The sequence below is a fragment of the Euprymna scolopes genome, chromosome 6 (genome assembly GCF_053919585.1).
Source record: "Euprymna scolopes isolate OS-2025 chromosome 6, ASM5391958v1, whole genome shotgun sequence".
NCBI lineage: Eukaryota > Metazoa > Mollusca > Cephalopoda > Sepiida > Sepiolidae > Euprymna > Euprymna scolopes.
Window position 1 is genome coordinate 118,857,974 of NC_136487.1, and position 72,089 is coordinate 118,930,062.

Here is a 72,089-nt window from a genome sequence, read left to right on the forward strand (position 1 = left end):
TAACCATCTATCTTGAAGCGAGGATGGTAATTAGGCAATGAAGGGACAAAGTCCTCATGCTGTGTCCAGAGAAGCGAGTCCAGGAAGGTCTCCATCTTCCTTAGCCGACAGGAGTTCAGTAGCTAGATCGCCAAATTCTCTTAGTCTCACAAAATCAGTTAGACAGCCCTGAAAAATTGTCCACTCGTTTAAAGAGCGCATCCTCTATCATCTCGGGGGCACCATAGCATTCTTCGAGTCGGTCCCATATTCTCCTAAGTCCCTTCTCTGGATGATTCGAGTGGGCTGACCTTGATCTCTTTGTGTGTTCTCCTGACTCTTTACCGAGCCACTTTACGAGGAGGTCTATTTCCTCACTACATGTGAGACTGAGGTGTTTCACGGCACTTTGGAAAGACTGTTTTCAAGTTCGGTAGTCCTGAAGTCTGTCATTGAAGAGCAGCAGTCCAATAGTAATCAATTCACGCCGGATAAGGTACTTCACAAGGTCTGACATATATTGAGACTGATAAGCATCCCTGTTATCAGTGAAGTTCTAGCTGTCGAATGGTTTGGTGCCTTCCACATGTGAGGTGGGTGGGTGAAGGCTGATAACAGGGGGAATCGCATGGGTCCCTCTGAGCTCCTCAGTCTGAAGGGAGGTGATTGGTCGCCAGGTTTATACTGGTCATATTTGTATTCTTGAAGTGGTTAATCTTCTCTTTAGGCTGCTTTTCCTGGTCGGCTAGCTACTCCTTGACTCTTGTGTTAGGGTCAGCAGGTGTATGGTCAAGGTTCAAATGGTGGCAGCTAGATCGCTTGTTTAACTCGCCAGCAGCTTCCCTGAGAACCTCCGCCTCGGCCATGGCAGCAGCTATTTCCTTTTCAAGCTGCACCTTTTCCAGCTCCATCCTTATTTTGATTTCTTTGTCAATGAAGGCTAAATATGCTTTGGCTGCCTCAGCCTTTGCTTGAGCGATAGCAGCGGCGGCAGCTACTGATGATCTGCTGGAGGATCATGAGGAGCGAGAAACATGAGACCTTGTGTGATTCGACATGTTGTCTGATATCGTTGAAGGGGGAAGGGAAAGGTAGTCCGTAATAAGGCAAAGTCTAAAGGAAAACTGAAAGAATAAAACGAACGGTGTGGGCACCGCTATTGTTGGAGTGGTGTCCAATTACAAGATGGATAGGAGAACTGTAATCCACTAAGAACTGTGTAAACACGGCCCCGGTTGGTAGGGTTTGTAGTTTTGACGGTTGAAGTGCACTCCATGTGTTATTCGTCCGTCTGGGAAGCCTCTGTTTTTACTATACTGTTCCCAGGATGCGTTTGTTTAGAAACATACGATCCTTGAACAGTTAGCATTAAACGCCTACTAGCAATCAAAACTCTGAAGACAGGAAATCCTATAAACAGGTTTATTGAAGGTAGATACGGTAAAAAAATGAAAGAAACAAACAAAAAAAAAAACATTGTTCAGAATATAAAGAGAAAAAGTCCAGGAACGAAAAGTTATAAAAGGGCTGAATGGGAAGTCGTATGCGTAAGGAAATGAACAACACTGTTAGGAATAAGTAGGCCGAACACATTGATAAAGAAAATAAACAAAGTTCGTAGTTGAAATGAAATAATATAAAAAATAACACTAAGGTATTAAAAAGTGTCTTTAAGAAGGGGATAATACAATGTTTTTTGTTTTTTTTTTTACCGGAGATGGCTTAAAACGGCGAAGGATAATGGGAGATAAAAAAAAAAAAAAAAAACGAGCCATGCGGCTAGAAAGGCAGCTAGAAGTAGAACACAAAAACACCGGTCAACCTGCCGATGTCGAGTCAGGGGAAACTCTATAAGGAAAAATTTCCGGCTAAGGGAGATAACTGTTTCAGGGACAAAACTGAGAGACATAATATCAATGTTATTGATCCACTGCTTTCCTTTTGAGAAAAATCACTCTTTCAGTGCATAATAAAATCATAAGCAAGACACTAATAAATTAATTGTGTATGGAAAATCAATTTCGTTGGTACGTAGGTAGAGTATCCAGTTTGATTATATTTACAAGTAATTAGCAAACATGTACGGACCTGTAAAAGTATTTGATGATTGTATGAAAGCAAATGAAAACAATGAAAGTATTAGTTAACTCCCCTGGCAATCAATACAACTTAATGTAAACCATGACTTTTTTCCCCCCCGAACAATCACAGTAACATAAAACATAAATTCTTTCCTCTGCAATAATCATTAATTCAAATAATGTAAAACATGGATTATCTCGCTTTGATAAACTATTGCTTACATGATGTAAAGCATGCATTATCTCCCCCTGCTATCTCTACTGTGTAATAAAGCAAACATGTACGAACCTGGAAAATATACTGTCCCCAGGATGTGTTTGTTTAGAAACATACGATCCTTGAACACTTACCATTAAACGCATACTAGCAATCAAAACTCTGAAGACAGGAAATCCTATAAACAGGTTTATTGAAGGTAAGCATGTATTATCTCCCCCTGCGATCTCTACTGTGTAATAAAGCAAACATTGTCTACTCAATAATTTGCACACTGTTACATAAATAATTTAAAAGCTGAGTAATATTGGATGTTGAATCAAACTAAGACGATCCGTAATAGATGGAAGCTTCTAGAAGATAAGTTGTTTAATTGCGATATTTATTTTCTTTTTTTTTATTAGGTGCTCATGTTAATAATAATTATATTTATTTCACTTTTTAATTTGTAGTTTTTATTTGATTGTGTTTTAGTTTATGTATGATAGGAATGCACTTACTTTGTCTCGCATGCTGATTTAAAATATAGCATGAATAAAATATCAGACAATTCTATTTCAATTTCAATTTCGTTTCAGAAAAAGGATAAAGATAAAAAGAAAAAGTCCAGTCCTGCTATTTATGGAATGGTGGCCACGTGAGGTAGCGAGAGTTGGGAGAAATATGTAAATGAGATGCAGTCGGTTTTTCAAATAAAAAGCCTGTATGTCAGAGAGAGGGGGGGAGTGTCTCTTTGGCAGAAGTAAGTTCTGACAGATGTGCACTGGGGTTTGATAGCGAGAGTTGTGAGAAGGAGAGCATACCGGTTGTGAATTCTTTATTTGGACTTTACTTTCTAATATTACCAACATATTGCAGCTAAGACAATCTATAATAGTCATTAGGTGGAGAAAAAAGTTATTGCGGAATTTTTAATTTTGATATCAAATGATGTATTTTCAAATAAGTTTCCGTCATTTTATATATCATTTAAAAGAGCGTTTTTCGCTTTATCTAATCGTTTAAATTACAATCGTTTGAAAACAATTATGTCCGCTTTTCAGAACGTTGAATAGAAGATGGAAAAAAAAAAGCAAATTTGCACAATTTTCTTATTTCAATTCAAGCTAGGCAGAAAAGCTGCTGAAACAGCTCACAATATCAACATAGTGCTTGACTCAGAAACCATTACTGAGCACACAGGTAGTGGTTTAAGAAATTTTGTGACGGCAACGAGTCATGAAGATGATTAGTATCGTGGTAGGCCATCAGATGTTGACAATGATCAATTAAGAGTCTTAGTCGAAGCCAATCTATGCAGAACTGTGCAAGAATTTGCTTCTGTAGTTAGATGTAATGTATAGAATGATTTCCAACTGCTTGAGAGAGATTAAAAAGACAAAAACTTGATAAATGAGTGCCTCAAGAATTGAACCGCCATTATGAAGTGTCATCTTCCCTTCTTTTACGCAGCAAAAACGACTTGTTTCTGAACTGGATTGTGACTTGCAATGAAAAGTAGGTTCTTTACGACAACCGACGATGCTCAGCTCAGTGGTTAGACGCCAACGAAGTTCCATGACACTTCCCAAAGCAAAAGTTGCACCAAAAGAAGATCATGCTGACTCTTTTGTAGTCTGGGACTGGTCTCATCCATTACAGTTTTTGGAATACAGATGAAACCATTATGACGAAAAAAGTATTGTCAACAAATGGATGAAATGCATCAGTAACTTCGAATACAACACCTAACATTAGTCAATAGAAAAGACCCAACTCCCTTCCACAATAATACCCGACTACACGTTACTAAACTGACATTGCAAAAGTTGAACGAATTTGGCTAAAAAATTCTGCCTCATCCAGTATTTTCTCCAGACCTCTCACCTATAGACTACCACTTTTTCAAGGATCTCAACAACTTTCTGCATTATAAATGCTTCAAAAACTTAAATGATATCAAAAACGCGTTCAGGTACTTTATAATCCTATATGTCCTCCGGGTCGCATCGATCAGATCCTGGTTCACGGGACCATATTTAGGATATATCCCTGGCTGTGTTCGTCGATCCCAGCTCACAGGATCATAGATGCAACCCAGTAGGCTACATTCTTAGCTGTCTAGTGGTGGAACCCTCAGGGGTAACCAGACTCCCACTGGTCACCGAAATATACCACTCTGCTGCTCAGGGCACGCGAAACGTGCATGACCCTAAGTTCATGTGGCAACACTTATCTTCGGCCGTTCATTGTCAAATGCTGGGGTTGGGTTCATCCTTCGTAGGTGCTCAGATGAATGGCTTGTATGCTGCCCTTCTCAGCTGCAATTTGGCATCGGTGTTTCAATTCAACAGTTTAAAAAATAACTCAGAACATCTCTTGAATGAAAATAATATTAAAAAAAAAATCTTCGTTGTAAACTTTTTACATGGAGAGCTAAGTTCTTCGAGTTCTCAATGACTTTCTAATGCAGGTTGTGCAACTTAAGTTCGTTTAAACAATTTCCCAGCTGGAAACAAGAGACTTTCAACCTAGCTTTTCTGGGGGCTTGGCCTCTGCCCCACTGGACGGGAGGCCAAGGCGATGTGCCCTGCTCAATGCAAACCAGCAAAAGACTCTTATTTCTCTAAACACAATGGTTTTTATTAAATTGGCTTCTTCCCCCTCTGTCATTTGAAGATTATTTTTCCTCTAAATTTCTTCTTTCTCTATTCCATTAGTTTATATTCTTTTCTTGTGAATTTCTTCTTTCTCTTTCATAACCATATCTCTCTCTAATTCTCCTTTTCCCCTTTTTCTTTCTTTCTCTTCAACTCAAATTACTTTTCTCTCAAAGAAACTGTATTATCTTCCAAGGTTCAATTCCCCTCACTTACTTGGTGGTCTAGTACTTAAATGAAACAGGTGGACCAAATGACAACATTTCCCAGATACAAAAGCAGACATTTTGAATCTAAGTTATTGTATCTGTCTCCCTGAATTAGTTATTTAAAATCCATCTTTACTAAACCAACTAGAAAAACAATCTCTCTCCCCAGCTCCCTTACCCCAAGGATATCCCATTATCAGATTTATATTTTCCTTTAATAGATATTATTTCTCTGGTGGACAGAACCTCATCGACATCTCTCTTTCCTTGACCAAGTGTCAGTATAACCCCCCTAACCATACCTCATCCTCCTGTATTGGAACAGAGTCTCTGGCGTCGCTCGGGATCCCTTTACAACTTCATCTCGACCAAAACGCAAGACTTTTACGTTACTCGCATAAATGCACTTGTTTTGCGTTGGCAAAAGTGTGTTGATTCTGATGGTGCGTATTTTGATCAATAAATTTTGTTTGAGCTGAGATATGTTCATCTAAATTTAAAAGTGAAAAACCACAAGAACTTTCTTATCAACGTGATATGTATTGAAAATGGAAGCGTCTAGAAGGTAAGTTGTTTAAATGCAATGTTTATATCCTCGTTTATAAAATAATCATGTTAATATTAATTATATTGATTTCATTTTTTAATTTGTATTTTTATTTGAATGTGTTTTAATTAATGTATGATAGTTTCTGGCCGAAGAATGCACTTATTTTGTCTCGCATGCTGATTTAAAATATAGAATGAATAAACGATCCTACAATTCTATTCTCCGCTCCCATCCAAGAGTTCATAGCAGGGTTCAAATAATGGCAGGTTACGACCATTTTTTTTATTCAGTTTTTAATTTGTATTTTTTATTTGAATGTGTTTTATTTCATGTATGATAGCTTCTGGTCCAAAAATGCACTCCTTACAATAAGCTGTATATATATATATTATCCATTTCCTTAACCCTATATATGTCAACCCTCTCTCAAATCGCCCTAAAGCTATCATTAAACATATCCCCAGATTCATTAGCAGAAGAATCCAACTGCTCATCAAAAGAAATATTTGATAAACATACAAGTTTTTACAAATATTTGATAAACATACAAGTTTTTACAAATATTTGATAAACATACAAGTTTTGGATACAAAAAAAAAAATTAGAGTATACAAAAAAAAATTAGAGTACACAAAAAAAAATTAGAGTATACAAAAAAATTAGAGTATACAAAAAAAATTAGAATATACAAAGCAAAAAATTAGAGTATACAAAACAAAAATTAGAGTATAGAAAACAAATTAGAGTAAACAAAAATATTAGAGTATACAACAAAAAATTAGAGTATAAAAAAAATTTTGAGTATACAAAAAAAAATTAGAGTATACAAAAAAATTAGAGTATACAAAAGAAATTAGAGTATGCAAAAATAAATTAGAGTATACAAAAAAATTAGAGTATACAAAAAAAATTAGAGTATACAAAAAAAAATAAGTGTATACAAAAAAATTAGAGTATACAAAAAAATTAGAGTATACAAAACAATAAGAGTATATAAAAAAAATTAGTGTATACAAAAAAAATTAGTGTATACAAAAAAAATTAGTGTATACAAAAAAAATTAGTGTATACAAAAAAAATTAGTGTATACAAAAAAAATTAGAGTATACAAAAAAAATTAGAGTATACAAAAAATATTAGAGTATACAACAAAAAATTAAAGTATGCAAGAAAATTAGAGTATACAAAAAAATAAGAGTATATAAACAAAAATTGGTGCATACAAATAAAATAAGTGTATACAAAAAAAATTAGAGTATACAAAAAATTAGAGTATACAAAAAAAATTAGAGCATACAAAAAAATAAGTGTATACAAAAAATTAGAGCATACAAAAAACATTAGTGTATACAAAAAACAATTAGTGTATACAAAAAATTAGAGTATGCAAAAAAATTAGAGTATACAAAAAAATTAGTGTATACAAAACATTAGAGTATACAAAAAAATTAGAGTATGCAAAAAAAAATAGAGTATTAAAAAAAAAGAATATACAACAAAAAATTAGAGTATACAAAAAATTAGAGTATACAAAAAAATTAGAGTATGCAAAAAAATTAGAGTATGCAAAAAAAAATAGAGTATTAAAAAAAAAGAATATACAACAAAAAATTAGAATATACAAAAAAATTAGAGCATACAAAAAAATTAGAGTATGCAAAAAAAAATAGAGTATTAAAAAAAAAGAATATACAACAAAAAATTAGAATATACAAAAAAATTAGAGCATACAAAAAAATTAGAGTATGCAAAAAAAATAGAGTATTAAAAAAAAAGAATATACAACAAAAAATTAGAATATACAAAAAAATTAGAGTATACAAAAAATTAGAGTATGCAAAAAAAAATAGAGTATTAAAAAAAAAGAATATACAACAAAAAATTAGAATATACAAAAAAATTAGAGCATACAAAAAAAATTTGTGTATACAAAAAATTAAAGTATACAAAAAAATTAGAGTATACAAAAAAATTAGAGTATACAAAAAATTAGAGTATAAAAAAGAAATTAGTGTATACGAAAAAAATTAGAGTATAAAAAAAATTAGACCATACAAAAAGAATTAGCGTATACAAAAAAAATTAGAGTATACAAAAAGATTAGAGTATTCAAAAAAAACAAAGAAATTAGATTATACCAAAAAAATTAGAGTATTCAAAAAAAATTTGAGTATACAAAAAAAAAAAATTAGAGTATAAAAAAAAGAAATTAAAGTATACAAAAAAAATTAGAGTATACAAAAAAAAGTAGAGTATACAAAAAAAATTAGTGTATACAAAAAATTAGAGTATAAAAAATTAGAGCATACAAAAAATTAGAGTATTCAAAAAAAATTAGAGTATACAAAAATGAATTAGAGTATACAAAAATGAATTAGAGTATACAAAAAAATTTGAGCATTCAAAAAAAAATTAGAGTATACAAACAAAAAATTAGTGTATACAAAAAAAATTAGAGTATAAAAAAAATTAGTGTATACAAAAAAATTAGAGTATGCAAAAAAAATTAGAGTATACAAAAAAATAAGAGTATGCAAAAAAAATTAGAGTATACAAAAGAATTAGAGTATACAAAAAAAATTAGAGTATACAAAAAAAAGAAATTAGTACATACAAAAAAGATTTGTGTATACAAAAACATTAGAGTATAAAAAATTAGAGTATACGAAAAAAATTAGAGTATTCAAAAAAAAAAAAAATTAGAGTATACAAAAAAGAATTAGAGTATAAAAAAAAATGTGAGTATACAAAAAAAATTAGAGTATACAAACAAAAAATTAGTGTATACAAAAAAAAATTAGAGTATACAAAAAATATTAGTGTATACAAAAAAAAAATTAGAGTATACAAAAAAATTAGAGAATATTAAAAAAAATTAGAGTATACAAAAAAAAGAAATTATGGTATACAAAAAAATTAGAGTATACAAAAAATATTAGAGTATACAAAAAAGAAATTAGAGTATACAAAAAAATAAGAGTATACAAACAAAAAATTAGTGTATACAAAAAATAAGAGTATAAAAAAAAATTAGTGTATACAAAAAAAAATTAGAGTATACAAAAAAAATGTAGAGTATACAAAAAAATTAGAGTATGCAAAAAAAAATTAGAGAATACAAAAAAATTGAGTATGCAAAAAAAATTAGAGTATACAAAAAATTAGAGATTATAAAAAAAAATTAGAGTATACAAAAGAAAGAAATTAGAGTATACGAAAAAAAATTAGAGTATACAAAAAAATGAGAGTGTACAAAAAACAATTAGAGTATACAAAAAACAATTAGAGTATAAAAAAAAATTAGAGTATACAGAAAAAATTAGAGTATACAAAAAAATTAGAGTATACAAAAAAAAATTAGAGTATACAAAAAAAATTAGAGTATACAAAAAATTAGAATATACAAAAAAATTAGAGTATACAAAAAAATTAGAGTATACAAAAAAATTAGAGTATACAAAAAAAAATTAGAGTATACAAAAAAAATTAGAGTGTACAAAAAACAATTAGAGTATACAAAAAAAAAAAATAAAACATATCCCCAAATCCATTAGCAGGAGAATCCAACTGCTCATCCAAAGAAATATTTTATAAACATACAAGTTTTTACAAATATTTGATAAACATACAAGTTTTTACAAATATTTGATAAATATACAAGTTTTGGATACAAAAAAAATTAGAGTATAAAAAACAGAATTAGAGCATACAAAAAAACATTTGAATATACAAAAAAAAATTAGAGTATACAAAAAAAATTTGAGTATACAAAAAAAATTAGAGTATGCAAAAAAAATTAGAGTATACAAAAAAAAATTAGAGTATGCAAAAAAAAAATTAGAGTATGCAAAAAAAATTTAGAGTATACAAAACCAATTAGAGCATACAAAAAAATTAGTGTATACAAAAAATTAGAGTATACAAAAAAATTAGAGTATACAAAAAAATTAGAGTATACAAAAAAAATTAGAGTATACAAAAAAATTAGAGTATACAAAAAATTAGAGTATACAAAAAAAATTAGAGTATACAAAAAAATTAGAGCATACAAAAAATTAGAATATACAAAAAAATTAGAATATACAAAAAAATTAGAGTATACAAAAAAATTAGAGTATACAAAAAAAATTAGTGTATACAAAAAATTAGAGTATACAAAAAAATTAGAGTATACAAAAAAATTAGATTATACAAAAAAAATTAGAGTACAAAAAAAATTAGAGTATACAAAAAAATTAGAGTATACAAAAAAATTAGAGTATACAAAAAAAATTAGAGTATACAAAAAAAATTAGAGTATACAAAAAATTAGAGTATACAAAAAAAATTAGAGTATACAAAAAATTAGAATATACAAAAAAATTAGAGTATACAAAAAAATTAGAGTATACAAAAAAATTAGTGTATACAAAAAAAAATTAGAGTATACAAAAAAATTAGAGTATACAAAAAATTAGAGTATACAAAAAAATTAGAGTATACAAAAAAAATTAGAGTATACAAAAAAAATTAGAGTATACAAAAAAAATTAGAGTATACAAAAAAAATTAGAGCATACAAAAAAATTAGAGTATACAAAAAAAATTAGTGCATACAAAAAAAATTAGAGTATTAAAAAAAATAAATTAGAGTATACAATAAAAAATTAGAGTATACAAAAAAAATTCAATTAAAGTATACAAAACAAATTAGAGTATTCAAAAAAAAAAAATTGGGGTATACAAAAGAAAAAAATTGGGGTATACAAAACAAAAAAATTAGAGTATACAAAAAAAAAAGAAAAAAATTAGAGTATGCAAAGCCTGCAACGAAAACGCATCTAGAAAAATCCATAAAAGAAAAATCATTTGTTTTACACTTCCCCTTCAATCAACCTAGGAAAAAAAATTCTTAAATCTCATTAAGCTACTTTTCCCCTCTCTATCTGTGCCTAAATCTAAATGCAAATTCCATGAACAAAGCTTCTTTCCAGAACTGCCCATCCGTGGAAAACTATTCTGCTGGCCTGCTTCCCGGTCGAATACAGCATAGTAGCCTTCAAATCCAATGTAAACAAGTTCTTGTTAATCCGCCTCCATAAATAATCAAATTCTACCCAATTTACAGTGTTAACGATTATTAAACTACTACCTTACATTCATTAACCTTTATCCTCGAGTGGTTATTGCGTCTTGATAAGTGGTAACTTCCAAGTAAAAAAAAAAAATAAGTTGTCTTCCTCTTTAATCACAGTTACTTGAATAATGTAAAGCATGAGTGGTCTCCCCTGATTGTAAATAATTAATTACTTTTATTGAGTTTGTTTTCAAATGTGATTATTCGCAGTACGAGTTATTTCCCGGAGACTTTCATTTGTCTCTGTTTACAGTTGTCAGTGGTTAGAGAGAGAGAGAGAGAGAGAGAGAGAGAGAGAGAGAGAGAGAGAGAGAGCAGCTTATTTTAAATATTTCATAGCACAATTTATAAAGCTATTTTAAACATTACATCTGAATCTTTGATGTAATGATTTGACGGAATTGGGACCGCAAATAGTAGATCCTTACAGCCAAATGGCAATTTGGCTTGTTTGGAGTGAAAAAACACCATCCCCGAGTGCCTTGAGTCTCTACAAAACATACTTAATAGCATTAAATATATTTCGTCAGTGGGACAGGGGCTGAAGTTTAGATGACGATTCAGGACCTATTAGGTTGGCGACTCTTTTTGGATCCTGTCTAGGAGTGAGAGACTAGTAGCAGATGCACCAGCCCAAATGTGGTACTCCATACATGGGCGAATGGTGGCTTTGTAGAGGTACAGGATACTTTCAGGTGTAAATAACTTTCTAGCACGATAGAGAGAGCCCATCTTCTTTGCAGCAGCTTTAGCAATGATCTCAATGTATCTATTCCAACTCACGTTTCCTATGAACGTTAAGCCAAGGAGTTGAACGAAGTGCTTTCAGGTAAAATATCTCTAGCCATAGCTATTGGTGGTTGGTAAGGTTTCATGTAATTATTAAAGGAAACTAGCTTTGTCTTGGTAGCGTTGAACGTTACCATCCATTTATAACCCCATCCCACTACAGACTGAAGATCTTTCTCTAGGGTTTCGGCCATTACTTTAGATATGCGCTCATTAGTTTTCCTCACATGCCTGCAATAGAGCATGGTGTCATCGGTAAATATACCCATCTCAGAGACAATTTTATCAGGTAAGTCATTTATTAATATCAGAAATAATAAAGGTCCAAGGATCGATCCCTGAAGTACACCCGCATTTATATAAAATTTTTTGGACATACACTCATCGAGGACAACCTGGGTTCTTCTCTCATTTAAGAAGGATCTAATTATGCTAAGCATTCGTCCAGTAATACCATAGGATTTTATTTTCATGAGAAGACCATCATGCCATACCCTGTCAAAAGCCTTAGATGTATCTAGAGCTACTGCCCTCTCCTGCCTTATCCAGTGCTTGGCATAAACGTTTAGAGATTACAGTTAGAATATCTGCAGTAGAACGAGCTTGCCTAAATCCATATTGGTGGTCTGACAGAAGTTTAGCAGGTGGTGGACTACAGCTTGATTAATTAAGGACTCCAATATTTTGGCGAAAATAGGGAGGAGGCTAATTGGGCGATAGTTTAATGGGTCAGTTCATTTGCCAGAGATTTTGTAAACTGGTACCACAGAAACAGTTTTCCAGCAGCCAGGAAAGCAAGATTCGTTAAGGCATTTGTTAAAGAGTTTAGAGAGAACAGGAGCGACCTCAGCGGAGCATTTTTTTAATAGCACAGCTGGGATGATGTCAGGTCCACATGCTTTTAAGGTGTCTAGGTTTTTTATAATATCATGTACTTCGGGGGGGGGGGGGCGTGATCTTTAGATCATCTAGTGTGGTTTCTGTCCGCAGAGGAAAATAAGGGAGAGAATGGCTTACTGGGTCTAAGGTAGAGTTTGAGGTAAACTTACAGGCAAGCATCTAAATTAATTGGATTGCTCTGAAGAGATGCTTAAAAAGGGTGCGATGAAAAATAAATCATCAAACCATTATAGCATTTTTAATAACAAAATAAAAGTCTTTAAACAGAATGTTTATATGTGATCTCTTTTATGTTTGTCTCTATAGAAATTATCTACTTTTCATGAAGAAAGAGGACACACGGAGACGTTCGCTGAGAGTCTTTTTTTAAGATTTTATTTGAAGAGAATTGACTCAGAAGAGAAGGAAAAATGTTATTTTAACTAAGTATTTACTTCTTAAATTAACTCCCTAACTTAATCGAAATGAATGAGGCACACGGATACAGCTTACATTTTGCTTAGATTATCAACGTTTCTTCATTATTGCCCAATTACCTTGTGCAACCCACGTCAAGCTCCTATTATTTCAATTTCATATGCGTTGAGCATTCTTTTCCAAAGCACACTATCCCTCACAGTTCCAACACACACACACACACACACACACACACACACACACACACACACACACACACACACACACACACACACACACACACACACACACACACACACACAGCTGACTATAACATAGTCATCTTCAAATCTACCGTGAATAAATTCCTATTGAATCATCCTCTTAGATAACCAAGCCCTACCCTACTTCCACCATGACTGATCATATTGTCATACCATCTAACTAACACTTAACACTTATATTAGAGTGGCCTCGGTGATTTGATAAGTAGTAATCTCCTATGTGAAATAATAATAATAATACCTCAGGAGAACAAGAAAACTCCTGGAAAGTAAATTATATAGCAGAAACCTAATAAAAGGTATAAATACATGGGCAGTGTCACTAGTGAGGTACTCTAGACCGTTTATAGGATGGACAAAAGAAGAACTGAGACAGCTCGACCAGAAAACCAGGAAACTCATGACCATGCATAATGCACTACACCCAAAGGATGATATTGACAGACTCTACGTGAAAAGGAAAGACGACGGGAGAGGACTGATCTCTATAGAAAACTGTGTGAAGGACACAAAAAAAGAACTAGAAAAATACATAATGCAAAACACTGAAAGGATAATTATGGCAGCGAGAGACACCGAGAAAACCAACAAAACAGAAAACAGAGAGACAAATCACAAAACGAGAAAAGAGAAATGGGAAGAGAAACAACTCCCCGGAAGATTTATAAGAATGACAAAAGATGAGAGTAACGAAAACACCTGGACATGGATGCGAAAAGGACATATAAACCGAGAAACTGAATCCCTAATAACAGCAGCACAAGATAACTCGATAAGAACCAACCATATCAAAGCAAGGATCGATAAAACACAAGAAAACAGCAAATGCAGACTCTGTGGACAAAGAGACGAAACGATAAACCATATAGTAAGTGAATGCAGCAAACTGGCCTAAAAGGAATACAAAAACAGGCATGACCAAGTGGAGAGGGCAGTGCACTGGGAATTGTGCAAACGGCTGCATTTTGAGCATACAGATAAATGGTACAAGCATAAACTTGCAACAGCACTCGAAAACGAGAACCACAAAATCCTATGGGACATGGACATACAGACGGACAAACCCATCCAAGCAAGAAAACCAGATGTTGTAATAATTAACAAGAAAGAGAAATCCTGTCAAATCGTAAACTTTGCTGTCCCAGCTGACCACAGGGTGAGTATGAAAGAAAAAGAGAAACGAAGCAAATACACAGAACTAGCCAGAGAGTTAAAAGGGATTTGGATGATGAAGAAAATCAAAATAGTACCGATAATAGTAGGAGCACTAGGAACAATCCCAAAAAACCTGGAAAAAAGAATGGCAGAAATTGGAATCAGAGGAATAGCTGCAAAAATACAACACCCAACGATAATGAAAACGACTGAAATATTAAGGAAAACCCTTGAATGCAGAGAATAATACAAGAAGACAATATAACAAATAAGCGTTACAGGAAATGCAGATCTACATGTTCTACACCCCCCATCATGCATCTCTCCATTGTTTCACCACCGCCCCCCCCAAAAAAAAAGTGATAACAAAGAGCCGAGAAGGGTGAAGAAGGATGGAAAGACCGAGGAGGGAGCACTGGCCAGACCTCTGTTGGACAAGTGTGAAGAGAACTGGGATCTTGGGGAGGCTTAATGCCACTCAAATTCCAGTATAAACCAATGGGCACTGCCAGTGAGAAATCAATGGTAAGAGGCTGTTGCGATGATACAAATTTATTTACAAATGCTATCGAAGGAGGAGGAGGAGGAGGAGGAGGAGGAGGAGAGAGCCGGACGTCTGGGGAGACTTGTTGTCACTCAGCTTCCAGAGAACACCACAGGTCTCCAATCAGATCGTTTGCTGACTTGTGTGAAAGCACCAGGAGAGCCGCTAATAATAATAATAATAATAATAATAATAATAATAATGATAATAATGATGATGATGATGATGACGACGACGACGACGACGACGACGACGACGACGACGACGACCGTACTTCGCTTTCTGATTCTATTTTCTTGCATGTATTTTATTTATTTATTTGAAATTTCGGGGCTCCAGGTTTCTAGATTAACTCATCCTTGGGCTTTTTATACCTGCCACCAATCACAATCAAGGATTAGTCCCACGTGACTTAAATTAACCAATCTATAGCAAACATTTAAAATTAAACAAAAATCGTTTGAATAGTTTGATTATTAATACCAGTGTTTTTTTTTTTCGTCTACAATGAATTGTCGTCAATTTTTCAATATTTTTCTTTTCACTTTATTTTTAAATTATTTTTTTTATTTTTCGAAATAAAATTAACGTTTAAGTGTAGAATCTGTTCTGATACTATACTTAATCCTTTTTGTTCTATTCTCTCCCTCTCTCTCAATTTCTGTCTCTCTCTCCCGCTGTCTTTAGAAGACTATCGTTAAAATATCCTTCCTTCACTCACCTACACTAATAGACACTATTTCATTGCTAGAAGTTTTTGTGTAGCTCGCTTGCCATAAGTATATTTATTTTACTACTAACTTCTACTCATATATTGAACACTTTACAAACACTAAAAGTAATATGTAATATTTATCATCTATATAATAAAAATGAAGTTATTATATGTGTCCGGTTCGTTTCAACAATTACTGGTGCTACCAGATTAGGCTGTCTGAAGATATTGGCTTCCTGTGACGAAATGCACCTAACATTGATGGTTTTTGTTTTCTACTTTATTTTGCAAAACTTAATTATGAAACCAAAACCAAAAACAACAACCCACCTGCCCCCCCTTTCCTTCTTCCCATTTCCCCTTTCTCTTTCTATCTCCTCCACTTCCTGACTGGTTTTCTTACTTAAAATGTACCAAACATTAATACTCTCTCATTGCAAAACTCATTCATGTTTTGCAGGGAAGGGAACAAAAACGATAAAATCCACTATAAAACAACCAAACCAAACCAAACGCTACAAACTAGCGATTGAAGATACAAAGAGCTTGAAGAATAAAAACCTTGTACAAAATTACTGGATGCAACATCAATACTATATCCAAAATAACTTTTTTAAATTACCCGAAAAGGGTTGATATGCCGTAACCGTCCCCAACCCCCAAAACAACCAAAACAACCAATTTCAACAATTACATATATAAATTTAATTTGCATGATCAGAGGTAAAGAGGCCGAATCTTAGTAATAACTGATAATAATAAAAAAAAAATAAAAAAAATAATCATGCATGAAAATTTAAATTCATGAGCAAGCTAGGACTGGCTTAATCTTAATAATTAATAATAATACAAATGAAAGGAAAGGGCAGTCCTATATAAAAATTTAAGTTTATGAGCAAAAAGTGAGAGGCTTAATCTCAATAATATCTGATGATAATAAAAACGAAAGTAAAGATTACTTTCATTTTTAATGTAGACATAAAAATAATCCTCTATTCTTCTTATTAAAACAGAACGAAGAAAGAAAAAGAAAGTGAGAGTTTGGTCCTCTTTTCCTCATCTATTAATATTGTTTTCTTTTTCTTGATTTGCTGTCTTATCAATTAGTTTTGTCTTTTTTCTTTGTTAGAAAGAGAAATATGCAGATAACAATCTCGGAAGGGTTTACACAATGTTCATTATTAGATGATAAACACATTACCTTTCGTTCGTGACGAAGGATGATACAAGACAACAGTTACAACATAATGATGACTTCTTTATCCATCTGATAGACCGGTCGATTGACGCCAGGAATTCGAATTTGGATCTACATAGTCTAAATGTTCTCCCTTTGCTTTCGAGGGACTAACTGACTAACTTTCTGGCTCTCTTGCTGACTGATTTTCTCTCTTTCTCACTGACTTAAATCCGAACCCATAATATGGAGAAATGTCCTTTGTCTATGACGTCAGAAGTATGGTTTTCAAACGTGACCAATTTCACGTGGCTTTACATATGTTTGTCCAACACACTTTTGACAACAAAAGAATCCTCAATTCTATCTAAACTATTTTAAACAATATAATTTAATTCGCATTGTTCATTCTTTTAGTTGACATTTTTAATATTCAGATTTCTAAAAAAATTAACAATAGACTTAATTTCTAACATTCCATTTCTTAACTTTGCCTTCAGGGTTCGATTCTAGGCTTATCCTAATCTCATTTTCACTTATCGAATATTCTTCTTATTTACATGGGAAGGGACAGCCTTTCCCTGTAACACGGGGTGTAAGGATGCTCTGAGCACGGCCGTAATTAACCTAGTTGTCATATAAAAATATTGTTAGTTGGTTACGATGTGCTTTTAATTTTTTCAGCAAAAATACAATCAAATGCTGAAATCATGAATTTAAGGATCAAAAAAACAATAATTAAAAACAGACCATTTCAAAACACGTAATCAATAATTAAAAAAAAAAATGAAAACAAGTGATGAGTTAATTTTCAAGTTTTAATTGAAGTGATGAGCTCCCAAAATGTCCGTCAAATTGTATCGAGTAGTTTTGTCTTTTTTCTTTGTTAGAGAGAGAAATATATAGATAACAAAAGAGACAAAGAGAGGGGGCGTTTTGTCTTCTTTTTTATCTATAAAGAGAGAGAGAGAGAGAGAGTGAGAGAGAGAGAGAAACGAAAGAAAGTGGGTGTTTTGGTCTTCCAAGCGGTGACAAGGTAATTTAATCCACTGTATTAATTTGCTCTCTGATATTTGCGGATTTCCTTTTTTTTTTTGATAATATTAATTTCTTTTCTTTTTTTTCAGATTAAAATGTATTTTTAAAGACAATTTATTCGGCAACATTAGATACATCAATATTTAATTTGAAATATATTTCAGTTTCAATGAATTATTATTATTTATTAAATTATTTGTTTCTTACAAGAAAACGTATAGTCCCTCAACCCTTTCAAGAACCCCAAGTCAGATTGGCAAAATTTGTAATAAGATGTTTGATTTTATTTTTGTTAATTAATAATTGCCGAATGAAAATCAAAGAAAAAAAAGGAATTGACAAAATAAAACACATTAAAACGATGGATTAATTTTCATCGAATGAGTATTTTTTTTTGAATTAAAAGAAACACGCTCAAATTATGCTCAAATTACACTCCACAATCACTAAAGAAAGATAAATATTAAAGTAATAACACGGAAATTAATACATAATAAAAAAAATGTTAATAAAAGCAATAAAAAAAAATAGTTGTACTTACCGCCTAGGTGAGTGCTAGCGTAAGGGATGCATGCAAGGAGAAGGGAGGGAGATATGCAAGGCTACTACGCACACATATACGATATGGGAATTAAAAAGAGGCAAGATTAAACAATTAAAAACTTTGAATGACTTACTAAATGCTTAATATTTAAGTCTTAATGTAACAGAAAGTCTGAATAGAAAAATAAAGAATAAAATTGTAACCAACTTACCATGGAGACAGGGATGGGCGGATAATGAAAGGAGGAAAAGGAGATAGGAAGAGACAGTTGAGAAAGCATAGCCTAATCAACGCGCGCGCGTACACACACACACACACACACTCATTTCTTGCTTTTCCTTTTGCATTTTTTGGCTTTTCGTTTTGTAATGTTTTTTCTTTTTCTTTTTTTTTTACATAGGCTAATCACTTCCACAATCACTTTTGCCCGTTTTGGCCTCCTCACCTTCAACACTTGAACTACATGATCATTTTATAATAAAGCCATCTTTTTTAAGATGTGTCTGAAATGTTTTAGGCATGCATCATTATAGTTTAAGAAATGGTCAAGAAATGTTTGCCATAATGAGTTGTAGCCATACCTATCCGACACCAGTTTTCCTCCACCTCAAGCTTCCCTTTTTGCCATCGAGATGGTGCTGGATCAATTCACTGACACTCTTCGCATGAGTATATTGCTGCCTCGATCGATGCCTTCATAGTTGCAGGAAACACTCTTTGGACAAAATATGTGGTTCAACGAATTTCAGGATGTCCACGCTTCTGATGTATTTCATGGATCTGATCCGGTGTTAATTGATCTATTAAGCCTGCACATGTCAGTTGCAGAGGATTAGATCCCTACCTCATCATATCAATCCATCTCTTTGGCACTTGAGTCAGCTTATGAGCCAAATTCTGCTCTACTGAAACTAAGGTAATGTCAATCTGCATACTGTATTTGTCAACTAGACACTTTATTATCACTAGTCTCCTTCGTATCAACACTTCTACTTGTAGCTTTAGTTCTAACTCGTGCCTTTCCAGTTAAGGTGTCAGCGAACCAGTGGTAAACACACAATGAGTCAGTATGGAGGTGTACAACCTGGGCCTGCTACTGCAATGCAAGATTAAGGCCTTTTGGCATGGCATCAAGTTTCGCCAAACTGATATACTGGGCGTCATATTTTGGACAAAGCCTCTTCTATGACAATCGTTCCACACTACACCGAAAGCCAAAGAACTCATGTCCGGATGCATGCCACTCTCCCCAGCAGGGTCGTTTCTACATACTTTAGTCAACATTTCCACCATTATTTGCTGGAGAGAATCGTCATCGACTATGTCGTCCCATCCTTTTGTAACCACAGTTGCTAGTCTTTTTAGTTTCCTGTTGCCACTCAGAGCCATCCACAGATGGGTAAATGTCCTACTAATTTGCCGCTAATAGAAAACATGATGTGCTGCATTAACACACTAGGTAACTCCGGAATTGGGCTCCCTCGCTTCCAATATAAAGTATTACATGCCTCTCAGACCTCAAGGCCCAATACGAGCACCCCATCCTTTAAGCACTTAGAGTCCTTGCTTATTTAACTGAAAGGTTCCAGTTTCGTTTGAACCGCATCTGCAGACATTATGTCTTCATTAACATAGATGTCATCAATGTAAGCTGAAGTAGCTTTCACTGTGGTCTCATCTCGCATCAAAACAGTTTTAATGATATTAATGTCATGAATAAGGGTGCTACGTTTAGGCCAAAACCTAAGCATGTCAGACAATATCGTTTTCCCTTGATTATCACTGTCTGAAATGGCCACAGTGATTCAAGGACCCGTATCTGTAGGTAGGCTCTCTTCAAATCCAGCAGTGCTACATTACTCCTTTCTGACACCACCCTCGTAGTTTAGCAGCGCACACATTAGCATTCCCAGTAAAGGCATCAACATGCTGATTCAATTTTTGACAATCGATCACAGGTCGAATTGTGTGTTTAGTTGGTTGCTCAATAGCGATGAGCAAAATTAATCCTTTGGGTGATCCTAAACGTTCTTGTGGATATGGCATAAACCAACCGTTATCAATTCACATCTGAAATAGAAATATCTGCACAAATTTCATTCCCTCTACCAAGCATTATACCTCCGGCTGTTGTAATTATGACGCCTTCTAGAGCTCCTATTGCATCAATTCCAAGTAATAAATCGTATCCAAGGGACTTTCCCTGCATCACCAGGATGTCAACTTAAGCAATGTCACCTTTCTTAGTGCAGATTGTGACAGTCCCTATACCACAACATGCTTGGGATAAGCCATTAACGGTCATGACTTCCACTTGTTGCTTCCTCCATGTATGACAGCGATTTGCGCTGACTATAGACTTGGAACATCCCATGTCTGCAAGTGCTGAACATTGCACATAATTAATTTTGACGCTGACATCAGGCTACGTTCATTGTTTGGTTTAAACTAAATGCTGCATGACTAGTGCCGGCTGCTGCTATAATTGGTTCTGGTTCCTTAAGGATGGTGCGCATTCGCGCTAATAACTCGTCCGTTTTTAATCTGTCAATATGTGATAATGCTCGCAAAAGTCTTCTGATATCCTCAGATAAGCCCACCGAAAAGGCACAGTTTAACATTTTGTTGTTGACATCACCAAACGGTGTTGATAATTTCGGTAAATCAGCTAAGTAAACGTCCACTGTTTCATTAGGATGTAGTTGGCGAGTAGTGAACTGTTGCCATGTAACAAAAAGATCTATACCAAATGCTTTATATAAACTCTGCTTAATTTCTTCCCAGTCAGGTTCATCCCCGAGTTGCTGGTACACTGCATAGGCCCCTCTGGTTAACCTCAATGGAATGAGTGTTGTTGGCTCCTTTATTTTGCACAATTTGCAAATACACTCAGCTTTCTCCATCCGTTCAACAATAGATGGCCCAGCAGTAGATCTATCAAATTCCGGTATTAAACGAATGCCGAATTTGTCCATTTTTTTTTTTAAAGTCACTGCTTATCAAAGTCACTTGAAAATAAAATAAAATAAAATAAAAACGCCGAAATAGCTTATAAAATAAAAAGAGGAGGAGGTACGTGACAGTGTTAAAACATCCTCTTGTCGATACAATGCATGAAAGTCCTCTTTTCATTCTTTCCTCAAGTTGCAAAAACTCGTGTATTCAATATTATCTTCCACCGTTCGTTCTCAGTTTAGACTGTTGCTGTCCAACAAAAAAAAACAAAAAAACTCAACCCCCATACTTTAGAATTGTGTACATATGCAAATTAATGGCATACGTTCACCAATGACCGACCGGCAAAATTATGCATGTCTTTTCTTCGTTTCTACCTTATAGGCTAAGCAAACACAAGATGATTTATATTAAACTTTTTAAATTAAGTTACTGTTGAGTACACTATTTTATTTGTTACAAAACTCGTCTTAAAATCTAAATGAAAAAGGTTGATCAAATTTTCAATTTAATATTTTATTCACTCACATTTTGGTGTTTTGTTAAGTACAGGTCCAACACATACACGTCAATATTATCATAACATATACAAATAATCTTAATAATAATAAATAATAATTGCAATGGTATCAGTGGTTTCAAGATTCTTGGTTATTATTCCTTGTAGAGCTGAAAGATGCCAGATTTTATTTCCAGGGCTGGAGTTTAAAAATGTTCACTATGGAGAGTTTAATTTCAAGGAAGATAAAAAGCATAAAAATTTAAGCAAATCATTAAATTTTCAAACATCTAATTTCTACAGTGCAAGCGAGATAATTCTGTAATTATACTTGTTTTAAGAGATCGGTAATAAATAGTATTAATTAATATTCATGAGTTAAAATCAAGTAAATCAAATGTTTTATTAATTACAAGCTACCGTATACATGTCAGCACTTAGCGGAACGTTTATACAACAATCTTCTCCAGCATTAGAGCTATCTTTCATGTTTACACAGGTGTTTGATAAAATTGCGAAACTGGAACAGCCAGGATATTGTTGACAGACTTTGTTGCAGCTGAGACCATTGCAATTCGGCATAAATTCGATACCGAACATTTTGTATTTTTCTTCATCTCTCATCTTTCTCCAACCTGTGTAGAAAAAAACAATCATAATTTCCATTAAGACAATTCAGAAGAACCACTTTATTACAGAATTACAGCTAAGTTATTTTAATAAACGTATTTTACTCAATTTGGAATTGTAAACATGCGCAATGTTGCATAAGACGGACGACAGGCCTGCAATGAGAGAAATATTTAGTTAAAGGAAGAGAGACTTTTTTTTTTTTTTTTTAATTTTTTTATTACATTTTCACCCCAAACAAGGCAAATTGCCACTTTGGTGTAGGGGGCTACTATCAGGGGCAACAACTACTGGGGTACTATGTAGGGATTTGGGCAGCAAGGTGTCGGTTCACGTTACATTTGAACTTCTGCACGTCAGTACTGTTGGGGAAGCAGGGACCTGGAATGGAATTCCAGAGTCTAGCGGTTCTGGGGAAGAAACTATTGGAGTAAAAAGATCTTTTACATCTAGGGATCTCTACAGTGTGGGGGTGGGATTTAGGAGCCTGTCGGGTTTGTCGAGGGTGCTCACGTCGTGGGGGCACAAGTGATTGCAGTTCGTCAGAGCATTCACCACTAAAATACTTGTAGAAAAGGCAGAGGGATGCAACATTTCGTCGATGGGACAGAGGCTGAAGCTTAGATGCCAGTTCAGGGCCTATCAGGTTTGCGACTCTCTTTTGAACCTTGTCAAGGAGCGAGAGACTAGTAGCAGATGCACCAGCCCAGATGTGGCAGCAATACTCCATACATGGGCGAATGGTGGCCTTATAGAGGTACAGGATACTTTCGGGTGTTAGTAGTTTTCTAGCACGGTAGAGAGAGCCCACCTTTCTTGCAGCGGCCCTGGCAATGCCTTCAATGTAATTGTTCCAACTCATGTTTCCTGTGAACGTTAGGCCAAGGAGTTTGAAAGATGTACTCTCAGATAAAGAGTCGTTGGCCATTGCTATGGGTGGTAGAGAGGGTTTCTTGTAATTATTGAATGAAACTAGTTTAGTCTTGGCAGCATTGAACGCAACCAACCACTTTTGTCCCCATTCCACTACAGATTGGAGGTCTTCCTCTAGTGTTTCTGCCATTTCTTTAGAAATGTGTTCATTGGTCTTCCTGTCGTGCCTGCCATAGAGTGTAGTGTCATCAGCATATATACCCATCTCAGAGGCAATGTTGTCGGGGAGGTCATTTATGAATATCAGGAACAATAGAGGTTCAAGGATAGAACCCTGGGGCACCTCCGCATTTATATCATATTGTTTAGATGTACGACCGTCGAGGACAACCTGGATTTTTCTCTTATCTAAGAAGGATTTAATTATGTTAAGTATTCTACCAGTGATACCATATGATCTGATTTTACTGAGGAGACCCTCATGCCATACCCTGTCAAAAGCCTTAGATATATCTAGAGCTACCGCTCTGCCCTCCCCCGCTTTGACTACACAAGAAGTGGTTTGATCGCTCAAAATTTGATTTCTTCATTTGGAAAAGTTATTGCTCCTTCAAATGATGGTTCATACTGAAAACTCGAACTGCTGTTTTGAAAAGTAATGTCCCATCAATATGAAGTTTTGATTACAACCAACTTGAGATTTTGCAAGAATAATGCTCATACCAGATGGTAGATTTCATGGTCAGTCATTTATTATGTTGATAGATTAACAGCTAATAATCTATAGTGATATCCTTAGTGTGTTTCAGGCAGGTGATATATATATATATATATATATATATATATATATATAAGAGCAACTAATTAATAAAACATGTTAAAAAACACTTTGCAAAAGAGTTAAAAACATATTTGATCTGAAAAGGAAACACTTGATAAGTGGATAGTCCTTAATTTGCAAAGTTTCGAAGAAATACTTTCCTTCTCAGCAGACGGAAGGAATAGCAAAATGCGGGATCGGATTTTACATATAAAAGTATTTGATGAAACTGCAAGTAAGTCAAAGATCTTACTTGATAACAAAAAGTGAAGCAGAGGGAATATGGCGAAGAAAAAGGTGATTACACGTGAATGGATAGTCTGGTGAAAGATAAATAAAATTCAAAAATATAAATCCAAGAAAGTTAATTGAATTTCCATTCGCACAAGTAAAATCCAAGGAAATCACGTAATTGGAAGATGGTCCAAAATAATCCAAAAGGCCGAAATCCATGGAATAATTCACAAATATGTACAAGGAAAAGGGGAAAAAATTCCAATAATATTAATAAAAGAAAAATAAGATATGCGTTTGACACGGCTGCTGAGAGAAAATGTAATTAAGAAAGATCAGTGAAGAAGAAGAGAAAAAAAATCAGTGAAGAAGAAGAGAAAAAATTAAATGGTGATAAAATTAAATATAAAATAGAAAAGCAAACGTCAAAATGACCCAGACAAAATGATGTTAAAAGGCGCGAAAAATATAGGGCAAAAAAAAAAAAAAAAAAATAGGTCAACTGAAATGTACAGGTTATTACTTTAGAAAATGTCAGCAAGAGTAAGACACTAAATGGAATAAATAAATAAATACATAAATGAAGAGAAGGAAAAGTGGAGACTCAATAAAGGCCAAACCACAATTAGTTCAGAGCTATATATATATATATATATACATATATATATATATATATATATATATATATATATATATATATATATATATATATATATAACTAAATAATAAAAAATAAATAAAAAATAAAAAATAAAATATAAAATAAAAAAATAAAAAAAAATTTTAAGGGGAAAGAATGGCCGGTATCTGCAAATTCCGGATAAAGCAAGTAAGTATGTAAGTAAATGCATATAATAAAATATAAGTAAATATACATACAGGATATGAATGTGTGGGTAGATATGAATGTGTGGGTAGATATGAATGTGTGGGTAGATTGATATATTAGATAGATAGGAATATTTAAAGACTAAAACGGAAATTGCAGATAAAAAAACCGGCCAAGCAAAGAAGAAATAAAGCATTAAGATAAAGGATTATTAAGTTATAAAGTATTAAGAAAGTATGTAGAAAAAACGATAATGTTAAAGAAAAATTCTATATCTATCTGAAAGGTTAAAGTAATAACTATATATATATATATATATATATATATATATATATATATATATATATATATATACATAAAGCAAGGCTACAGCTTTATTTTAAAAGGTTTATTTTGAAAAATCAATTCAGGCAACTTGATTATGTAGTAGAGTTGACATCTATTCAATGTAGCCGCCTTCAGGCTCAATCACCACCTCAATACGGGTTCGTAACTGAGAGCATGCCTTTTCCACAAGTGCCGGCAGAAGCTCGGATAACACTCAGGGAATGGCAGCAATCAGACTGGCTTTGGCGTTGTTGATGTTCTCAACGTATGATAAAACAAAGTAGTTCAGTGGGTTCAAGTCGGGGGAGGAGAGGGCCCAGTGAGAGAAGGGTCCAAAGTCATAACACTCCTTCTAAACCAAGCCTAGGTCTCTTTTGACTTGTGGGCTGGCACTGTGTCCTGCTGCCACACCCAGGGTCGGACAACGGCCACCTAATTGGACCAGAGGATCACCACACCCTTAAGCAAATCCAGGTACACTTCGATGTTGACTTTCAAGCTGACTTTGAAGACGTAAGGTGGTATGATGTGGCCGTCACTTGAAACCACACCAAAGACCATAACCGTAGCAGCTAAACTTTGTTTTAATCACCCTAACCATGTCTCTGTTAATCGTGGAAAACCAGTGATGCATTTTGAGGGTGCTGGCAATGGTCCTGTTGTTATAACTTGGATCGATAGAGAGCCTGATCTTGCTTGTTGAACATTGTGTCACTTTCAGACATGATAGAATGCTTCTATCGCTCTTGGGATTTGTACACAACTAGTAGATAATCTGCAACAAAAAAGAAAACTGGTTTTCATCAAACGGAAATGGAATCATGTCGTCTTTTTTAGGATGACAATTTTATCGTTTAACCCTATATATATATATATATATATATATATATATATATATATATATATATATATATATATATAGTTATGCCTTCAAATCTGTTACGGACGGCAGGAAAACAAAACAAAAAAAATCATAACGCAATAAATTGATTAAAAAATAAATAAAATTCTCGGGATTCGTGGTAAAATTTCACTGAACATAGGGGACGGGACATTCTATCTGCAAGAAAAGATAAATCAAGTTATTGGGCAGGAAACCAAATTCAATGAGCAAAAATCGTCAAATCCAGCACCCAAAATTAATGAAAAGTTACTTGCCAACAAAATAGAAAAGAGAAAAATAACTTTCTCTTTAAATGTGAGTTTTTTTTTGTTGTTTTCTTTTTCATTTTTTTAATGGAAATCTTGCATAACAGAGGGTAAAATTCAATGAAAACAGCTTGTTATAGAAGAGGTTACTTGAAAACTTGAGCACATTTTGTGTTCGTTCTTTTCTGCTTTTGTATTCTTCTCGGGTGCCACAGCTGGAATTCGGTGTTTGGTTTCTCCTGCATATCGTCTGCCACATCAGGTTATAGCGAGATTCATCGTTGACGTTGGTCCTTCTGCATTATTTCACTGGCCGAGAAATATTTCTCATTTATTTCTGCACCTTTTTTTTCCTTCTTGATTTCTCTTTATTTCGGATTCTCCATTTCATATCGTTCAAAGGTTCAACGGGATTTTGTAGTCTTCTTCAGCATACCGTATATAACAGCCGCCGCTTGCTAAACCGACCTTCGTCTCTAACTGGCTTCAAGTAGTAACCATTTTTCTTCTTCATCATCATCATCATCATCATCACCTATAAATTTTCGCATGCATAATTTCTATAGTATCCCCATTTCTCTCTCTCTCTCTCTCTCTCTCTCTCTCTCTCTCTGTCTCTCTGTCTCTCTCTCTCTCTGTCGGTTTTCCCTCTTTCTCCTCGCTCAAGCGTAAGTCTGTACACATGCATGCAAACTCATGTATCTTTTATTTCTCTTCTAAACGACTGTTCGTCTTGTCGTTTCCTCTTTCTTTATTGAGTCTCCACTTTTCCTTCTCTCCATTTCGTTTTTTCACTCAGACGATAGGTAAAAGAAAATAAACAAATCTTTCTCCACCTCTCTCTCTCTCTCTCTCTCTCTCTCTCTCTCTCTCTCTCTTCGTACCGCTGATAAAGAAAAGAAATAAAACAAAATATTGACGATTCGTGGCTCAGCTTTAAAAATCAATCTTAAAATAAGAATATGAAATAAAATATTATGTCATATGTGATTACACACACACACACACACACACACACACACACACACACACACACACACACACACACACACATATATATATATATATATATATATATATATATATATATATATATATATATATATATAAAATGAAAATAAGAATTGCAGTTAAGTTTACCAAAATAATCCAAGATAGCAAAACAAAAGTATATTATAAATATTGAAGAGTTAATACTTTTGCAAGCAAAATCCGATCCCGCATTTTGCTAAATCCTACCCTCTGATGAGAAGGAAGGTATTTCTTCGAACCTCTGCAGATTAAGGACTATCCACTTACTTTGTGCTTCCTTTTTTTAAATTAAATATGTTTTTAACTCTTTTTCAAAGTGTTTTTTAACATGTTTTATTAACTACTTGTTCTTATATATATATATATATATATATATATATATATATATATATATATATATATATATATAACTACTTAATTTACTCGTATAAAATTGATATACGAAAGTATAAATTTATGTGTAAACTTTAAGTATTTACTTCAAAAGTGCTCAATACGTAGGTAGAGCTAGTTAGTAAGTTATAAAATATATATGGCGATTAAGCTACACTGAATATTCCGCGTTCCATCCACTCTAGGATTCTTCAGGCTTATGCACGAATTTTGTGGTTGTCTGTCGTTTTTATATACGCATCTTCTATTGAAATTTTAGTTAGCCAATCAGCTTTCTAGTATCCACCGCGCCCTTCCTATCAGCCAATGAGCATGCACTTATCGGACAAAGGCCTATTTGACCTCTGCTTGACCTGTTCATTTGTGTGTGTGTATATATATATATATATACGAGGGGCATGCAATAAGTAATGCTTCTGACCTACGTCCCAAAGCAGTAGAGCAACGAAACTTGGCACAGTTATTAGTCTTGCTCTACATAGGAACCACTCAGAGTTATGCATTTCTCCCATCGTTTGAGGCAGCTCTGGAGACCGTTTTCGTAGAACACTCCAGGTTGGTCCTCCAACTCGTGACTTCAGAAATCAAGGCTGCATCATCTGGGAAATGCTTTCCTTTCAAAAACAACTTCATGGCTGGGAAGAGGTGAAAGTCAGAGGGTGCAAGGTTAGGAGAGTAAGGAGGATGGGGAAGGATTTCATAACCATACGCACGTGCATCTGATCTGGTGACATGCGAGTTGTGGACCGGAGCGTTGTCCTGCAGGAGGAGGATATCTTTTGCTGATCTTGCCCTGCCTCTTGATTTTGATAGCTTCCCTTAATTTCCTCAAAAGTGAAGAATAATAGGCTGTCAGGAAATCTGTCAGGAAATCTGTCATCACTATTCTGTCCTGGTCTCAGAAGACTGTGAGCATGACCTTGCCAGTGGAGGGCTTCTTTGGAAGTGGTGAGTCCAAGAGCTTCCACTGCATTGATTGGGCTTTGGTCTCTGGATCATAGTGATGTACCCAGGTTTCATCCTATGTAATCAGTCTTTTGAAAATACTTTCTTAATAATATAAAAAACATGAATAATAAAAATCTTCTTAATAATAAAAGGGACCTTCTAAATAATAAAAAAAATCTTTCTTAATAATAAAAACTTTCTCAATAATAAAAATTCCTTCATTATTAATAAGAAGAACCTTCTTAATAATAAAAATAAACCTTTTTAATAATAAAAAATACTTTGTTAATAATAATACAAACTTTTGGATAAAAAAAAAACCTTCTCAATAAAATAAACCTTCTAATAATAATAAAAACCTTCTCAATAATAACAAAATCCTTCTTAATAATAAAACACATTCTAAATAATAAAAATTCCTTCATTATTAATAAGAAGAACCTTCTTAATAATAAAAATAAACCTTCTTAATAAGAAAAAATACTTTGTCAATAATAATACAAACTTTTGGATAAAAAAAACCTTCTCAATAAAATAAACCTTCTAATAATAATAAAAACCTTCTCAATAATAACAAAATCCTTCCTAATAATAAAACACATTCTAAATAATAAAAATCCCTTATTATTAATAAGAAGAACCTTCTTAATAATAAAAATAAACCTTCTTAATAAAAAATACCTTGTTAATAATAATAATAATAATTTTTTAATGAAAACAAACCTTCTCAATAATAATAATAAAAACCTTCTCAATAATAACAAAATCCTTCTTAATAATAAAAAAAAACATTCTAAATAATAAACAACCTTCTTAATCATAAAAACCTTCTTAATAAAAAAGAAACAGCCTTAATAAAAGAACCTTTCTTAATTAAGAACCTTTCTTAATTAAAACCCTTCTTAATGATAAAAAAACATTATTAGCAATAAAAAAAATCTTCTTAATAATAAAAAAAATCTACTTAGTAATAAAAACCCTTCTTAATAATAAAAACAACTTCTTAATAATAAACAACTTTTCAATAATAAGGAAACCTACTTAATAAAAAAACCTCCTTTATAAAAAGAAAATCTTCTTAATAAAAAGAACTCCTTTATAATAAAAACAACCTCCTTAATAATCAGGAAAAAAACGAACTTAATAATAAAAACTTTTCTTAATAATAAAAAACCTTCTGAATAATAAAAACACGTCTTAAGAAAAAAACCTTTCTTAATAATTACATAACCTTCTTAATAATAAAAAACTTAAGAATAAAAACCTTCTTAATAAATAAGCTTCTTAATAAAAAAGAAAACTTCTTAATGAAAACATTCTTCATAATAAATAACTTATTAATAAAAAAGCCTTTTTAATAATGAAAAACCTTCTTAATAAAAATTAATAATAAAAAACCTTCTTAATAAAAAACCATCTTAATAATAACAAAATCCATTTTAATAAAAACATTCTTGATAATAAAAAACTTTCTTAATAATAAAAAGCCTTATTATTAATAAGAAAAAAACATCTTACTGAAAAGATACCTTTTTAATAAAATAAATCTTCTTAATTATAAAAAAAACCTTCTTAATAATTACAAAATCCTTCTTAATAGTAAAAACATTCTAATTAATAAAAAAAACCTTAATCATAAAAAACTACTTAATAAAAAAGAAACCGTCTCAATAAAAAACATTCTTAATAATGATGAACCTTCTTCATAATAATAAAAAAAAACATTCTTAATAATAAAAAAACCTTTTTAATAAAAAACTGCTTAATAAAAAACAATTTTTTATAAAAACATACTTCATAATAAAAAACATCTTAATAAAAAATCCTTTCTTAATAATAAAACACCTTAATTAAAAAATTAATAATAAAAATATTCTTAATAAAAACCTTCTTAATAGTAAAAAAAACAATTTTAATGAAAAACATTCTTAACAACAAAAACCTTCTTGGTAATAAAAAACTTTCTTAATAATAAAAACAGTTCTTAAGAAAAAACCTTTCTTAATAATTACAAAACCTTCTTAATAATAACAAAACCTTCTTAAAAATCGAAAACCCTTCTTAATAATAAAAAACTTAAGAATCAAAAACTCTTCTTAATTATAAAAAATCTTTTTAATAACAGAAGCTGCTTAATAAAAAAAATTCTTAATAAAAACATTCTTAATAATAAAACTTTCTTATTTAAAAAATTAATAATAAAAATCTTCTTAATAAAAACCTTTTTAATAATAACAAAAGCCATTTTAATAAAAACATTCTTAATAATAATAAACTTTCTTAATAATAACAAAAACCCTTATATTATTAAAAACATTCTTAATAATAAAAACCTTATAATTAATAAGAAAAACCTTCTTTATAATAAAAAAAATCTTCCTTAATAATAAAAATACCTTTTTAATAAAAAAAATCTTCTTAATTATAAAAAACCTTCTTAATAATTATAAAAACCTTGTTAATAATAACAAAATCCATCTTAATAATAAAAACATTCTTAATCATAAAAACCTTCTTAATAAAAAAGAAAGCGTCTTAATAAAAAACCTTCTTAATAATGATAAGCCTTCTTAATAATAACAAAAACATTCTTAATAATATAAGAAACTTTTAATAATTAAAAAACTTTCTTAGTAATAAAAAATTCTTAATAAAAAACCTCCACAAAACTTAAAACCTTTTTATGAAAAGAAACTTCTTAATAAAGAACCTTCTTAATAATAAATGAAAACCTTCTTAATAATAAAAAAAACCCTTCCTACTAATAAAAAAACTTCTTAATAATAAGGAAAAACGTTCGTAATAATAAAAAACCTTCTGATTAATAAATACCCTTCTTTATAATAAAAAAAACTTGTTAATAAAAACCCTCGTAATAATAACAACCAACTTAATAATAAAAAAAAACCTTACATAATAATAAAATACATTCTTTATAATAAAAAACCTTCTTTATAATAAAAAAATCGTTTGATAATAAAACGAACGTTTTAATAATAAAAAAACATCTTAATAATAAAACTTTGTAATAAAAAAGCCTTCTTAATAATAAAAGAAAACCTTCTTAATAATAAAAAAAAACTTAATAAAACCTTCCTAATAATAAAAAAACTATCTTAATAATAAAAACCGTTCTTCATAATAAAAACCTTAACAATAAAAAACCTTCTTAATAATAAAAATACATTCTTAATAATAAAAATAACCTTCTTTATAATAAAAATAACCTTCTTAATAATAAAAACACTTCCTTAATAATAAAAAGCCTTCTTATTGATAAGAAGAACATTCTTAACAATAACAATACATCTTCTTAATAATAAAAAATACATTGTTAATAACAATAAAAATATTTTTTAATAAAAAACCTCTTAATTATAAAAACTTTCTTAACAATAATAAAAACATTCCCAATAATAGCAAAATCCTTCTTAATAATAAAAAACATTCTAAATAATAAAAAAACCCTCTTAATAAAAACCTTCTTAATAATAAAAAAAATCTTAATAATAAAGAACCATCCTTATAATAATAATAAAAAAAAAACCTTCTTAATAATAAAAAACATTCTTTATAATAAAAATACCATATTAATAATAAAAAACCTTCTAAATAAAAAAATCTTAATAGTAAAAAACATTCTGAATAATAAAAATAAACTTCTTAATAAAAAAACCTTCTTAATAATAAAAGAAAACCTTCTAAATAATAAAAAGCCTTGTTAATAATAAAAGGACCTGGTTAATAAAAAACGTCTTAATAATAAAAAGCCTTCTTAATCATAAAAAAAGAAATCTTCTTAATAATAAAAACCTTCTCAATAATAAAAAAAACCTTGTTAATAATAAAAAACCTTCTTAATAAAAAACCTTCTTAATAAAAACCTTCTTAATAATAAACCAAACCTTCTTAATAATAAAAACAACTTCTTAATAATAAAAAGCCTTCTTAATAATAATAATAATAATAATAATAATAATAATAATAATAATAATAATAATAATAATAATAATAATAATAATAAAACCTTGTTAATAAAAAACTTCTTAATAATAAAAAACCTTCCTAATAATAAAAAGTCTTCTTAATACTAAAGGAAAATTCTTAATAAAAAGCCCTAAGAAAACCTTCTAAATAATAAAAAACCTTTTTAATAATAAGCAAAAACTTTGTTAATAAAAAACTTCTTAATAATATAACCCTTCTTAATAATAAAAAATATTCTCAATAATAAAAAACCTTTTAATAATAAAAAACCTTCGTAATAATAAAAAAAACATCATAATATTAAAAAACATTCTCAATAATAAAAACCCTTCTAAATAATAAAAACAAACATTCTTATTAATAATAAAAAGTTCTTAAAAATAAAAAGTTCTTAATAATAAAAACCCTCTTTATAATAAAAAAACGTCTTAATAATAAAAAGCTTTTTAATAATAAAAATACCTTCTTAATGATAAAAAACCTTCTTAATAAAACCCCTTCTTAATAATAAAAACTTTCTGTATAACAAAAATACCTGCTTTATAATAAAAATACCTTCTTAATAATAATAATAAATTCTGATAAAAATCCTCTTAATAATAAAAAATCCTTAATAATAAAAAAAATCATCCTTAATAATAAACAAAACATTTTAATAATAAAAAAACTTCTTAATAAAAACCTTCTTAATAACAAACCTTCTTAATAAAAAAAACACATTATTTTGATAATAAAAGAAGTCTTCTTAATAATAAAAACACCTCCTTAATAATAATAAAAAACTTTTTAATTAAAACCTTCTTAATAATAAAGGAAACTTTTAATAATAAAAAAACTTCATAATAAGAAACCTTCTTAATAATAAAAAAACCTTCTTAATAATAAAAAACTTCTAATAAAAAACCTTCTATAATTATAAAAAAACCTTCATTAATAATAAAAACCGTCCTTATTACAAAAAAAACTTCTTAATAATAAAAAAAACCCTTCTTTATAAATAAAATACCTTCTTAATAATAAAAAACCTTCTAAATAAAAAATCTTAACAGTAAAAAACCTTCTGAATAATGAAAATAAACTTCTTAATAAAAACCCTTCTTAATAATAAAAGAAAACCTAATGATGAAAGCCTTGTTAATAATAAAAAGACCTTGTTAATAAAAAACGTCTTAATATTAAAAAACTTCTTAATAATAAAAAATCCTCTTAATAATAAAAAACCTTCTTAATCATTAAAAAGAAACCTTATTAATAAGAAAAACCTTCTCAATAATAAAAAAACATTCTTAATAATAAAAAAAACTTCTTAATAAAAACCTTCTTAATGAAAACCTTCTTAATAATGAACAAAAATCTTCTTAAGAATAAAACCAACTTCTTAATAATAAAAAGCCTTCTTAATAATAAAGAATCCTCGTTAATAAAAAACTTCTTAATAATAAAAAACTTCTTAATAATAAAAAAATTCTTAATAAAAAAACATAAGAAAACCTTCTTAATAATAAAAAAACCTTCTTCATAATAAAAAATCCTCTTAATAATAAAAAAAACCCTTCTTAATCATAAAAGAGAAACCTTCTTAATAAAAAAAACCTTCTCAATAATAAAAAACTTTCTTAATAATAATAAAAAAACTTCTTAATAATTAAAAACCCTTCTTAATAATAAAAAAACTTGTTAATAAAAACCTTCTTAATAATAAAAAACCTTCTTCCTAATAAAAAAACCTTCTCAATAATAAAAAAAACTTTCTTAATAATAAAAAAAAACTTCTTAATAAAAAACCTTCTCACTAAAAACCTTCTTAATAATAAAAGAAAGCCTTCTTAATAATAAAAAAATCTTGTTTATAAAAAACTACTTCATAATAAAAATCCTTCTTAATAATAAAAAACTTCTTCATAAAAAACCTTCTTAATAATAACAAAGCTTATTAATAATATAAAAAAAAAACCTTCTGAATAATAAGAAAAACAACTTCTTAATAATAAAAAAAAAACTTTCCCAATAGTATAAAAAACTTTCTTGATAAAAAAAACCTTCAGTGGAAGATATTTTTGCCTTGATTTGCTTGTCAAGTTTTTTTTTCAGTAGAAGAAAATGTGTATCATTGCAAATCGACATACATTTCACAATCACACTTGTGGTATTTTTCATCAGCCCTCAGCTTTCCCCAACGAAATTTGAACATTGACTTTCAAAATATCGACTTGAAATTGTAAACATTTATAATGTTTCATGTTTAGCAAAGTGCATCGGCCTGTAATGCAAGAAATAATTAGAAAGTGATTCGATGAACCAAGAAATTAACTGAACTCTTTGAAATAATAAGATCTTCCTGGATACGATGTGATATGCTGTTCCGTCTGCCTGCTTCCCACCTGACTACAACTTGGATGTGTTCAAATCCAACGTTAATAAATTCCTAATGAACCGCCCCCTTAAGTAAACACTTCATCAAATCTCCACACTAACGTAATGTACGTACTTGCAATAACCCTTATCCCTGAGTGGCTTCCAGGCCTTGATAAGTGGTGACCACTGTGTAAAAAAAAAGAAAGAAGACCACTTGAAATCTTACAGCCCAAGTCCATTCCAATTATTAGACATCGTCGTGAGTAAGGTTTTATGTCCAGTGATAAAACAGCTCATCATTCTCAAGTGCTTTTGTTAAATGGTCTACCCCAGATAACAGCAATATCTATCTATCTATCTATCTATCTATCTATCTATCTATCTATCTATCTATCTCTTAAAATGAGTCGAGGAGCTTAGTTGGTCTGAGAGACAGATGGGCTTCTAGACCCTCAGCTGAAGGATTGTTTATGTTTGGTTGGAAGAGATGTTTGTCTTGCTTAAGTCTGTGGTTCAGAAGAGAAACCAAATATCATTGTAATCTCCCAGAATAAAACATTGTTACTGGTTTTAAACTATACAATTTTTCAAATTTTACACCTTCGAATTTTATACACTTTCAAATTTTACACTTTCAAATTTTGCACTTTCAAATTTTGCACTTTCAAAGTTTAAGCTTTGAAATTTTTAACCCTCAAATTTAATATCCTCGCCATTTTGAATCGATACATAAATTTAGTTACATATATCATTATAACATTATCTTTCTTCATACTTACAATTTTTTTCACAGATATAATAAAGCTTTGCTGTAATAGAATGTCCATCAAAAGTCCACTTATTTTGGTAATAATAGAAATAGGCAGTTGTGTCAGTTACATATGGATCTCCCGGTCGCCACCAGTTAGATGGAAAATAGGTGCTATTGTCCAGCCACCGCCAACCTATTAATAAATAAAGAGGTCTGTATGTAATTTCTTATAGATAATTTACAGAAAATTATAAAATTGCAGGAATATATAAGGTTTTCAAAAGTGAATACTGATTGAATGACAAGACGATTGAAAATTATTCTCATTTAGGTTTACAATTATGCCTTGCTTCCAGATTTCTTCTTCTCATTTATGTCATAGGTGTGATACTTTGAGCATATGATCACACCACGATAAATAATGCAAGACAAATACCTTAATTCTATCAGTTATGCTCTGAGTGTGTATGTAATATGCTGTGTCGCCCAAAAATAGCAACTCCGACGCTGTCTGTTGATCTGTGTGATCGTGTCTGTCTCCAGTGATTTACTTCTCAGTCTGATCTGTCCTTGCCCGACTTGAACTGCTATCTTCCTGATCTCCCTTGGGAATCTTCGAGCTACCAACTGCTCTTGGCGGTATCCAAAATCCAACCGTCCATCTTGGAGTTCAGGCTTCAATAAATTAAACATATGACTGCCCCCCCCCACACCTCATTTCTTAAGTGTTTCTAGTTCTTAACCTAAAGCTGCTCTTTGCCTTGAGCATATATTTATCAACTGTATTTATCAACTATAGAATTTGATGTAAATAACACTCTGGGCGATATTGGGTAGTCCTGCTAGGTTAAAATAAATGTTGATTTTGATTTTGCATTGTAATTTACTAGTAGAGCTACTTGGCATTGCCCGGGACAAAAGTGCAACATTTTTAATCAAAATTTATAAAAAACAACCTATTTCTTTTCCCCTCTCTTCCCTTTTACGTTTTCCTCTCTTCCTTTTGTTTTTTTTTTGTTTTTTTTACTCAGCCCAGCCCATTCCTCTCTCTGAACAGACACACATATAACTCGAGGAATGAGTTGGCATAAGGGGGGAAAAATCTGTGTTACTTCCCTTTAAGTTAGTAGCTGGAAAACGGACCCCCTCCCTTCCTCCCCGACGAAATCTGCACCAGTTTAGGATCAAAGAATGAAAACCTTTCTTTTTTTTTTTTAAGTTTTAATTATTTTTAATTCAATTGATTAATTTTATTTTATTTGTATATTTCATGAAGAACTTTTAGTTTTTATTTATTTTTTCTGTTAAGCATGAACATAAAATCTTAGGAAATTGGATTGAAACTTATACAAGAAAAATAACTGTAAAAACATTTATTTAAAAACACAAAAATACACGCAAATCTTTATGATGTACGTACGCGTCACAGAACAAAAATTGTCATATTCCAAAATCACGCAAATTGATGAAGCATTTTTTTTAATGTTGAAAATTAAATTATACGATTTTTAACAATTAATATTAAAATAATAATAAAATAGCACATTCCGCAAATCTTGGTAGTCTAATACAGTTGTCGCCCTTTGAATTTTAACACATTCTAAAACAATATATCCGCTACCAACCCTTTCATTGCTTTCTCATATTTGATTTTCTTATTTTAACAAACAAGAAACAAAAAAAAAACTAGTTGATCAATTTATGTGACTTTTGGAGTACAACATCTTCGTTTTGTGACGGGTATGTACATCATAAAGATTTGTTTGTATTTTCTGTATTTTTTTTTTTTTTAAATAAGTGTAATTCTGAATATAAAACCAAATCATATATAGAAGAATAAAAAGATATGAAGAGGTCAAGTATTATCAATACGAAAAGATAATAGGAAACAATGTTCCCATAAGAAGAATTCGGAATTATGCTGTTGACACGTAGACTCAGATTAAAATCCAAAATGTTTGTAATAATCCAAATATGTGTAATCAAGGTTTGTAGAAATATATAAATACACTAGCGGCCAAAAATCTGGGACAGTTTAGTTTTTTTAATTACTCCAGAACATTCGGGGGTGTGGGAGGATTACAACTAAACTTACACACATTTAACATATCTCTTATGTTGATACACTGTATTAATTACACTTCATTATAAAGGATAGAAAAAAAGTTATGAGCATTTCATTTTTTTTTTTTTAAATTAAAGTGGCCAAAACCGTGGGAAAAAGCAAAGAACATAATTTATTGTGGAGTGTGTAGTCAGTTTTTCCACTTTTCTAAGTACGAAAATGACGAATAAGTCAATTACGTCACTTTGTAGTCATTGCTGCCGGTTCCACCATCATTATAACACCTAAAATTGATGATTCCATCAAAAAAGCAATTATTAAATTCATGGAAAAGACATTCAATATGGAAGATAGCTGATGACTTGAAGCTGTCGAAAAATACCGTTGGGAGAGATATAAAGGATTTTAAGAATACTGGGAAAATTCTACCACCGAAGAAAAATGGCAGAGCTCGAATAACTACTCCTACACAAGATCGATTTATTAAGAAGATGGCACTGAACGATAGGTTTCAAACAGCTGCCAGCATTTCTCATGAACTACATGCCTATCATGACATCAAAACATCTCGTAAAACAGTATTAAGACGCCTGAATGAAATTGGTCTATTTGCGAGATCACCAGCTAAGAAACCTTTGATAAGCAAGAGGAACCAGAAACTCAGATTAAGCTTTGCTCAAGAGCATGTGTTGTGGACAGATGATCAGTGACGAAATGTATTTTTTTCAAATAAAAGTAAGTTTAGTGTATATGGATCTGACGGGAAGAAATTTATAAAGAGGTTTGGGGGCGAAAGATTTAATAAAAAATGCACAAAGAAAACAGTTAAGTTTGGTGGGGGTAGTGTAATGGTGTTTGGAATGATTTCTTAGGAAGGAATGACTAATCTGATCTGTCTAAACACCAGAGTTAATGGAACACTATACAAGAACTTGTTGAGAGATCATGTCATTCTAATACTTCGAAATTCTGAGTGTGAAAAACATATTTTCATGCAGGATAACGCCGCCCTGCCACAAGGCTAAGCATGTAATGGAGTTTTTGAACGAGCAAAATGTTGATGTTTTGGATTGGCCTCCTCAAAGTCCAGAGCTAAACCCCATTGAAAATCTATGGTCTACTTAGGAGAACCGTGTGAGTGCAAGAAACTCTATCAATACTGAATATTTGTGGCTAAAACTTAATGAAGAATGGGCGAAAGTTCCACGTGATGAATGTTGCCATCTCATTCAATCTCGCAGTAGAAGGTGCGCTGCAGTTATAGAAAATAAAGGCTTGTTCACTACATATTAAATGTATGTCCACCAATTTTGGTATTTTGATGTTTCAATGTTATTATTTTTAAATTTATTTTCTTTTTCCCACGGTTTTGGCCACTTTAATTTAAAAAAAAAAAACTTTGAAATGCTCATAACTTTTTTCTATCCTTTATAATGAAGTGTAATTAATACAGTGTATCAACATAAAAGATATGTTAAATGTGTGTAAGTTTAGGTCTTACCCCCCGCCCCGAATATTCTGGAGAAACTGAAAAAAAACTAAACTGTCCCAGATTTTTGGTTGCTAGTGTATATATATATATATATATATATATATATATATATATATATATATATATATATATATATAAGGAATGAAAAAATGTACCAGCGGTGGTTGACGTTATGTTTAAAGAAAAAAATAGAAAAAACCGAATGAAATTATTAAAAAATCAACGTTTCGTCCTTGTCTCAGAGGACATCTTCAGGATAATTTATCACATTTTTATTTCAATTATCCTGAAGATGTCCTCTGAGACAAGGACGAAACGTTGATTTTTTAATAATTTCATTCGTTTTTTTCTATTTTTTCTTTAAACATATATATATATATATATATATATATATATATATATATATATATATATATATATATATGTGTGTGTGTGTGTGTGTGTGTGTGTGTGTGTGTGTTCCCTATATAAAGAAACCTTGAAAAATCTACCTAAAATCTAAAAGTGTATTTTCTAGGGAAGACAATAGATGTGGTTTTGAATTTCCAAGTGTTTTCCATAAGATTGTTATGAGGGCAGAACCCTTTCTTAGAACTTCAAATATATCCTATTTTGATGAAATTTAAATTATAGGCAAAACTCAGAGAAGACAATGGAAGTTCTTGTCTTTCTTGTCTGGTTCAAAGGTTATAAGTGCATACATGTGGTCTGATGGAATGACGAAATCTACAATCTTGTAAGGCTATTAACTATTATCACATCCAATCTTCTTACTTTGATGGGTTTATCTTTTTGTATGTCTGTGTCCCATAGGATTTTGTGACTTTCATTTTCAAGTACTGTTGTCAGTTTGTGTTTGTACCATTGTCTGGGTGTTCAAGATGGAGTTGTTTACATAATTTCCAGTGTACTGCTTTTCCCACTTGATTATGCCTATTCTTATATTTCTTTGGTATAGTTTGCTGCATTTGCTTATTATGTAGTGTGTTGTTTCGTCTCTTTGTCCACAGAGTTTGCATTTGCTATTTCTTGTGTCTGCTTTAATGTGGTTGGTTCTAACCACATTATCTTGTGCAGCTGTTATTAGGGATTCAGTTTCTCTGTTTAGGTTTCCTTTTTGTAGTTATGTCCAAGTGTGACGTAATCCCCCATTGGGGAGCTTTAGAACTATGCTGAGATAGCTAATCGTTCCCAGGTGACGCCAGATACCATGAGGATTTAAAACAGAGAAGATAAATATATATATTTTATTTCATGTCAAAATAGATATTGTTTGAAACCAGAGAAATATATTTTGCAGCTAAAGTTGATGGCAGGAAACTTGAACCATAACATTGTCTGGCCTTGGTGAACTCAAAGTCGGATGTCAGAACTGATATCTAGCCTTAGCGGGTCGTGAGAATTAGTATGTCTGTAGAATTCAGATCCCAGATTCGGGAATTGTACACATGCAAAAACCTGAAGCTTTTCGATTTCGTGGCAAAATCTTATTGGTTGGGGAAACTTCCACCCCATCCACACACCTCACTATACATACGACTGTCGCACGGAAATTAGTCAGAAGAACAGAGAAGAGAAGAAAAGAAGAGAGTTTCGAGAGATTGCCTGTTGATTTCAGGGAGAACAGACCGTATAGAGACATGACCCCTCTACTTCCTCATCCACCTGTCTGACACTGTCTGTGAAGAGATTTGAGACTTTGAAAACTTACTAAGAACTGAATGATATTTGTAAAAACATTTGTACATAAGTTTGTGAAATCAATTCTGTAGAATAGAGTTTCATGTGTTTGTTTTTCTTCCTGTCTGCGGCTTTGATATTCGCTTTCAGCATACAGGATTCACTGTAACAACCCTGAGAAGGACTAGATGATACGAGCCGAGATTTCCAGATAAACAGAGAGCCTAGCCGAGCTTCATCAGTGAGGAGTTACACAAGTGTTTTCATTAGTCTCATCTTTTGTCATTCTTATGAATCATTCATGTAGCTGTTCCTATTCTCATTTTTCTTTTCTTGTCTTATTCTATTGCTTTGATGGTATCTATTTCCAGAACTTCCAAATATTTGTAGGTGCCATGTTCACCTAGTGCCATAATTTCTGCTTGATTGGGTAGTTCCATACCTCCTCTTGCCTCCAGTCTTCACCTTCTTATAACTAGCAGTGCGCTCTTTTCCATATTGAATTCTAATCAGATATCCTGACTGAAGATTTTGGTTGTGTTTACTAGCAACTCCAGTTCCTTTTTTGGTTTTTGCAAAAAGTTTCAGGTTGTCCATATACATTAAGTGGTTCATTTTTTCATCTGCATTAGTAAACTTGCATCCAGCTTGGCATTAGTATATTATTAAGAAGCATCATGGCTATGATGAACGGTAGTGGTGATAGGGAATCACCTCGGAAGATCCCTTTGTATTTTTATCTTAGTTATGTATTGTCAATTCAAATCTTCATCTTTTTTTCTGCCTTTTTCAATAAAATTGATAATCTTACCTGGTGTTTTGTACATTCTCAGGCATTCTATTATTCATGCTTGAGGGATTCTGTTGTATGTTTTTTTTTGCAGTCGATCCATGCCATGGCTATGTTCTTTTTTCTACTTTTTATTTCCTTCAGGATCTTTTGGTGTATATATAGTAGATCACATGTTCCTCTTTTTCTTTTTGGCAACCTTTCTATTCCTCTGAAAATAGTTCGCGATTATTAAATGAACGCTGAATTTATTCTCTCGATTGTGTTGTTAGTATTTTCCACATGTTTATAGGCCTGTGGCTGGTGAGGAGTTTACTTTTTCTGTGTTTTTTTGTATCAGTGGGTTTTTTTCTTTAAAATTTTTTTTACAAGGTGGTCACCACTTATCAAGGCCCTGAAGCCACTCGGGGATAAGGGTTATTGCGTGTGCAGTATGTTAGTGTTGAGATTTGATAAAGTGTCTTACTTAAGGGGGCGGTTCATCAGGAATTTGTTTATGTTGGACTTGAAGACATCCAGGTTGTAGTCAGGTGGGAAACAGGCAGACGGGACAGAGTTCAACAAGCGTGCACTTCTAAGAGAGAAGCTTTGTTCATGAATACGTTTTGGTTTTGGCACAGATAAAGAGTGGGGAAAAGTTTTGACAGCGGTTTCAGCTAGACGGGGGGTTTTCGTGAAAGATCGGCGACTTGGTCATCCATTCTGGCACGTCTTTGATTTGCTGTAACTCTTCTTTCATATCTTTCAGCCACTCAGCACATTTATGAAGTAGGGGGCTACTATCTGGGACATAAGTTACAGGAGTATTATGAAGGGAGATGAGCAGCAAGATGTCCGTTCACATTACTCTTGAACTCCTGCATCTCAGTTCAGTTGAGAAAGCAGAATCCCGGAAGGGAGTTCCAAAGTCTAACAGTTCTGGGGAAGAAACTATTGGAGTAGAAGGCTTTCTTACACCTAGAGATCTCTATTGTGAAGGGATGGGATTTAGTTGCTTCTCGGGTTTGTCGGAGGTATTCACGTCGAGAGGGTATACGTGCTTGTAGCTCATCAGAGCATTCATCATTAAAATCCTGTAGAACAGTCAGAGAGACACAACATCTCGTCAATGGGACAGAGGCTGAAGCTTAGATGACAGTTCAGGACCTATCAGATTGGCAACTCTCTTTTGAGTCCTGTCCGGGAGTGAGAGACTAGTAGCAGATTCATCAGCCCAAATGTGACAACAATACTCCATACATGGGCGAATGGTGACCTTATAGAGGTACAGGATACTTTCAGGCATAAGTAGCTTTCTAGCACAGTAGAGAGAGCCCACCTTCTTTGCAGATTGTGATCTTGTCGCTCTTCCCTTATCTAGTAGAGTTTTGTTAGGTCTGGTTGTTCTGTTTTTGTTTTTCCTTTGTTTACATTTTGATAGAATTAACTTTTATCATTTTTAAAGGTCCTGTTTTGCGTGCACTGTTCTGATTTGTATCTGTATCATCTTAGTCTCCTTTCTTTTGTTGCTATTTTTTTTGCTTCAGTTCTTTAGGCTTCTTGTTTAGCATTTCCCTGCAATTTATATTTCCACGTTTCCATCCTTTTCTAGTCGCTTTCATCTTGTTTATAGATTTGACTTCTTTTTTAAGTTTGTTGATTTGATGTGACACCCATCATGGAAGCAAGCGGCCATAGGTGGCTTATGCGATGCTCAAAACTCAAAACCCAACAGATAGGACACAAACAGGCGACATATGCTCAAATTTGCATATGTCGAATTTAAGCTTATAAAAAGCCCATATCTCTTTGATTGAAGAGAAGATTTTTATTTTTTGCTCACTCAGAGTCATTTTGCACATACTTCGCGTGATAGTGGGAAAAAGAATGATGGATTTTTCTTTTGTATGGTTAATGCGCATGTTAGAGAGAGAAAAAAATGATGGATTATTTTTGTGCACAAGACAGTATTCGGCAGTTAAAACTTTAATTTCAACATTTCAAGCTATTTTAGCGATTATCATGGTGAAAATACAAATAAACAGCAACATGATGAAGCCATTTATTGGCTGAAGAAGTTAAAGTTGGTCGCGCAACTTGAAAAGATAATTGATATGACAAGCCTGTTGCCATTGTATATGGGGGAGGGATACATTGGCCCTCTACTTAGAAATGAGCGAAATTGACCAGCTGGATGTCAAGCAGATAGAGACTAGATTAAAAGAGGCATTCATGGATGGTGCGTTCATAGCCTACAGGAAGTTAACCATAGTGAAATGGGCTGGCGAGCAGGTGGACGTGTACAGACGGTTGGTTGGACTGGCTGGTTTTGATGTTTGTCACAGGATTCCCTGATGCCATTTGCATTGAACTTCAGCAGGCACCAAAAATTGAGATCCTAACCATGGGAGACCTAATAGCAAGAGCAAGGGTGCTGATGCCAACCAGGGACCAAAGCCTTCACGTGGTTTCAGTTGTGAGTCCATTAAATGGTAAATCTGCTGTTCCTACTGGGTATAGCCCTGGCACAGAAGTAAACTGCTCTAGATGCGGCTGCAAGGGTCACATAGCGAGAAATTGCCAACGATGTGGAACCCATTGCTACTGACGCAGAAAGGTTGGACACTGGGCCCAGGGCTGTTCTGAAATGAACAAGGAGATGCGGTATACGTGCTAGCCTACTCCCCCACCAAAATGTAAATGCGGCGCTCATGGAGATTGTCATCTACGTTGATGGAATGCGGTGTTCGGCATTAATTGACACAGGATGCTCACATGCAATAATAGATTCAAATTGATGTCAATCCTGGAAAACAACAAAAGTTGACATCCTGACTATTGGAGGCTGCAGAAGAGGAGTAGTCACTATTTCAACAAATGTAAACCACTGGGATTTGATCTGTTGTTAGGGATCAATGTGATAAAACACTTGGAGGCACCACTGTTGGACCTATGGGTACAGTCTGGATTGGCATCGGGAAAGTTTCCACATGTGTAACTATCTCCATCAGTGAACTGGACTTTACTGTTACGTTTGACCATCAGAAGTGAGCAGGGATAGTGGCATGGAAATGAGCAGATAACCTCCCACCTAAAGGACTGTGTAATGGAGTGCTAGAATATCGAGTGACTGTAGAGCTTTGACCAGAGTATGATCAAGAACTCCAGGCATGGATGGACAAGGGTTGGCTTGTGCCATACCTGAAAGACAGACTCAGACCTCCCAAAGGATTAATTCTATTGATAGCCGTGATGCACCAGAATAAAGCAAACGTGCGACCAATGACAGACTACCAGGAAATCAACAATCATATAGATGCATTCACGGTGAATGCAGATGTTTGTGCTGCCAAGATGCATGAGTGGCGGCAAAAAGGGCTGAATGTATCACTGCTTGACCTCTGGAGAGCATATTTTCAAGTACAAGTCCATGAGACACTGTGGCCATACCAGACAGTAAAGGTCGATGGAAATAGATACTGTCTGACATGTTTAGGGTTTGGCTTGAACGTGGCTCCCCTCATAATGAAAGATACTGTTAGCAGGATGCTATCACAGAATGAAGCTGTGGACCATGTACCATCAGCTTACATCAATAATATCTTTGTTGATGAAGACATTGCACCTGCCTCTCGAGTCCAGAAACATTTATCTTGATTCAGACTAGAATGCAAGGACCTGGAACGACTTGGAGATGCACATGTGTGCTGGGACTGACAGTCTTAAGAGAGCATGGTGTCCTATGCTGGAAAAAAAGGAACACAATCCTAGAAATTCCCAATATCATTATGCGACGGACTGTATTTTCCTTGTGTAAAAAGCTCGTAGGGCACTTCTCAGTATATGCATAGTTGCGTGTGGCATGCAGAGTAATAAAAAGAAGAGCCTGTTCAATCAAAAATGGCTGGAATGACAAGGTGACAAACTCTTTATTCCGTGATGTGTGAGACTGTGGATGCAGTAAAGCGTAATAATCCAACTTGTGGGAAGTGGTGTGTGGAACTGAACGTATGGGTCGATGCCAGCATGCTAGCAACCAGAGTGGCATTAGAAAGAGATGGATTGATTGGTTGGTTGGTTGGTTGGTTGTTTACGGCATATCAACCCTTTACACGTTATTTAATGCTGAATCCAGTTATTTTGGAGGAAAATTTTTTAATAGGAATTTTTTTTTTAAGCCGGTTTATATTTAATCCATAGTTGGGATCCTAACAGGTATTACCTCTCCGGGTTAGAGGGGACCTGGGAGCAATGGCAATTAAAGGGTGGCTCCACAAGCTGGGGCCTCACCATCGGATATAGTTTAAGGTCATATCCAGGACCTAGAAAGAAATGGAACTGTAGTGAAGGATGCTTGTTGGCTGTGACCTGAGAACGATGAACAGCATATTAATCTGGCTGAATTGGATGCCGTGTTTGTCCAGCAGAGATCTGGCTAGTGCTCTCTCTCCTCAGTGAATGCTTTTGTTGTCACAGGGCAAACTCTCCGGGCGAAATACACTCCTGGATGTTCACTGTTTCTGTGAATGGACATGATCTGCACTGCACCAATCAGTGACTCAGGTCCTGCATCCTTCTTCATGGCATTGGACCATCATTGTGGTATGCACGTCAATTAATCAGTTATGTTGTGAACTGGCACAACCAATGTCATGTCTACGGAGAGCTCATATTCCTTCACGATTAAAAACCGATCTTGTGTCTTACTCTACCGTCGTAGGGAGGCAAGTAAATAGGACATCCACTCAATTGTGCTCCGAGTTCTTGCACCCATCCTGCTGCACCTTTAAGCAAATCTTTTCAGTCTCTCACAATCTAGTGGGTGTGATCTCTTCTTTTCTCCATAATTCCTGTCTCAAGGAAAAGATGCTGTTAGTCTTTCTCTTCATCATTACTTCGGTTCCTCCGCTGTAAATAAAGACATAAGACAAAACAATCTTTAGAAATATAACTTTCAAACAACCTAACGAACAAAAAGAAAGGTTCATGCTTACCAGTGCTAGTCTTCCGATATCCGACTCGGTAACTTTTGTTCGTGGACAGCAATTTAAGGATGGAATCTTTCTCATGTTGACTCTTAATGATGAAGAGAGATGCATTTTTACTGACGCAAGCTTGCTGAGCGCCATCAAAAGTATTAGCTTGGTCACTCAGATAAATACATTTATAATTGAAAAATACCCAATTTTCTGCAACATTGCCTATAAACAAATAAAAAATGATCAATACAAGTGATTACATGGCAGGATATGACGTCATCAGAAGAAGTACATGATAGGAAATTTTTCACATTGGTTAAAATTAAACAGAGAATGTAAAATTCCATTTAGAAGTTAAGAGTATAGAATCATGATTCAGTGGATTAATATGAAGTCTTTTGAATGACAGCCTTTTTTCTAATTTATTTATTTATTGCATACTATTAACCTCATCTTTTTAGTTGTTTCAAAACGTTTCGGCCAACTATTCCTCTGGTATCATCAGGTAGTAACCGCGACGGTATAGGAACTCTGAATCTCCAAACTGCATTCTCAGCAATTACTGCCATCCATAGTTGTTGTCGTCCCACCATGAAGGCCAGAGGAATAGTTGGCTGAAACGTCATGAAATAACAACGAAAAAAGATGAAGATAATAGCCCGCAATAAATAAATAAATAAAGATGAGGATAAATAAATTAATAAATAATACTTATCTCAATAATAACTTCCAGTTAATTAAATAATATATAGCCTTTTTTCTTTTCTGCAGAGAATAATTTAGTTTTGCAGATGCCACTAACAGAGATAAGTGTGTGTCTAACCACGGATTACTTCAGTTCGATTAGTTGCCAGTAAATAATGGAATTTAAAAAATAAATAACATTTTATAAATGTATAAATGTTTTGTCTGATTTGTATTCTCTCAATCCTTTAATTTTGTACACTCATCCATTTTCTGTCCTTGAAAACAAGATTTTCTCTGACAAAGCATGTAAGTAATGTTAAAAGATCGTCCAGGACAGTGACACCAATAACCATTACTCTTTGTTCATTTTCCCAATCAATAATATCCGTTAATATTTGTTATTATACACATTAATAAAGTCCATTAATATATATTATTATTAATAATATCCATCAATATTAGTTAATATACACATTAATAATATCCGTTAATATTTGTTATTATACACATTAATAAAGTCAATTACTATATGTAAATATACACATTAATAATGTCCATTAATCTTTGTTAATATACATATTAATAATGTCCATAAATCTTTGTTAATATATATATTACTAATGTCCATTAATATTTGTTAATATAGACATTAATAATGTCCATGAATATATGTTAATATGGACATTAATAGTGTCCATTAATATATGTTAATATCCACATTTATAATGTCCATTAATATATGTTAATATACACATTAATAATGTTCATTATTAATTGTTAATATACACATTAATAATGTCCATTAATCTTTGCTTATATATATATATATATATATATATATATATATATATATATATATATATATATATATATATATATATTACTAATGATCATTAATATCTGTTTATACACACATTAATAATGTCCATTAATATATGTTAATATAGACATTAATAATTTCCATTAATATTTGTTAATATGCACATTAATAATGTCCATTAATATATGTTAATATACGTATTAGTAATGTCCATTAATCTTTATAAATATACATATTAATAATGTCCACTAATATTTTTTAATATACACATTAATAAGGTCCTTAAATCTTTGTTAATATACACATAAATAATGTACATTATTAATTGTTAATATGCACAGTAATAATGTCCATTAATCTTTGCTAATATACATATTACTAATGTCCATCAATATTCGTTTATATACATTTTAATAATGTCCACAAATCTTTGTTAATATACATATTAATAATGTCCATTAATATTTGCTATAAAGACATTAATAATTTCCAATAATATATGTTAATAGGGAAATTTATAGTGTCCATAAATATATATTAATATCCACATTAATAATGTCCATTAATATATGTTAATATACACATTAATGATGTCCATTATAAATTATTAATATACACATTAACTATGTCCATAAATCTTTGTTAATATACATATTAATAATGTCAATCAATATTTGTTAATATGCACATTAATAATGTCCATTAATCTATGTTAATATACACATTAATAATGTCCATAAATATTTGTTAATATACACATTAATAATATCCGTTAATATTTGTAAATATACACATTAATAATGTGCATTAATCTTTGTTAATATACATATTAATAATGTTAATAAATATTTTTTAATATACACATAAATAATAGCCATTAATATTTGTTAATATACACATTCATAATGTCCATTAATCTTTATAAATGTACATATTAATAATGTCCATTAATATTTTTTAATATACACATTAATAATGTCCATTAATATTTGTTAATATACATATTACTAATGTCCATTAATATTTGTTTATGTACATTTTAATAATGTCCATAAATATTTGTTTATATATATATGTTAATAATGTTCATTAATATTTGTTAATATACACATTAATAATGTCAATTAATATTTGTTAATATGGACATTAATCGTGTCCATTAATATATGTTAATATACACATTTATAATGTCCATTATTAATTGTTAATATACATCTTAATAATGTCCATTAATGTTTGTAAATATACATATTAATAATGTCCATTAATATTTGTTAATATACATATTAAGAATGTCCATAAATCTTTGTTAATATACACATTAATAATGTCCATTAATATTTGTTCATATGCACATTATAATGTCCATTAATATATGTTAATATGGACATTAATAGTGTCCATTATTATATGTTAATATACACATAAATAATGTTCATTAATATATGTTAATATACACATTAATAATGCCCATAAATCTTTGTTCATATACACATTAATAATATCCATTAATATTTGTTAATATAGACATTAATAATGTCCATTAATGTACGTTAATATACACATTAATAATGTCCATAATTCTTTGTTACTATACACATTTATAATGTCCAATAATATTTGTTAATATACCTATTAATAATGTCCATTAATATTTGTTAATATACATATTACTAATGTCCATTAATATTTGTTAATATACATATTAATAATGTCCATTAATATTTTTTAATATACACATTAATAATACCTATTAATATTTTTTTAATATACACATAAATATTGTCCATTAATATATGTTAATACACACATGTATAATGTCTATTATTATTTGTTAATATACACATAAGTAATGTCCATTAATCCTTGTTAATATATATATATTAATAATGTCCATTAATCTTTGTTAATATACACATTAATAATGTCCATTATTATTTGTTAATATACACATTAATAATAGCTATTAATATTTTTAATATACACATAAATAATGTCCATTAATATATGTTAATACACACATTAATAATGTCCATTATTATTTGTTTATGTACACATAACTAATGTCCATTAATCTTTGTTAATATATATATATATTAATAATGCCCATTAATATTTGTTTATATACACATTAATAATGCCCATTAATATTTGTTAATATACATATTTATAATGTCCATTAATCTTTATTTATATACACATTAATAATGTCGATAAGTTTTTGTTAATATACATATTAATAATGTCCATTAATTTACACATTAATAATGTCCAGTAGTCCTTGTTAATAGACCTATTAATAATTTTCAATAATCTTTTCATTCATAGGACCAATAATAATATCCACAAGTTTTTGTAAATATACTAATTAAAAATGTCCACTTCTTTTTGCTAACATTAAAATATAGTAAAATATCCCCAGTTAGAACAAAATAATAAAAATGTTGAAAAATGATAGAAATATTATTTGTATATAATATATAATCCTTATTTTTCTAAAGTTATGTATGTTTATTACATGTTTATATGCTTCTATGTACAAGAATCACTCATAAACTAATTAACCGATCATCATGAATTTGGAACACATCTGTTTGGCATTAAGGGGTTCAAATGTAGCTCATATTTAGTTTAATTTAGTCTCGTGTAAAGACAAAAGTGAAAGCTCTTTGGGAAAATTGAGATACATCCGATTTTTGTGAAATTTTAACACTAGATAATCAATATTTCAGTTTCATTGAAATAGTTTGAAAGGTTTTGAGGGAACATAAAGCATTTCAATACGTATTCAATTTAATCCATAGTCTAATGACAACCATTATGCAAGATTCCCTGAATTTCTGTTTTCTTCTGAAAACTTAAATTTAACACACATCTATATTAATAAAACACTAGATGTATGTATAAGGTGCCTTCAATAAGTTTCCAGAATTTTTGTGCAAGCATTTTAAATCGTTGTAGACTTTTGAAAATTCAGAATGTTATTGCTGTTCATCTTATGAGATGATTCACCAATTTTTATGATTTCGGGTTGAATTGAACAGCTACAGTGGGAATTGGAATACACCTTACTAAAGTCTGATTGTCATAGTTGGTGAATTTCAAAAATACATTCTGAATGTAATGACCTTTAGAAGAACAATATGCAATAAAATTCTGTTTCAAACTTGGAAAAAAATGCCACAGAAACGTATGGAATGCTTCAGACTGCTTTATGACCATCTTGCATGAATCGAGCATCAGTTTTTGAGTGGCATAAAAGATTCTATGAAGTCTGTGAGGGATGATGAGAGGTGTGGGAGGAGTAAGAGGGTCAGAACTCCAGAGTTGAGTGGCCAAATAAAGAATTTCATGGATAAGGACCATTGTGTGTCTACAAAGACAATAAGTGCACAGTTTGATGTCAGTGTGGGAATTGTACGCACAATTATTCACAAGTTTGTTTTAGAAAAAGAAAAAAGAAAAGTGGTCGCTTTTAGTGTAGGCCGACCTAAAGGCTCTTTTTTCATTAGTAAGTGAATCCTCTCCCACAATTACTGTGTTAGTACTTGATGTTGATTAATTAATAGTAAACAACAAATAATAATATGAAAACGAGAAACACGCACACACACACACACACACACACACACACACACACACACACACACACACACACACACACACACACACACACACACACACACACATATATATATATATATATATAATCTACTATTATATAAAAGTCACTTTGCGTGTGTGTGAGTTCCTTCTTTATAGGTTCTGAAACGGCTGAGCCTATCTTGTGCAAATTTCACACAAAGGTAATTTATATGTCTGGCAGTGTTCTTAGATGTGTTTTATACAGAAATTTGTCCGATAAGTATCGAAAATCGAAAAAATTCGATCCTAAAAATAATCTTTCTTTCTTATAAAAAAAAGAATTTTTACAGGGGAATGTTTTAGATTGCACCGGCAAACGAGATAATAAAATCTCAACAAATAATTTCTCCTTTGAAAAGAAAAACAGGTTTGTTGACTACAGATCAAATGACCCCATGACCCATCATTACAGAAATAAATATATCATTCATGCAACTTCAGACAGTGCTCTGTATGATTACTGAACTCCAAATTTCTTTCTTTTTTTTTTTTTTAATTTTGGTTCACTTTTTAGAGAATGGCCGTTTGAAATGGAACACATACATCAAATCTGTTGCCAAGGCCATTGGAAAAATGGTGGGATCCTTCTACTGCTCCAGGAGATATCTCACTGCTGATGCAATTCTCTATCTATATAAAAACCAAGTACGTCCAAGGATGGAGTACTGCTGTCATATCTGGGTAGGAGCTGCTAAAAACAGCCTATCCTGCCTTGACAGAGTACAAAATAGTCTTCGTAGCCTAGTGGGGGATGCCCTTTTCTCTTCCCTGCAACCTCTCCCACAGAAGGGACGTTGTGAGCCTGTCAGTGTTGTATCGTTATTTCCATGGCAAGTGCTCATCTGAGCTCCAATCTCTGGTCCCCCTTCGCTAATCTTTCACAAAAAACACCCATCTAGCTGAAGCCACTGTCAGTAATTTTCCCCACTCTTTATCTGTGCCTAAATCAAAATGTAGATTCCATGAATAAAGCTCCCTTCTTAGAAGTGTTTATATATATATATATATATATATATATATATATATATATATATATATATATATATATATATATATATATATATATAAACACTTCCAATGTTGAAAAATTTAATTAATATACATATCAATTTTTTGAAACACTGAAGACAGAGAAGTCAATATAATTGCACATGATAACTTCCCTGTATTCTGTTTCACTGAGCAAGAAAAAAAAATATCTCCAATTTAACAGTTTTCTTAGTTGGAATAAAATAAAATATATTTGTGCCAATAACAATGAAAACAAATAAATAAATAAATAAAATATATGTAGAATCAAGTATCAATGTGTCAGGGGACAAGATTTCTTTTTTTTATGTTAGAGATTTAAATATACACAGTAAATATAAATGCAAATATGTTCCCATACCTGAAGCCAATGTAATCACTATTATGGAGATGAAACTGGGGACGTGCATCTTTTCTGGTTAGTGTAATTCAATGAACCAGATATCATTTGTAGAAAAATACTTTCTGTAAGTATGACGCAAAAGCCAATTTAGTCGCTATTGTTTGTCTATGTTTTATTACATATTATTGTTGGGATCAATATGTTTTCATTTATCTTATGAAACAATGCTCTTCATCCATTGATTTCCTTTTGTTAAAAGAGTAAGAGTGCAGAATAAAATAATGAATAAATAATGTATGTAAAGTCAATTCTTTGTTGTGTAGAGAGCCTATGCAGTGTAATTACAAGTTGACGCAATTAGCCATCATGCTTTAACCCTTGGAAAAAATGTTCTACAATTTTATAAATGCAAAAAAAGCTAGTCCTAGTTGTGATCATTTCTGATTAAATGATCTACAACATAATTTCCTTTCCAATTGATCACTTAACGTAAAGCTGTATTTGTCTTCCACTGTGATCATTATTACTTAAATGATGTGGTCATTACTATTTTAAAAATGTAAAACATGATTTGTCTTCCCTAGTAAACATTACTTTTTTTTTTTTACATGGGGGTCACCACTTATCAAGGCCCGAAGGCCACTCAGGGATAAGGGTTATTGCGTGTACAGTAATCAATGAGATAGTATTGTAGTAATCGTTAGTATTAGGGGTTTTGATAGAGTGTCTTACTTAAGGGGGCGGTTTGTCAGGAGTTTGTTTATGTTGGACTTGAAGACGTCCAAGTTGTAGTCAGGTGGGAAACAGGCAATTGGCAGAGAGTTCCACTGGCGTGCAGTTCTAAGAAAGAAGCTCTGCTCATGGAATCTACGTTTGGATTTAGGCACAGATAAAGAGTGGGAAAATTATTGACAGTAGTTTCAGCCAGACGTGTGTTTCTCATGAAAGATTGGTGAGGGGGGACGAGGGATTGGAGCTCAGACGAGCACCTGCCATGGAAATAACGATAAAACAGAGACAGGCTCGCAATGTCTCTCCTGTGGGAGAGAGGTTGCAGGGAAGAGAAAAGGGCATTCCCCACTAAACCATGAAGTCTATTTTGTACTCTGTCAAGGCAGGATAGGCTGTTTTTAGCAGCGCCTGCCCAGATGTGGCAACAGTACTCCATCCTTGGACGTACTTGGCTTTTATACAAATAGAGAATTGCATCAGTAGTGAGATATCTTCTGGAGCGGTAGAAGGATCCCACCATTTTCCCAGTGTACCTGGCAACAGATTTGATGTACGTATTCCATTTCAGATCAGGAGTAAAGGTCAAACCCAGAAGCTTGTCAAAACAAACTACTTAAAAAGATTTTTTACCTTCTGTGGTTATAACTATTTAAATTATGTAAAATATGATTTGTCTCCCTTAGTAATGACTACACTTAAATAATGAAAAGATTTGTTTGTCTCACCTAGTGACCACTACTACTTAAATAATATAAAGCATAATTTCTCTTCCCCTGTGATCACTACTATTTGAATAATGTAAAGCACGATTTGTCTCCCCTGATGATACTACTATTTAAATAATGAAAAGTATGATTTGTGTCTCCTAGTAATCACTATTACTTTAACAACGAAAATCTTTGTTTCTCTCCACTAATGATCATTACTATTTGAATGATGTAAAGAATGATTGGTCTTTCACTGTGATCATTATTACTTAAATGATGCAAAGCATGATTTGTCTCCCCTGGTGATTATTATTCCTATTTACTTGTCTCCCCACGAGCGCAGAGTTAGAGTCGGTTTTTAATGTGGGGAAAATCCAGCTGGATAGGAACAAAAATAAAAATTGCCTCAGTCACAAAGGATTTCTCCTACCCCGACTGAGGACAGAAAAGGTAAAGTGTAGTGTCAGAACAGATACAACACTGTGATCTTGGCCTAAAGATGGTGATTATTATTACTTAAACGATGTAAACCATGATTTTTCTCCTCTGGTGATCATTATTACTTAAATGATGTGGCGATGTTTTACAATTTGTCACTGTGCAGAGGGAGAGAACTCTCGTTTACTAAGAGATTCGTTCATTTGCTCATTTCATAATTTAGGACGCTATATATAAAATAGCTATAACATAATATTTACACGACTATTAAGAGAAAACCAATGAAACCAGGATATTTTCATTAGGTGAAAACATTTAAAAAAGAAGTTTGGCAACTTTTTTTTTTCCTTATTAAAAAAGTAAATGTTATGGTAAGGTTATTAAGAAATTAGTGTTTAACCTTTAAAAAATACGGTAATCTGGAAGAAAGAGAGAGCCTGTTTCCTTCGTTTAACTATAGGTGGCGTTACTGTCTGTCCACCCAGTTATGGAAGCACAAAATGTATGTAATGGCACCCTTGAAATAAAAATAAATGTTTTTGTTATATTTTAATTTTAAACATGTTTTTTTGGGTTTTTTTTTTTTTTGCAAACATATTTAAGTTTTATTTTTTCAAACATATTTACGTTTTGTTGCTTGTTTATTTTCAAACATTTACTTTTTTTTTCGTTGTTCATATTTATTTTTTTGTTGTTGGTTTTGGAAACATTTACGTTTCTTTTTTGTTTTTCCAAACACATTTACGTTTTTTCTTTTTTTTGCAAACATATTTTTTTTTGTTTTTGTTATTTTTTTTTTTTTCAAATATAGTTTTTTTATTTTTTTATTTTGTTGCCGCCAATTAACTCTTGTTGGAATTTTTTTGTACCAATAATGGTGCATCCCTCCTGTTTACATTTATTATTTTTTATCTGGTTCTTATATATGATTTTTTGTATTTTGTATCCTTTATGATTTTTAGTTTCGTATATTTTGGATTTGTACGAAACTCCCTTTAATTTGAGAAAAGGAAAATGCTAGCTCTGTAATGACGTCACGAGCCCAGCGCGAGATTCTTTCTTTTTTGAAATTCTGCTGACGTGGAGAGTGAATTCTTAAATACAGGGCATACTGATGAAATTTTCCAGGGTGATGGGAAGCAATTTTCCTTAAGACAACGTTTAAACAGTTTTGTAAGTATGGGTTCTAGATCTGGTTGAAGTTTTTTGAGTACTATAATTGGAATACCGTCAGGGCCGGTTGCTTTACTGGAATCAAGGTTTTTGATTAGCTTGGCAACATCACATACAGATATTAACTCGATAAAGAATCCCATGAGGGATCCTGTTGAATTTGCTGACTACATGGTGTGTAGTTCAGCTTCTCCGAGTTTCTACGAAAGTGTAGGATATGTTGTGCAGAGAACGCTTGCAGAACCTTCATTCTATGAAGTGGCTCCTTTAAGTAGAACGTTTCCTGCTTGGGAGTCACATGCAGGTGTTATTGTTTTTAAATGTTTTGTGAAGATCTGGCTTGACGTAGCCTACTGCAGTATTGCAAGAGCTGTCGAAGTAAAGCTTGATTTGTCCAGGGGTGTTTCTGAGGCGCTCAGAACCATCTTATACTTAGTTGGGAGTGAGTTTTCTAATGCTGAGATGTTTGTTTCAGTGCTGAACACGAGAAGATTGGATCTCTCCTTGATAGGAGTCTTCCATAAGTATTACATCTTCAGCTACCTAGGTGTTTCTGACACCTATACTCAACTTTGTTTGTTTGGCTATATGTATATAGCTATGCAAACGTTTAAAACTGTAATTGCCTTGCATAATTTGTGCAGGATGGGGGATTCAGTTTTATTTCATTCCACCAAGTTGAAGAACCTATCAAGGGATAGGGTTGATTGGATTCGTCCCTCTTGTAGTTCCGGTGTTGATCTCACTGGGCTCTTGTGGTTACGAGGGAGCTGAGATATTTTGGTGTTCGCCAGAGATAATAGAAGGATGAGGAGGTTGGATGGTAAGTGAACTTCTCAAGCCTTTATACTCTTATATACAAATAGTTAATTACCTGGCATAATATTCTCAGTTCAAACTTCTGTTGCAACCTTGCATGTGATCATTAGTTTTAAATTTGTGAATTTGGTTATGTACTCCTCTGTTCTAACCTAAAACATGAATGTTTTCATGTGAAATTGTATAGATTAAGCCTATTTGAATTTTTCTGCTTTTTTGTTCTGATATATGTTTTCTGGAGTTCTTCTGACCATACATTGTGGTATATGTATATATAATAAAAAAAAAAAAAATTTTGTATTGTAAATTTTACAGGTGTCATCCAACTGTGGGTTGACTGCCATTTCCTGTTGGGGAAGAATGTTGGAATTTTTTTTGTACCAATAATGGTGCATCCCCCCTGTTTACATTTATTATTTTTTATCTGGTTCTTATATATGATTTTCTGTATTTTGCATCCTCTATGATTTTTAGTTTCGTATATTTTGGATTTGTACAAAACTCCCTTTAATTTGAGAAAAGGAAAATGCTAGCTCTGTAATAACATCACGAGCCCAGCGTGAGATTCTTTCTCTTTTGAAATTCTGCTGACGTGGAGAGTGAACGTGTTGTTCATTGCCCGGTGCTGGAAATGGAATTTTGACGAGCCTCCTTCAAAGAAGAAAACCCCGGCAAGAATACCCGAGTTGTGACGAAACAGACTTCTGAAAATTAACTACGTGACTACGGTTTTGCGCATATTTTAGAGAGAGTGAAATTATTTTAAAGAAAATACCTTTTCTTCACGTGACAAGGAATTTTGGAATCTCCTATCCGGACAAGCAACGCAGTCCTGCTCCTGAAATTCATCTGTGTGTCTACGGTTTGCACGCAAACATGGAGGGAGAGAAAATTCTAAAAGGACTTTAAAGAAAAAAAGAAAAAGGCACGTGCCTGACTGGCTTTCAATTGTGAGTACGCTCCTAAAATTAATTTCATATGTGAGTGTGATTAGGAGATACTATATTGAATACTATTATTGTATTCGTTAATGGATACACACGACACTTTATAAGAACCAGTGTTATTTTTTTCATAATATGTTACCTTGGCGTTTCATAAGTTTAATGCCTGCAAAGGGAATTATTTGCAACTTATTATTGTAAATAAAATTTCTTCTTTTCATTTCAAAGCAAGACTGTTATATTTTATTCTTTACCCCCTCCCCCTCTTTTGTTTCATGCTGTTTTTTTTTCCAGGTTAGTTACTTTAGCATTGAATTTATCTAGAAGCAAGATAAATTCCGACACCCTTGCCAAACCACATAATGGATGCAATTGTTGATAACATTTTACGTCTAAGTGACGTGTTTTCTTGAGTATTCCTTAAAGGATGATCTCTTAGAAACGTAAAAACAAAAAAAAAAACGTAAATGTTTGAAAATAAACAAGCGACAAAACGTAAATATGTTTGAAAAAATAAAACTTAAATATGTTTGCAAAAACAAAAAACAGAAAACTTAAATATGTTTGCAAAAAAACAAAAAAAAAAACATGTTTAAAAATAAAATATAACAAAAACATTTATTTTTATTTCAAGGGTGCCATTATATACATTTGTGCTTCTGTAACGCCACCTTTAGTTAAACGGAGGAAACAGGCTCTCTCTTTCTTCCAGATTACCAAAAATACCAAGAATGAAACTCTTTAATAAAACAAGGATGAAACTTTTAAAGCTGCGGCAACTTTTCTTTATTGTAACAAAGCTTATAATATTAATAGCACCAACATCTATTTTTTCACATTACAAAAAATCCAAATGCAACGATAGCTGTAGCGGTATTGTAATTTTTATGAAACAAAAACTGCAATTTATTATTTACTAGCAAGGCTACCCGGCGTTGCGTGGGACATATAAAACAACGAGAAAAATTAAGTTACTTTTGAATATACCAATTATTCTTAGGATAGAGGAATTTTTAATGTCTATATATCATTTTTTATCTCGAGCAAAAGAATATTTTACCTACCCTAGGACGAGTACTACACACGAAGAAACAATTGTACCTTCCCTAAGTAAGTAATTTACAGCATGTATATGAAAGAATTTTACCTTCACTACGATGGGTAATGTATAACATATATTTAAAATACTTTTACCTACCCTCGGCCGGGTAATGTAAATATATATATGAAACAATTTAACATACTCTCGGCAAGTATTGTACAACATATATGAAATAATTTCTCTTCCCACCAAGGTCATCATGGTTTTAAGAGACATGAAATCATTTTTAGAAGATTGATCAATAGGATTTCAAAATTAATACATAAACACATTGTGTTGGTTATTGATTAGGCAACCTTTGCTTCACCATAAATTTCAACATTACTGGGTTCCTTTCCTTCCTTACTATCAGCACTATAATTTTAAGAAAAATTATGTCGTTTTTGGAAGATGTCTTAGCAGGATATTCAAATTAATGCATAAATACTTTGACACAGTTAGTGATTAGACAACCCTTGCTTCATTGTAAAATTCCACATTACTGTGTTTCATTTTCTTTCCCCACTACCGACACCAAATTTTTTTCGGGAAAAAAACGTAATTTTTGGAAGATTACTCAGAAGGGTTTACATAATAAATACACAAATACATTGAGAAGGTTAGTGGTTAGGCAACCCTTGCTTCACTATGCAATTCCATATTACTGTGTTCTTTCCTTCCCGACTAACGACACCATCATTTTTAGTGAAATGATATCATTTCTTGAACATAATTCAGCAGGTTTTCCAAATAATTACATAAATGCATTGATGCGAATGGTGATTAGGAAACTTTTACTTTACCATGAATTTTCAATATTAATGTAGTTCTTCTCTTCCCACTCACCAACAACATAATAGTAAGAGAAACAATGTTATTTCCAGAATATTATTCCACAGGTATTCCATATTTTTGGAATACAACATTGTTGGAGATTACTCCCTCTAGGCCAACCACAAAAGTGAAGGTTTGGTAATCCCTAGAGAACTCCAGCGCATGTTTAAAAGCAACATACTTCTTTCTGCCCACCCTTACAACCATGGCGTCATTTCCCGAAGGTAACCTTGAAAATTCAGAAAATATGAATCACTCCTTACAGAAACTGGCCTAGTTCACCTTCACTAAATACCAACAATATATGTGAAATAAACTAATGTGAGATCGTAAACTGTTTCAGCCATTTCCGGGACTGACCTAATATCCCCATCCCCAGAAAAACGTAATGTTTAGATCGTAAACTGTTTCAGCCAGTTCCAGGACTGACTTAATATACCCTCCCTCACAAAATACTAGTAAATATAGACTGAAATAAAATAATTGTGATATTGAGAACTGTTTCAACCATTTCCAGAACTGATTTTATATTCCGCAACCTCCATTTAATCTTGGGCAATGTCAGGTCTTCATCTAGTATCTTTTTTCACAAATCTCAGTCAACTCCGGGAAATGCCAGGTCATTTGCTAGTACCTATTTTCACACAGCTCATTTCACTCCGAGTGAGACCAGGTCTTCTGCTAGTATATATTTCCACACATCCCATTTAACCCTGGGCTATGCCAGGCTTCTGCTAGTATATATTTCCACACCTCATTCAATCCCTGGGAACGCCAGGTCTTCCATTAGTACATAATCCCACACACTAAAGTCAATCCCTGGCAATGCTGGGTCTTCCATTTGTATATATTTCTACACATCTTCTTCAATCCGAGGTGACGCCAGGCTTCTGATAGTATATATTTCCACACAACTCATTCAATGTCTAGTGATGCAGAGTCTTTCTCTAGTATATATTACCACACATCTCATTCAATCCCTGGTGATACCGGGTCTTCCGCAAGTATATATTACCACACATTTGATTCAATCTTGAGCAATGGTAACCTATCCACTAGAATATATTTTCACACATCTCATTCAATCCTAGGCGACGCCGGGTCCTCTGCTCGTATATATTTCTACACATCTCATTGAATCTTTTGCTAGAATATATTTCCACACATCGCATTCAATCCCGAATGATGCCAGATTCATGTGCTACTATATAATAACACACATCTTATTCAATACCTGCTGAACAGTGCACAAACGAGACCACTTACTGGTTCAAAACTGCAATCGAAACGCATGTTCCCATGCGGAAATTTTATAGTAAGCCCCACTCTCCCCAATGGTTTACTTCGACTTGCGCAACTGCCATTTCTCAAAAGCAGTATGCATACCGCAGATTTAACCGACATAAGTCCAGTTCAAACAGACTGAAGTATATAGAAGCTAGAAATGATATTAAGAAAGAAATAGCGACAGCTAAGAGAGAATTTACGGAAACCACTAAAAAACGCATCGAAGCACAAAAACTAGGAACTCGAGACTTCTGGAAAATCTACGACAGTGTAGTAAATAATGAGCAATCAACAATTCCCCCACTAACCAACAATCACGAGATTGTCTCCTCAGTAACCGAGAAGGCTAACATGCTTGCCAGTTGGTTTACCTCAAACTCCACACTGGACCTTTCCAACCCCTACCTGACTTTCCTATGCAGACAGATGCCACGCTAGACGATCTGAAAATCACCCCTGCTCAGGTGCATCCTATCATAAAAAACCTTGACACTTCAAAAGCATGTGGACTCGATCTCATACCAGCTGCGCTATTAAAAAAATGCTCAGCCGAAATAGCTCCAGTTCTCTCCAAACTCTACAACAAATGCCCTAATGAAGCTTGCTTTCCGGGCTGTTGGAAAACTGCCTCTGTTGTACCAGTATTAAAGAATTCTGGCGAAAGACTGATTCATTAAATTATCGCCCCATTAGCCTCCTCCCACTTTTTGCCAAAATATTTGAGACCATAATTAACCATGCTCTAGTCCATCACCTTACAGATCCAAAACTTCTGACTGACAAACAATATGGATTTAGACAAGCCCGTTCCACAGCAGACATCCTGACTGTAATCTCTGAACGTATATACCATTCACTGGACAAAGCGGGGGAGGGTAGAGTGGTAGCTCTAGATATATCTAAGGCTTTTAACAGGGTATGGCATGGGGGTCTCCTCAGGAAAATTAGATCATACGGTATCACTGGTAGAATACTTAACAATTAAATGCTTCTTAGATAAGAGAAAAATCCAGGTTGTCCTCGACGGTCGTACATCTAAACAATATGATATAAATGCGGGAGTGCCCCAGGGGTCTATCCTTGGACCTCTATTGTTCCTGATATTCATAAATGACCTCCCCCACAAAATTGCCTCTGAGATGGGTATATATGCTGATGACACTACACTCTATAAGAGGCACGATAGGAAGACGAATGAACACATTTCTAAAGAAATGGCAGAAACACTAGAGGAAGACCTCCAATCTGTAGTGGAATGGGGACAAAAATGGATGGTCACATTCAATGCCGCCAAGACTAAACTAGTTTCCTTCAATAATTACAAGAAACCCTCTCTACCACCCATAGCAATGGCCAACGACTCTTTATCTGAGAGTACATCTTTCAAACTCCTTGGCCTAACGTTCACAGGAAACATGAGTTGGAACAATTACATTGAATGCATTGCCAGGGCCGCTGCAAGAAAGGTGGGCTCTCTCTACTATGCTAGACAACTACTAACACCCAAAAGTATCCTGTACCTCTATAAGGCCACCATTCGCCCATGTACGGAGTATTGCTGTCACATTTGGGCTGGTGCATCTGCTACTAGTCTCTCGCTCCTTGACAGGGTTCAAAAGAGAGTCGCAAACATGATTGGCCCTGAACTGGCATCTAAGCTTCAGCCTCTGTCCCATCGACGAAATGTTGCATCCCTCTGCCTGTTCTACAAGTATTTTAATGGTGAATGCTCTGATGAACTGCAAGCACTTGTTCCCCCACGACGTGAGCACCCTCGACAAACCCGACAGGCTGCTAAATCCAACCCCCACACTGTAGAGATCCCTAGATGTAAAAGATCTTTCTACTCCAATAGTTTGTTCTCCAGAACCGCCAGACTTTGGAATTCCATTCCAGGTCCCTGCTTCCCCAACAGTACTGACGTGCAGAAGTTCAAGTGTAATGTGAACCGACATCTTGCTGCCCAAATCCCTACATAGTACCCAGGTAGTTGTTGCCCCTGATAGTAGCCCCCTACACCAAAGTGGCAATTTGCTTGTTTGGGGTGAAAATGTAAAAAAAAACAAAAACAAAAAAAAAAATACCTGGCGACACGGGTCTTCTGCTAGTGTATATTTCCACATATCTCATTCAATCTTTGGTGACGCCGGGTCTTCTGCTAGACTATCACCCCACTCTCTTACTCGAAAAGAAGGAGGGATAATCATTAAACACGCACCAATCCATTAACTCACATTTGGTATAATATTAAAGTCTATAAGTAAAAGCTTTAGAGAAACAAACGAATAAAGGAGAGCATATAATATTTGGGATAATGACTCTGCAGTTTAAAGTTTCACATTGCATTGTTTTCATTTTAAAATATAACAACTGGTATTTCGATCTTTGTATTGGTAAATATTTTAATCATAATTTTATTTCTTTCTCATCGATTTTCATGATAGTTTGATATTTTACGTTTTGAAATGCGATAATCACATTAGTATCAATTTTTTGGCTTGAAAATTAGTATTTTATTCTATGTTATACTGTAACCTCAGCCTGAACCGCCTCTTTCGAAAAGTATAAGGAATCGCCATGATAGAAACCTGAGATCATTTCCGGTGACATTACTCAGCATTTTTTTCAAATATGTATAAAATTATATTGGCTATGTATAGAATTACATAGAAATAATACAGGACTTTTAGGAAAGTTTAGCCCCCCCCCACTTAAAAAACCGCCCAGTTGACTTACTTAGAATTACTCATTTCAGCCAATTTTTACATATTATTATGGAAGAGAATGCTCTTTCCAGCGATACAAATTTTGTGGGTGTACAGTATCACATAGAAAAGTTTTAGTGATACATACATACATACATACATACATACATACATACATACATACATACATACATTTAAACAGACAGGTGAGATTTATATAATAGATGTTAAAAACTAGATGTTGATGTTATTAATATTATGAGCTTTGTTTTTTGTTTTTTGACATGGGGGGTCACCACTTATCAAGGCCCGAAGGCCACTCAGGGATAAGGGTTATTGCGTGTACAGTAATCAATGAGATAGTATTGTAGTAATCAGTAGTATTGGGTGTTTTGATAGAGTGTCTTACTTAAGGGGGCGGTTTATCAGGAATTTGTTTATGTTGAACTTGAAGACGTCCAAGTTGTAGTCAGGTGGGAAACTGGCAAACGCATGTTCTAAGAAAGAAGCTTTGTTCATGGAATCTACGTTTGATTTAGGCACAGATAACGAGTGGGGAAAATTATTGACAGTAGTTTCAGTTAGACGGGTGTTTCTCATGAAAGATTAGCGAGGGGGGGACCAGAGATTGGAGCTCAGACGAGCACTTGCCATGGAAATAACGATAAAACAAAGACAGGCTCACAACGTTTCTTCTGTGGGAGAGAGGTTGCAGGGAAGAGAAAAAGGCATTCCCCACTAAGACATGAAGTCTATTTTGTACTGTATCTCAGAAAATAACCACATGCACATTCAAGCCACGTGTGACAACTCTGTTCATAAAAATCAATAATCATAAACTTCATGCCATTTTCGCGAGATCCTCATTTAGCTATCCTGCATACCCGGGCAACGACGGGCACCCAAGCTATAACACTCGTTACATGGAAACACTAACGTTGGAATGATTTGAATTAATATTTCTATAACACGTAGTTAAATGTTGTTATTTCATTCCAATACTATGATCTTAAGTTCTTTGTCAAGTGTCGTTATTTTCCGGAGTTATTCATATTTTTATATTTGTATTTTATATATGTGAGGATATGATTTGGCGAAAACCTTCTGTTAGTTGGAGATCTGGTTAAATTTACCTTTAAAGGTCCCACGGATACTCTACTACTTTCGACTTCCTGAGATTCCTGCACCTGCAACCCCGGTCTTGAAAATTGATAAATCCCGATTATAAATTGGTGGACGCTGACTCGACTCACCCTTAACAATAGTGACTCTCGGCCAGAGTCCTATAGTGTCTAATCGATAATAATCCCCTGAAAAAAAATTGAAAAAAAAATAAAGAAAGAAAAACGTAAAGAAAAAAAATATATAGATAACACCTCGACCAAAAATTATAACGTAATTTAATTATCTACAATCTTATTTTGATAATTTTAAGGTAAAACTTGTCAGGAGCGCTCTGTTTTAGGGTTGTTTTGAAAATGGAACGGAAATTTAAATTTCGTTCCATTTTAATCTTTGTTTTAATTGCGCATGCACCAACAAAATCAAAAACTCATCGTTCAACATTTAAAATGTTAACTTTTATACGTTTTCTGTTATGCTGAAAAGAGTGTTTTTTTTTTCCAAAAGCCGTTCTTAACATGGGGAGGTTGGGGGAGTCTATTCCGAAAACCGTTCTTAACGTGGGGAGGTTAAGAGTGTCTATTCCTTAAGCCGTTCTTAACATGGGGAGATTGAGGGTACCTATTCCGAAAACCGTTCTTACCATGGGGAGGTTGGGGGCGTTATACCGAAAGCCGTTCTTTATTGTCAACCCGAAAATCTATAAAAGTCGACATTTCGAATGTGAAGGGTGAGTTGGATTAATGTAAAAAAATACCAAAAATTTTACCAAATTGATTTTTCCGTTTAAAAATTAAATTATGTCATTTTTGTTAATAAAATTTTATTTTTATAAAACAAAAAAAATTTTCGTCGTTTTTTTTTTTATATAAAATGCAATTGTTGAATTTTATTCTTTCGATTAGATTGGCGCAGTCACAATTAAAAAAAAAAGATTAAAACGAAACGGAATTTAAATTTCTGTTCCATTTTCAAAACCCTAAAGCAGAGTAGTGGCACTACTCAGTAGTGCTATTCACAAGTTCTACACAAAGAAAAATAATGGACACATATGGTCCATTTAATGATATTCCAAGCAAACAATATTTTTATATTAACCACTCAACAGTTTATAATCATTATTCTATAACTATAATTTTAGGACCAACAATATTTTATCAATTGGTATTTTCAAATTTTATTGGAATTATATTTAGTTCGGAGTTTTTAATTAAAAAAATGATCATCGTAGCCTTGCTTTTTAAATTGAGTTATTGCTGAGTACAAAGTCAATATAAGCATAACGTCTACTTATTTTTTGCATTCAATCTTATTTGTTACAAAACTCGTCTTAAAATCTAAATGAAAAAGGTTGATCAAATTTTCAATTTAATATTTTATTCACTCACATTTTGGTGTTTTGTTAAACACATACACGTCAATATTATCATAACATATACAAATAATCTTAATAATAATAAATAATAATTGAAATGGTATCAGTGGTTTCAAGATTCTTGGTTATTATTCCTTGTAGAGCTGAAAGATGCCAGATTTTATTTCCAGGGCTGGAGTTTAAAAATTTTCACTATGGAGAGTTCAATTTCAAGGAAGATAAAAAGCATAAAAATTTAAGCAAATCATTAAATTTTAAAACATCTAATTTCTACAGTGCAAGCGAGATAATTCTGTAATTATACTTATTTTAAGAGATCGGTAATAAATAGTATTGATTAATATTCATGAGTTAAAATCAAGTAAATCAAATGTTTTATTAATTACAAGCTACCGTATACATGTCAGCACTTAGCGGAACGTTTATACAACAATCTTCTCCAGCATTAAAGCTATCTTTCATGTTTACACAGGTGTTTGATAAAATTGCGAAACTGGAACAGCCAGGATATTGTTGACAGACTTTGTTGCAGCTGAGACCATTGCAATTCGGCATAAATTCGATACCGGACATCTTGTATTTTTCTTCATCTCTCATCTTTCTCCAACCTGTGTAGAAAAAAACAATCATAATTTCCATTAAGACAATTCAGAAGAACCACTTTATTACAGAATTACAGCTAAGTTATTTTAATAAACGTATTTTACTCAATCTGGAATTGTAAACATGCGCAATGTTGCATAAGACGGACGACAGGCCTGCAATGAGAGAAATATTTAGTTAAAGGAAGAGAGACTACACAAGAAATGGTTTGATGGCTCAAAATTTGATTTCTTCATTTGGAAAAGTTATTGCTCCTTCAAATGATGGTTCATGCTGAAAAATCGAACTGCTGTTTTGAAAAGTAATGTCCCATCAATATGAGGTTCCATGCTGTGATTACAACCAACTTGAGATTTTGTAAAATTAATGTGCATAGCAGATGGTCAGTCATTTATTATGTTGATAGATTAATAGCTAATAATCTATAGTGATATCTTTAGTGTGTTTCAGGCAGGTGATATATATATATATATATATATATATATATATATATATATATATATATATGTATATATATATATATAATTAGTAATTTATAAAATATATATGGCGATTAAGCGACACTGAATATTTGGCGTTTCATCCACTATAGGATTCGTCAGGCTTATGCGCGAATTCTGTGGTTGTTTCTCGTTTTTATATATGTTGGGGATTTTAGTTAGCCAATCAGCTTTCTAGTATCCACCGCGCCCCTTCCTATCAGCCAATGGGCATGCATTTTATCGAACAAAGGATCTGTTTTAAAACTAGGTTAGTGGTCTCAGGCAGACGATTTTCCTCCTTTCTTTTTTTTTTATATGTATAAATATACATATGTGCAAAGCTATTTATAATACTGCACTTAAAAATAGTGGGTATAAAGACATAGAGATTGAATATAAAGTAACTAACGCTAGCACAAATGGATCTAGCAACCGTAGTAGGAAAATTATTTGGTTCACCCCCCCCCTTAATATTATGTTGAAAACAAAACTTTGTACAAAATTTTTACAACTTATTAACAAGCATTTCCCACCAAATAATATATTACATAAAATATTTAATAAAAATACATTAAAATTAAGTTATAGCTGTAGTGATAACTTAGAAAGGATTATAAAAAAGCATAATGGAAGAATCTTAAGGATGACTAATAGGGAAGGTGTAAATACTAGTCCAAACACGGCTATGAATAAATGTCACTGCCAAAAGCCTGAGGAATTCCCAATAAAAAATGAATGTCTGACCTCATCAGTGGTATACCAAGTTAGGATATTCCCGGTAGAGAACCCAAGGGACGAAAGATTCTACATAGGGAGTACCCAAATGACTTTCAAAAATAGATTCTATGGGCATACACGCTCGATGAATAATCAAACATATGAAAAGGACACTTCCTTATCGTTATATTACTGAAAATTAGTTAGAGAAAATAAAACACCTAGTATAGAATGGAAGATTATTAGAAGGGCCAATACTTGCCACTCATTGAACTCACCATGTCCATTATGCTTATCAGAAAAACTTGAGATAACTAGGTTTAAAGATAGGGATAAATTATTAAATATTAAACAAGAAACTGCTATATCCTGCAAACATTTCAGAATACACGCACTTAAAGAACTCAAAATTAGTAGACCAGAACAACTATGAGTACAACTAACCCCCATCAAATAACCCCGCCCCCAAAGAGGATAAGTGAGGTCGCAACTATGATCCTATCCGTATGGATTACATTAGTCGCTTAATATTCTACTTCATCAAGCAGTTATAATATTACTAACCTAAATAAATACCTGCATGAAAGTATATTTGAACCAAACGAGTAATAGATTGTTTTGGGTGAACCTCGTAATAATGTATGCATATGGATATTTTTGGGTGTATGCATGTATGGATATATGATCTTTCTATTCCTGGGTAGGAAAATTAATTTAATTTAAAAAAAAAAAAGGATAAATGAATAAATAGAATGAAAGAAAGTAAGGAATGAAGGGTGAATGAAGGAAAAGGGAATAAAGAAATAAGGGTGAATGAATAAAGATGAAGGTAAGTACTACAATATATAAACTTGTATACTCAGTTTGTATAACCTAAATACTCTGATTTCTGTCATATGTTATTATATATTATGATTGTATCGTTAAACATCTTATGTATATCTGCCTAACCATCGAAAGAGTGCTTGCTTAATATGAAGATAGGCCTATGAACTTCAAGCTGAATTCACTATAAATTTTTACGTAGTATAAATTTTTACGTAGTAAATAACTACAACTTAAGAAAAGGTAACAAGCGGGTGGTGCCGTGTAATATAACTATGCGTGTGGAGTTTGATAGAAAAAGAGAATTATGTAGTAAATGAATTCATGTCTATTTCTATTTTAGATGTATCATTTGGTGGCAGGGTACATGTATATATGTCTGTATTTTGTGTAAGTATGTATGTATAAGTGTATTTATGTATGCGTGTATGTTTGTATATATATGTGTGTGTATGTATATATGTGTGTGTATGTATATGTATGTGTATGTATATGGATGTATTTGTATATGTGTATGTATGTATATATATGTATATATATATGCATATATGTCTGAACTATTAAAATAGGCTGTCTCGTATATGATAGCTGTAGCAATGTATATTACAAGAATGTATGGGTGTCTGAATGTAATTGTATGTATGTATGTTATATATGTATATATACACCCGTGTGGACTGTAGTGGCATACTATTTCATATATAAAGGGGTTACCACGCTACTAAAGTAAAAAAGGCACCTGATTATTATTGAAAAAGGTCTTTGCATTTGTGCATGTATTGCTGTGTTTTCCTGCGTTGTGAGTGAGCAGGTTTCTGTGTGTCCCTGCGCGTGTGTGTGTATGTGGGTGTATGCGGTGGTCTGTGTTGGTATCTATACATGTATGTGTCTTGTATACGTCTGGGGAGATGTGGAGACACGAGTAGATGGGGATGTTGTCTGCGCCTGCGGATGGTCTGAATGTGTATGTATTGTGTGTATGCTGGTGTGCGTGTGTGTATATGTATGTGTGTATATATATATATATGTGTATATATGTATTTGTGCTTATATATATAAATGTGTGTACGTGTGTATGTATGTGTATGTATATATGTATATGTGTGTGAATATGTATGTGTGTGTATGTGTATATGTATGTGTATATCTATATATATGTGTGTGTATGTATATGTATGTGTATGTATATGTATGTGTATGTATATATGTATATATATATAGGTTGATTTATGAGGACGTGTATCCAGTTGGGGTCCACGGGTTTGGGGTTCCCAATCATACAGTCTTATTATTATTATTGATATTGGTGGTGTCATTAGTATTATCAATATTACAAGAATTATTAATATTAGGATGATTAGTGGGATTAATATTAGTTTCGATATAATAACAGTCATGAGATATGGTACCCAAGTGTGTACATGGATGTTTGGATTTGAGATTCCACGTATGGATATTACTACGTATGTAGGTATGGATGTAAACATGTCATAACTGTAAATGACCATTATATGTCTATGTATGTCTGTATGTGTGTGTGTATATATGCGCGGGTGTAGCAAGGTGTAGGCGTTTATAAGTATATTAATATATATATGTACATGTGGAGTTTAGATAACTTTCGAGGTTTATGTTTATTCTTATTTTGTTTGTTTATTTATTTTTATTTTTATTTTTTTATTTTTTATTTATTTATTTGTTTTATTTACCTTATTTTAATTTTAATTTTACTCTTGCGTAGTTATAGTTATTGCCTAGTTTCAGTGCGTGTGTGTGAGTAAAATAAAACGAACAACATATATTCGCTTCTGAATATCTGTATTAACGTGTGTATGTGTGTGTTGTGTGTTTGTGTGTGTGTTTGTGTGTGTGTGTGTGTGTGTGGTATGTGTGTGTGCATGTATGTGTGTGGATAGGTGTAGGGTGAAAGACACCAGTCAGTACTCAGTGACTATAGGAAATGTTTTTATTTACAGACTGCAAGACAAAAATACTAAATTCTCAAGTACCTTATGCCATAAAAACCAAAAGATGGGATGGATAAAGAGAAAAGGAAATGAAAAAGAAGATGTTTATTATCTTCAAAGACCTCACTTGTCCTCTCACCGCTTTATGACTCCCACCCAGGTTACATTCTAACTTTACAAACGAAATAGGAAAATGTTTTTGATTGAAATATCAGTTTTCGACGGTAATTCTTGGCCTGAAGACGTAGTCCCCCAACGCGGGTGATTACAGAAATATGTATGTACATATGTAGCCATTAATGTTTGTATAAATAAATTTAATTATATATATATATATATATATATATATATATATATATATATACATTGGGTAGACTATGGATACCCACGAAGAGTAGCTTACGCGTGAAATTTTTGTGGCAGGAGGTGCACAATCTCCAACCACACATCTCCTGAGACGACATTGTTAAATACCAGTGGCAAGTGAAGTACAGGACGACTGGAAACAAATGCCGAGATAAGTGGAGAGCACATACAGCGCCTAGAATTCCCAAATAGTCACCCATCTAGTACTAACCAGGCTCAACGTTGCTTAACTTTGGTTATCTGACCTGTGTGTCAACGCGATTATGCCTATGCCGTACATATATATATG

General features: G+C 32.6%; 2 protein-coding genes across 2 annotated transcripts in view; both read right to left on the reverse strand.

Moving 5' to 3' along the window:
- Nucleotides 1–21,787: 21,787 nt before the first annotated feature.
- LOC145278327 (C-type lectin domain family 5 member A-like) lies at nt 21,788–54,030 on the reverse strand. The gene is made up of 4 exons (XM_080130619.1): nt 53,642–54,030; nt 47,115–47,321; nt 36,143–36,307; nt 21,788–22,421 (listed from the first exon to the last, which is right to left on the reverse strand). Exons 1-4 carry the CDS (start codon nt 53,688–53,690, stop codon nt 22,192–22,194), a joined length of 651 nt encoding a protein of 216 aa, XP_079986745.1. The 5' UTR covers nt 53,691–54,030; the 3' UTR covers nt 21,788–22,191.
- A 12,802-nt stretch (nt 54,031–66,832) lies between these two features.
- Nucleotides 66,833–72,089, reverse strand: part of LOC145278328 (uncharacterized) — a 31,456-nt gene continuing 26,199 nt past the window's right edge. The window contains exon 4 of the mRNA XM_080130620.1: nt 66,833–67,448. Coding sequence (XP_079986746.1) covers nt 67,219–67,448 — 230 coding nt within the window. The 3' untranslated portion in view covers nt 66,833–67,218. The remainder of the gene's footprint in view (nt 67,449–72,089) is intronic.

Coding starts and splice junctions, on each gene's coding strand:
- LOC145278327 (XM_080130619.1), bottom strand. CDS start 53,690: ATGCACGTCCCCAGTTTCATCTCCATAATAGTGATTACATTGGCTTCA. Junction 47,322..53,641: donor AGTGATTACATTGGCTTCAG/GTATGGGAACAT, acceptor ATTTGTTTATAG/GCAATGTTGCAGAAAATTGG. Junction 36,308..47,114: donor ATATCGGAAGACTAGCACTG/GTAAGCATGAAC, acceptor ATTTATTAATAG/GTTGGCGGTGGCTGGACAAT.